The sequence below is a fragment of the Amborella trichopoda genome, chromosome 4, assembly GCF_054954075.1.
Source record: "Amborella trichopoda isolate Santa Cruz 75 chromosome 4, AtrichopodaSantaCruz75HAP2 v2.0, whole genome shotgun sequence".
In the NCBI taxonomy this organism is placed as follows: domain Eukaryota; kingdom Viridiplantae; phylum Streptophyta; class Magnoliopsida; order Amborellales; family Amborellaceae; genus Amborella; species Amborella trichopoda.
The window spans coordinates 56,124,144-56,185,091 of record NC_142339.1 but is presented as its reverse complement, the minus strand read 5'-3'; the positions used below and the strand labels follow the sequence as shown (position 1 = coordinate 56,185,091).

The window sequence follows — 60,948 nt, the reverse complement described above, 5'->3', positions numbered from 1 at the left end:
AAATAGTGATAAAATATATAGTGATTTTTTGTCTTAATAAGGGTATGACCCTTGATAGAGAAAAGTGAAGGAATATGATTTGTGTGGCCGACCCCAAATCATCAGGATAAGGCTTGAATGATGATGATATATATAACTTTTTAGGAATTGGGCTTGGGCTTGAGTGGTTAGTAGTTGATTTTTAGTAGCGCTACGCCTCAAATTCCTGCTATTGAACTACCCAAAAAAATTTAAAATAGACATACAAAACTTTCAAAATAAATTTCTCCCTTATAGTATGGCCATGTCAATCACTAGAATGCATGTTTGAAGCAATTATTCTTGCTTTATATTGGGTTCAATCAACTTTGGCCACCAATTAGGAGATTTACTTTTAATACAAGGAAGTCATAATTACCATTAGTCATTAGATGTAAATTTGACAAATTAGAGTGTGTCACATAGTTTATTAAATTTTATTTTGAATTTTGTGTGTAATTACTCACACATACCAACTACCGGATTTCACATCAAATGATTAATAGTGATTGTATCATCCTTGTGCTAAAAATAAATAATCTTATTGTATAGTTTTCCAAAATAATATGAAAAACCATGATTTAAGACTATAGTCAATTTTTAGAAAAATTGTGATGAACCTTGAAGATCAAAAGAGCGAGTAAAATCTTTTATTTAACCAAATGATATCAAAGTTGACATTATCGGTTGTCGACTGTAACACTATTTATTTTTGGTATCAGAAAGTCACAATCACCCCTAGTTGTCAGATATGAAATCTAAACCTGGAGACTACACATATACCATAAATTTCAAAATTAATATTTTTAAACTTTGATTCCAAACAACAGCATGCCCTTAGGAGCTTAATTTTACATTTAATGGCAAACAGCAATGGTGACTTCATGTATAAAAAATGAACGGTCTTGTTGGCTTACTTTCAGTATGGCCAAGACAATCTTGTTCTTCTCCCACCAACTTAAGCCACAAGAGCCTGAAAGGCCATTCATGGTATCTAAATTATAGGCCCAAAGGAGGGAATCCTCACAAGGAGGGATATTTTCTCTTTTTTCACCATGAGCAACTCTTCAGGATGTACACAGTCTAAAGCTTTCCTAAGTTCACCATAACTTGGGTATCTTGAACCCTAGAAGGCAATGGAGAAAGGGTGTCTTGATGCCCTTCATTCTTTTTCTTTTGCCTGCTCCCTAGATTCCCCCCATCAACATCAAATAACCAAAAGAATATAAAGATTAGACAACACCCATTTATTTATTATGCTTTCTTTATGTGTTAAGGGTGTTATTTTATGTTTGTGTTGTTGGTTAAATGCTTTGAACTAGCCGACTTAAGGCAGTCCCTCTAAAGCATCTGGTCAATGCTAAATTTAGCTTTATTTTTTACAACTTAAACTAGATGCCAATCTCTAGAACCCTAATTTTGTATCTGTTTTAACAAATTAGAACACTGGTAGAAGAACTGCCGAATCTCAACCTACTTAGAAAAAAAAAGGAATTAAAAACCCATTTTTTATTATTAATATTCTATGATTTAAAAGCTACTTTTGCCAAATGGCTTCTTCTCAAATTAGAAAAATTAAATAGTTGGTATTATATGGTTTAGCATAAATGATAGTCTAAAATCTCTACGCTAATCATTGACAAGGGAGCAACTGAACATCAGTGGGGATTTGGATTTGGTTTTGGTAGGGGAAGAAGCTTCTGCAATTCAGTTTCTTTAATACAACTAGGGACATTTTTTGGGGTAATTCAATGGGGGAAGACATGCCCCTACCCGATTTTTAAAATAGTTTAGGAGTTAGTTTTTTTTTTAGGCTTAGTACAGTGGTATTAGTAGAAATAGAAACCACAACATGGTGACTAATGACATATTTGAATATGGTGAAGAATATATATACTATATATTTGACACTTATTCTCTTAGGCAAAAGACTTACATGGAAAAAATATTCCAATATGAAATTTTAGGAATCACTTAAAAATCACTAGATAATTATGTTCAAAAGAAATAATATGAATTTTGATATTTTTAACACTTAGATCTCACCTTTCAAAAATTGATACTTTCTATTCAGTTTTGAGGCGTTTTTTTTAAAGCCTATAGAGAATATGATTTAGAAAAAAAAATGATTTTAGCACATACATTTTTGGAGGTTATATTCCCAAAATTTGAAGTCTGAAAATATTCCAAGATTGAATTTTACCCAAAGGAGTATATGGACAGTATGCTCCATTGGGAGCATGAAATCTTTTGACTTGTACAAGTGATGAGTAACTTCTCTTTACTTTTTTTAAAAAAATGGGGTTTGTCCACTTGGTTTAGGAGGTAGGCTAAGATATACTGATAATATACTACTAATATGGGAGAAGATTATATAAGCCAACCGGCTCAAGCTACAACCCAAAATACATAGCACTAGAGCCTCAAAATATAGAGCTAAATGAATGTGTTTGAGGTGAAATTTGCACAACATTTTTTATTAAAAAAATAAGTTATTATAAATAAATGATTTTTAGGTCTTCAAGGCTAGGATCCACCACCGTTCACCAAATATATAACTTGCATTGGCTGAAAAAAAAAAAAAAAAGAAGACATACTCCTTTTTAACAATTTTTGTATAATTATTATTTTTGAATATTTAGATGAGACCTAAATGCGTACAAAAAACGGCCCGTATTTTTAGAACTGGCTTACACTGCAATATAAGCTAGTTGAACTAATTCTCAATGATCTCATCCTAACCCGTTGGGATGATATATACAGGCTCTCCAGCCAGTTTACAATATCAGTTTAGAGAGAATTCTCCGGGCAAAATTCAGTGCTTCCGAGATATTTAATTTCTTCTTGTTTCTACTTCTAATTTATTTTAAGGTTTAGTGCACCACTCAACTTTTATTGACGCTAGGATTTTTCTTTTTTATTTTAGGGTAGGGGGCTTTAAATAATAATTCATGAAGGAAATGAAAGTTTACAAGAACGAACAAAGGAGACAAGAAAAAGGAAAGATCACATCCAATGAAACGACAACTTTATTTATGTTAGATCATCATCAGAGTTTTTTTCAACTATTTGGGGTCGGACACACGAATCCTGGTCTGTCATTCTGCTCTATTAAATATCATACCCTTAGTAAAGTCATAAATCCTCATATCTTTTTTTACCACTTTCAACTTTATTCTTCTTGGTCTACCCTCGCTCTTTTTATTGATGCTAAATGCACCTCATAATACCTTAGAACTACCCCTTTGTATTTGCCCTCATATTTGACTCATTAACATGTATTTCTCAAGAATGAGCCTAATAAAATCCTGCAAAATTAGCAGCCATCGTGAAAGTATTCAATGAGATCATTGACCTTAGTGCAAAAATGTAGCGAATAGCTTGACCCCCTCAAATGTGAAAGAAATTATATGGCCTTCGTTGTACCATTAACCGGGTTTAATGTCAAATTATACTCTCTTTGGACTCAATACTTATCTCATCCCATTGGACTTTTGCATGTAATAGTTTGAAGTGTATTTTGTCTAGGGGTGGCAATGGACCCAGACCTGATCAACGATCCGAGGGGTAGACTCGATCCGGATTCAGGTATGGACCTGAACACTATTCAAGTCCGAGTTCAGGTCCCATAATAATTTTCGAGTCCGAATATATAAAATATAATTTAATACATAAATATTTAAAATTTTGGGCCTGATCCGGGTGCAGTGGAACCCGGACCGACCAGACCCGGTGCCATCCCTATTTTTGCCTCTGTATAAAAGGTAAAATGTCTCATTGTATACATTTTCATGATGACCCTTTTCTCTCTCTCCGATATGTACGTGTGCTTGCATGTGTGATGTGCAAAAATGGAAATGTAATAGCATCCAAGATTGTGTTATTTAAAATATGTGTCGAGGCACATTTTGGTGCCTCATTTACTCGTTATTTTCTTTTGGGGTTCGATTTTTTTTTTTGGGTAAGTAACAGTTAGCATAATTTTCCACACTCGTGTAAACACCCGTCAGTATCAGGCCTGCACGTGTCGCGGAAAGGATGAGGTGAAACATTTTTTCAGTTTATAACCAACATATGGTCGATATTATCGACATATTTCGGGGTTCGATCCTAAACTTTCGCGTTTGTTAATTATGACAAATGGATGAATTCCCATCGGAGAGTAGATTACCATTCAAGGGGCCAAAACCCTTACAAAGCCATTAAAGGGTTAAAAGATCCCTACTTACATTAGATGGTTCACTTTTTTATTTTTCATGTCATTCAAGTACTTCAAATAATATCTTTAAACATGCTCAAATTACTCTTGTCCTAGGTCGAAAACCCAAAGAAGTAGGTTTATTAGTAATGCGACTAACCCTAACAAACAGGGTCACTTCTGTTATTGTGGTGGGGCTGGTTAAGAAGGTCAAATTACTAAAAGCCCCCTACTTGTTAAGGATTCCTTATTATTGAACAAAAGGAATTTAGGCATTTTGAGGATATTTCTTTAGGAAAGTCGGGATTCATTAAATAGATGTGGCAAAAGTTTTAATGTTGGATGTTAATCTAATATGACTTGCTTCGTTCTCCGAGCTTGAGAATAGCATGACCAGATTGGGACAGACCATCATGGTTTTAAAGTTAGTCTGACTAAGACAAAATATATAGAATGCTACTTTAGTAATAATAGAAGTAGAAATGAGGAACTAGTTAAGAACGATGGCCAATAAGTACCTAAAAGTATTATTTTCAATATCTTGTATTAATAATTCATGGGAATTGAGAGATTGAAGAAAATATCGTGGATATAATTAGAGCTGAGTGGACGAAGTGGAGATGTGCTTCTAGAGTCCTATACGATTGTTGCATACCAATGAAACTATAGGGGAAGTTTTATAGGATGGCTGTAAGACTGGTCATATATTACAGGATGGAATATTAGGCAGTCTATAAGCAACATATTTATAGAATGAGTGTAATTGAAATGAGAATGTTTAAATAGATGAGTGTAAATGATAAAATTCAAATGAATATATGCGAGATAACTTAGAGATAGCTCAAATAGATGATAAGATGAGGAAAAGTAGACTTAAATGGTCTGGTAATATGTAGCACTGACCTAGAAAACAACAATTAGGATGAGCTATTTGGTTTAATTGGAAGTTTCTAAAAAGACAGAGAGATGTCCCAAAAAGGACATGGATAGAAGTAGTGATAAGAGATATGATGACCTATGGTCTGATTGAGGGTGTGGCACTTGACATGTAACCAATGCCAAATAGTTGGTATAAAACTCGGATGATAATTATGATTGTTTTTTTAAAAAATGCGTCAGTAAAATTAAAATAAAAATGTAAACCCCCTGGTATGTTTTAACCCTTATGTAAGAAGTTATGCCCACTTGTGGCTGTATGCGGTTGTATCTATTTAAATGTATATAGATTGTTCACATGTGTGTTTTCAAACATGTAACTCTTCAGGTTCTCTTTTTCTTTTTCCCTCTTTTTTATATCCTTGTGTTGCACATGTCATTACAATTAGTTTACATTAAATTACAAAAAAGAGGGCCAATTAGAATCTTATAAACAGTCAGTTGGTAGCATGAAAATAGTTTCTAAGGTTTTATATAAAAGCAAGGTCACCATGTAGCCTCTTGTTGTGAATGCCTTGCGCAAGATGCAAAATTAATTTAATTTTATCCCACATGCCTATATTAGCCATAATGATGACTTTAATCAAGCTATAACTCTTAAATTATAAGCCGGAATATGCTAAAAAGTAAGTATTTGTTGGGCAGAGATAAGGGGATAAATCCAAGAAGGAAATGTCAATTATTGTAGACAAGTCAACAAATTAGCTCATCATACCAATGAGGAGGGACTTAAAATACAATCTAGGTCAATCATTAGATTTTAGAACATTTTTTTTTTATGCCTTGAGTTAGATTAATTATTAATTATTCCTTGATTAGTTTAGAATCCTATGTGCCCTTTCTCAATCAAAGAGCAAGCCTAGGCTCTCAATTATTTATAAATGGCTACCATTTTCTAGAGCGGCACCCAGGCTCACGAGTTCAGACGATTAGTTCAAAAGGCATTAAAATTTTATTAAAATGTAACCAAAAAAAAGGGAAAAATAAAATAAGGGATGATAAATTAAATAATACAAACTCTCGGTGTTGGTCAACAGATAATAACTAGATCTAGTAGATGTGGATTATTTTTTATTTAGATCTAGCTGAATGAGAAAAAAAGTCAAACATGATTAGCAAACAATTAGGGTTGGCAATGCGTCGGGTCCGGGTCCGGGTCTGACGGACCAAAATTATCAGACTCGGATTGGGACCCAATATATACATGTATTATTTAAGGAAGAAAAAGTTTATATAGAGCCGAGGCTCTAAACAAACACATTTGAGCCTACCTCAAAAATTTCACTAGATGAGATTGTTTTGATGCTAAAAATTCCTCAAATTGGTCGTCTTGACATCTAGATGCATGGACATGGGAAACGTATAGATTTTAAGTTTTGGAAATAATGCATTTTTTGATCGTCAATTTTTAAGATTTTCAAGTTTTCATAGATCTATCAATCTACACCATGTTTTAAGCTTTAAACTTTATAAATAAAGGTAAAAATATATTTTAAGGCTATCACAAAGATTTCCAATGTTGAAACTACATTTCTCGACATTATTAAAAGGGGGGCTCTAATTTGATTGTTTAGATCCTAGGCTCTATAGAAACCACACCCATTTAAGGAATTGTATACAATGAGACCATTTACCTTAGATACATTACTTACAATTTGTAAGTTACAACCATCCATCTCATGTGAAGTTTGATAGATTAGATGTGTCACAAAGTTCGAAAAAATTTATGTTGAAGTTTGAGCTTGGTCAATAGAATAATTGCAATTACTCAATTTCACATCTAAAGGTCAAGATTAATGTGATCACTCTATACCAAAGGTAATCGGTCCCATCCTATACTTTTTCATTATTTAAATATTATAACAAAATATATAGTTATATTTATTTAAATATTATTAAAAATATTAAAGATTTAATATTATTTATATAATAACACTATTCAGGTCAGGTCCATAACCCGACCCGCAAGGTCCAATTCTTGGACCCATACCCGAACCCAAGTTGGGTCCAGATGTTAGGTCCAGACCATTGCCTCCCCTACAAACGATCAAATTTATTTACGAAAAACAAACAATGTAAAAGGCAAATAGCCATTGAAGATCAAGCCAAAGACCCTAAAACATAACACTCGCCAAAATTCTTGTGGTGTTATTTCTCAGCTGAGAAGAAGGCGTAAAACTGAAAAGTTTGAAAATCGTATTCTTTCAATCACAAAATTCAGCTGAATCTTCAAGAACTAAAAGGCACCTAGAGCTAATTTAGGGCTGAAAGACCCCCTAATGAAATCTGGAAATGAAAGAAAAACATATACAAACGAACATGTATATATTGAATGAAAAAGTAAGGAAACTGTTGGACTTAGCTAGACCTAACTAACTCACCAACACTTAGGGCTGGGTTAAGTCCGGCAAGAAAACCAGCTAGTTCATTATGCTGAACTGGCTAGGCTAGGATTGAAGGGTCCTCAAGAACCCCCCTCACGCATAAAATTAGAATGTTGGGATCCCATCCAAGATTGTGTATATAGTAGGTAAGAAAAAGCTGAACACAACGTCAAAAAGATACGCAATTTACTTGGTTCACCTTGAATACACTACGTTGATAGTCTTGGTAAGTATAGTTTTTCCGATGTCTCAAAAAATATTACAATTTTGGGTTACAAGAGGTATACATTCCGAACATCATTAAAACCGTCGCGGATCTTCACCTCTAGAGCCGCTCTTCCATCCTGACAACACCACCGGTCAACATCCTCTTTTTCGTTCCACAATTGCTATAAAAATGATGCAATGATTTCTTTTACTTTATTATTTTAAAATTTTAGATTTGAGGTTATTTTATGTTAGGATAGTCTATAAGAAATCATTTATCTTTTGCACATAGGAGTCACAATCATTCTTGCCCTTTCAATTTCAAAATGGATGGTTATAATAGCGTCATTGAATAGAGACAGAAAACATTCTTCGGACTTCATGGCTCACCCAATCCATCCAATTTGACATCTAGTGAGTAGGAATGATTGTGACTTGTATATACAATAGATAAATAGTCTCTTCGCAGACAATTCCTTTCCGGTTCTATTTTTAAGAATTACTTTTTGTCTTTGTTGGTTGTATTTTAAGGGTAGAATTGAAAATTTAATTTTTTTAAAAAATAAGATTAAGTGGTTATGAAATCAAAGAGAGAAAATAGGTAAGACAAGGATTTGAGAAATTTATGGGATTTATACAAGGTTAGGATAGAGAAGAAGATATGGATTCACCTGAGATGAAGAGAAAGAGGAGAGAGTGAAGATAAAAGAGTTTGTTTTTAGATCTTGTGAAGAGATCTTTTCGGGTCCCTTGCATACTCTGATAAATGGTATATTCTCTCATCTTTTTTTTCTTTTTTTTTTTTTCTTTCTTTATCTCCATGCATCAGTTGAATAGTAGAGCTTCTATCTACATCAGTTGATATCAGAGCCTTGAGATGCATATAATAATGCCTTCACAAATAACTATTGATCCAATTATGGAGCGTGCGGATCAAATAATTAAGAAAGCCAAACAATACTTGATAGAAGGCCTTCACAAAATAATGCAGCAAGTGTTACATTGTCGACTTGATAGATGGCAACAAGATGAAGAAGAGTATAAAGCGATAAAATCTTAGTACAAGAGATGTTGACAACCCAAAAGTGCTATGAATTTCGACAACCACTTATGAAGAAGAAGATACATTGATTCCAGTGTGTGACATACTATCCTTTGACGTCGAACGAGAAATCAAGATTAAGTTGAGTATTTCAAATATCTATTATAATTTAGATATCAAGTGTCAGATCAATTATTTCATTGAAGAATATGAAGTACCTAGCAAATTGTATGACTCCATCACCAATTATTGAAACGGTCTTTGGAGGATATGATAAATTTAGGAAGTGCAAGGTTGACCTTTTCCCAGCGTTGGGAAGATGATCTAATATATTTATTTTATTTTATTATTTTTATATTTTTAGGATTTTTTTTGTTTTATATTTTATTAGGGTTAGTTTTATCTTTATTATTTGTAGAGATTTTATGGATAGAATTTAAAAGGTTACTTTATTTTAAAACATAAAGTGGTTAGGAAAGTAGAAAGATAAAATAGGTAAGACAAGGTAGAGGGAATTATGGGATTTATGTGAGTTTGGAATAGAGAAAATCTATATGAGATAAAGAGAGAGAAATGTGGGAGAGTGAAGAGAAAAGAGTTTGTTTTTGGATCTTATGAAGAGATCTTTTGGGGTGTAATATCCAATCTATTTATATTTTTTTGTATTTTTCTGATTCATTATTTTTTTTAGCCTCTCTATACATAAAAAAAAAAAACATGATATTGAGAGCAACTAAGATCTCTCTAAAAATAGAAATTAGTATTGCCCAAAACATATATGAATACCACCTCTCTTTTTTAGGTCATATTTCTCTCTCTCTCCCCCTATAATTTCTTTAACCCTAAGGTGGTGGCCCTTAAAAAGATAAATATTATGTCTAATTGACCCTTTACATAGCAATCAATGGGGCTTGTTCCTTACATTTGAGAAAGCCCTTTTTTCCTTTTATCCAAATATAGCACTGGCCTTTATCGTTTAAGGAAATACACACGTTGATTTCAGTTATCACCAAATCTAATTATTTCCACCTTTAGAGCAAATCACCATATTCGTGTTGCTAATTTCTATTTGATAATTCTTTTTCTATTTTGTCTCTTGTGCCTCTATTGTGAAATTTTTATAAATATAATTCCTCCATATTTCTCGACTTCAATTGTACATCGATTAATTTTACCATGCATATTTGTCTTCACCAAAAACACAAACCTAGACTTTATGTTCAAGCAAATTTAACATCTGTTTTAAGAGATGTTTGATCACGTTTTGTTCATCTAAAATTCTTGGATGATTTGGCTAGAATGTGTAATTTGTTTATGAAATTGCTTGATATTGATTGGATTCAAAAAATAAAAAAGAAATAATATCTTATGGAATGGCACAGATAAGTAGGGCTGTGAGGCCATGGGCCAAAGTAGTAGATTCCTAGTGTTGATTCGAACCTAAAGGCTCTTTCTTCAAACCAAGGTCCAAAGTGTGAAGTGCTTCAGATATTAAAGTTTTGAAGTGTAAATATTTCATTAACTTAAAACTTGCAAGATCTAAAATGCTAAAATTTAAAAATTTCGTTGTCATTTTGAATTTTCAAAGTTCGAAGTTGGGGTATTTAGAATTCTCAGGCTCGATTCCTACCCAATAGAGGGGCGAATTGGGCCCTCCCCACCAGGAAAAAATAAAATAAAATATTGAAGGATCATTGAAGTTGGGGTATTTAAAAAAAATTAAAAATAAAATAAGAGGATAAAATATAAAAAATTTAATTAATAGGAAATTTATCAAAATATTAATGAAAGATGCACTCCATCATGTATCTTTTGATGGGTATTTCAAAATCAAATCAAGGTTAAATGTTAAATAGCTCATTAATTTATCAAAAAAAAATTATAATAACAATATTTAAAAGACATGGCGTGAATTTCTCTTCTAAAATCACCAAATATATCATCTCTCTCTCTCTCCACAGCCCTTGCCAACCCCTTGCGCCATTTTCATTAAAACTGGTTAATAGAGTGTCAAGGAAAAAGTTTATACACGGGTGATGTCCTAAACAATCAAATTAGGCATACCTCAACAATTCACTAGAAGAGATTGTTTTGATGCTGAAAAACCCTCAACTCAATCATCTCGATCTCAAGATGTACATATATGAGAAAAATAGATTTCAAGTTTTGGAAATAATGCATATTATAATATAGTATCTAAACCATTAATTTTCAAGATTTCAAAGTGTTCATAAATCTGCTCGATCTACGCTATTTTTGATATTTGAATTTTATAATTAGAAATGAAAATAAATTTTAGGCCATTACAAATATTTATGACACTGAAACAACATGTCACAATATGAATTATAGGTGCGCGTTACCTTGATCGATTAGGGACTCAGCCTTACATGAACCACACCCTTTAAAAAAACTTAAGTAAAGCTTAAGACCAATATTATTAGAACAATTGTTTCATGTAGGCTGGACCACGGACCACATTTGTACAATATGCCGTCCAGAGGTATAAAGCATCTATCTCATTTAAAAGATGGATTCAAATAGGCGGTCCATCTAAATACAATTGCAACGGTCCAAATATTTTATTAATATAATTATTAGATTTATTTTTATATTCATGATCTCTATATTAAAAAAAATTAAGATCAAATTATATTTAAAAAATATATTTATTGCCAAGGTCATATTTTTACATATGTGGATTTGGCCGCATGCTAATCGCATTCATATTATTATGGATGCAGTTTTTATAAGGACTTAGCCTCATGAAAAAAGAGAGAGTAAAGTCTCACCTCGAAAGTTCGTTTGAAAAAAACTGGGAATGGAAAATCTATGTGGTCACTCTAAAATCAATTTCTACGGCCAATTATGAATGTTGTAGGTACAAACCTTAAGGATATGTAAATACTTATAAATAGAGGTTTAGATAATATGTTTTATTGTTTTATTATATATTATTTTTATGATTTGAAATCTAGGTGTTTTCACAAGCGCAATGATTAGAGTTGAAATGATCGATTCAAAGGTTTTTCGAACCCAAAACTAAACTATAAATTTTGGTGAGTTTTTATGTGAAACAGTGAACACATTTAATTTATTTTTAGCCTTTTCTCATTAATACTACATTTGTGTACCGCATCAAAATCCTCGCCCGGTAAACTAAAAATCCCTCTAAAATTCTTCGGTCCCTTGGACGCGGGCCCACGCCCCTCTACGAACCAGAAAACCTAATTCTCGATCCGAAATGCCACAAACCCTAATTCTATGAACTGAGAAACCAGAAACCCTATTTCTCGGTCTCAAAACACGGTACGCACTTCCACAGAAGGAGAAGATAAGGAAACCCGAAAGCAAAACTAGAAGAAAGAACTCCATCAAAGCTTTATAAAAAGCTTTTCTGGGAAACTGTTGTAGTCTCTCTTGATGGGTTCGTTGGAGAACACGACGGAAAACGGGGAGCCCATGGATCTCCCTCCATGCAATGGAGTGGGCGGTGGAGATTCATCCTTTGCATTGGTTGAAACCCCACCAGAAAAGGGGCTTTCAAGGAAGATTAAGCCTGGAATTTTGCCATTGGAGGTGGGAACTAGGGTCATGTGCAAGTGGCGAGATAACAAGTACCATTCTGTTAAGGTCATTGAGCGCAGGAAGCTCAACAATGGCGGCCCTAATGACTACGAGTACTATGTTCACTATGTAGAATGTAAGGTTCAATTTTTCCCCTGTTTATGGCATTTTTACATTATTTTTTTCCATCTATTGAATAACTTGATTCTGAATTTCATTCAGGAAATGCTCGTGTATACTTCATTCTGAATTTCATTCAGGAAATGCTCGTGTATTCTTCATTCTGAATTTCATTCAGGAAATGCTCGTGTATTTAGTTTTGTTGTTTGTTGAATTATTGCTTCCCTCTTTGTTATTTCAATTAAAGTACATTCTTAGCGGAATCCTTAAGAATTAGGGTTACTATGGTGAAGAATCTTGGATAAGGGTTCAAGGAGGATAAGAATTAGCTCCATCTTTTCAATTGTTTTAGTTTTTAGTATGATTATGAAGAACAAGGGTTGCAATTGGAAACAATCCGGAATTAGGGATTAGAGTGGATGATAGGACGTGAGAATTTGGAATAATGGGTTCTTTTAGCATTCATGTATATGTGCCATTGGCATTGGGCTTGTAGCCTTTAAAATCTTCGATTCACTCTTGGATTTAGTGAAAGGGGAAATAGATGAATATTAATGAAGGAAAAAGTTTATTTAAGGTTGCAACCTTAAAATGTAGAATTAAAGTTGCACCTCAAAAATCCATCGAAAAGGTTGTTTTAATGTTGAAAAGCCCTCTAATTGATCATCTCGACATCAAGATGTATGAATATGAAAAAGCGAAAATATTTTGAATCTCAAAAATAGTGCATCTTGCAACACATTATCTAGACCGTCCATTTTCAAAATTTTCATATGCTTATAGATCTACTTGATTTTAACCATATTTGGAGTTTAAAATTTTATAATTATATACGAAAATAGATTTGAGATAGTCCTAAGAATTTTTTATACTAAAATCACATGTTATGATAAAGGTGCACCTTAATTGGATTGTTTAAGGTTGCAACCTTATAGAAACCACACCCATTAATGGATGTACATAGTTAGCTAAGATGTATATTTAGCTTGGAGAGATTTTCTTTATTGAAATTTATGTTGAACAAGTTTACCTATTTGAACATTTGAAAATAGGATTTCCACTTGTAACATGGTTTATAAATTGGTTTTAGAAAAATAATAAGTCCGGACCTTGGGGCTGTGTGTTATATATTTCATCATCTTAGCCTTATCCCAACTATTTGGGGTTAGCTACATGAATCATGTTCCGCAATTCCGCTCTATCAATGGCTATATTCCTATCCCAGACCATAAGTGACCACATCTTTTCTCAGTACTTCCATCCATGTCTCTTGGGACCTCCCCCTTGCCCTTTTAGAGCTTTCTACTTGAACCAAATCACCCATCTTGACCGGTGTTGTTCTAGGTTGATGTTGCACGTGACTAGACCACCCGAGTCTACTTTCCCTCATTTTATCTCCTATTGGGGCTACACCTAAGTTCCTTGGAATGTATTCATTCCGAATTCTATTATTTCTTGCCTTGCCACTCATCCATCTCAACATCCTCATCTCAATTGCACTCATTTCATGGATATGTTGTTTCTTGACTGCCCAACATTCTGTTCTATAAAGCATAGCTGGTGTTACAGCCGTCCTACAGAACTTTCCCTTCAGTTTGATTGGTACGCGACAATCACATAAGACTCAAGAAGGACATCTCCACTTCATCCACCTAGCTCTAATTCTATGGGTAACATCTTCTTTATTCTCGCTTTTCTCGTGGATTATCAACCCAAGATATTGAAAATAATATCTTTTGGGTATTTCTTGCTATCAATCTTAACAAATTCCTCATTTCTGCTCCGATGATTACTATACTTGCATTCCATTTGTTATTTCTTAGTCTAGCTAAGTTTATACCTTTAGATTCTAAAGCATCCCACTTTTCTAATTTGCGTTTACACTGTCTCTAGTCTCATCAATCAAAAACAGTGTCACCCACAAGCAACATACACTAGGAGATCTTACCATGTAGATGCCTAGTAAACTCGTCCATAACCAAAGCAAAGAGATATGAGCTCAAAATTAATTCCTGATGTAGGCCTACTTTCTTTGAAAACTTACTTGTCTCTCGAATAGTTGTCCTCACATTAATTACTACTCTATCATACATATCCCTAACCATGTCAATATATCCCATTGAGACTCCATTCGCTTCTGGCACCCACCAACTTCTCTCTATATGTACTCTATCAAATTATCCTCCTTACGCTGAGCACCTAGAGTGGTTGTCGTTTAAAAATTTCTGAAAATAGATTATCCACCTTTCATTGACTTCGTAAGCCTTCACTAACACCCTTTGATCCTCACTCTTAATGTATTATTGAACATGATCTGGGTCCCAACACTTCCTTTTTCTCATTTTTGCTGTTGGAAGACATCTTTTTCATTTTCTCTTGTTCCCAATTTATTATATAATTATTATATGCCTTAATCTCAGCCTTATTTACTATTTTCTTAGCATTCCACTTGGCATATCTATATTCTTCTAAATTCTGATCACTACTATTCCCTTGCCAAGCTTTGTAACATGATTGTGTTTTGCTAATAACCTTTTGAACTTCATCATTCCACCACCAAGTTTCCTTAACTGAAAGTCTTTTCCTATAGATTCTCCTAAAACTTCTTTTGCCACTTTCATACTAAAGTCAACCATCTCATTTCACATAATATTTTCCTTCCATCAATTTATCTCTAATTAAGTTTATTTTCTCCCTTTTAAGTTCCATTACGTAGTTCTTGGATAGCTTTTAATGTCACTCTTTCTCTTCCTTCTCTTTATGCAAACATTCATAACCATGAGCCTATGTTGCGTAGTCAAACTTTCTCTTGGGATAACCATACAGTCTTTATGATGATCGTTCTGTCTTCTTAACTAGAGAAAAGTCTATATATGATCCACTTTTATAAGATATTCAATGTTTATCTCGCTTTAAAAAGTAGGTATCTGCTACTGTTGGATCATAAGCCATAACAAAACCTAGAATAACATCTTCATCAAAAAAATAAAAAATCAAGATTAACATCACCTATCACCCATCTCATTTCTTTCCCCAAATCCATATCCTTCATTTACCCTTTCTTATCATGTACAATCTTTTCCTGCATGACCATTTAAGTCCCTCTTAAAAATGTCCCCTGTCTATTTGGTATTTCTTGGACTGATCCATCCATATCCTCTCATAATTGTCTTTGAATTCTTTCCTCTAATCCTATATGTGGTGCATAAACAACATAAACACTAATTACATTAATTATCTCCTCTCCCCACACAAGCTTAGTTATTAAGAGCCTATCACCTACTCTCTTAACATTTACTGTATTCTTTGAATCTTTGTATACCATTATACCTACATCATTTCTATTATTTTCCTTTCCTATATATCAAAGTTTATATCCATCAATTTCTTTAGCTTTTACTCATTTCTACTTAGTGTCATGTAAACAATTGTGTTAAACTCTCCTTCTTCTTATTGTATCCACTAACTCTATGCATTTACCTGATGGAGTTCCTACATTTGATGTGAGTAGACGAATCCTATTCTCTTGGACTAGCTTCTTTACCTACACTCGTCCAAAATATCACGGGGACCATTGCCTACTTATTATTACAACTGGGTGTCATTGCGGTGCATCACTTGCAGGGAGCGACGCTATCACTTGCGCATTCCTCACTGCATCCGAGTGTCGGTACTGCACGTCGCTTACAGGGAATGCCCTAGTGTGAGCATATGACGTTGGATCAGGATCCATGATAAGGATATATGGGAACTTTTTTCCACTAGTTGCAAACCTAACTCAACCCTCCTCCTTTCTCATGCAGATTTGGGACAAGCAATGTCGGAGTATTTAATGCTAAAAATTAAAGAAGAATTTATTAGAATAAGTTTCTTTGAGAGATGCCATCATTTTCACTACTGTACAACTTGCGAAATACTATGAATCTTCACCAATAGTTTTTTCTTTTGTCAACTATGTGAGATTTTAACATTCCCCACTTTTGAACTTCCCTCTTTCGTTATTCTTGTTATATTTGATATCATTATGTGTTTCTTATTTATTTATTTGTGCAGTTAATAGAAGGCTTGATGAATGGGTTAAACTTGAGCAACTTGATCTGGATTCAGTGGAGGCTGATGTCGATGAGAAAGTGGAAGACAAGGTATAGAATTGGTTCGATGTTAGTTTTCATGTATCAATGTCATGGTGTTGAAATTTGAATTGGTAAGCTTTCAATAGTTACATTTTCACTGTTTAACAGAAAAAATTCCTAGTTACATGAGATACATCACATGGGAGTTTGATGCACATTGTTTTAAGTTCTTAACTTTTGTGTAAGCTTGGGGTGCATGTTGTATGAAATGGGATCTGGATGGATAATCATTGCCTCATTGTTCTGATTATAGCTTGAAATTGGATGGGTTTTTAGCCTTCTTTGTTATTACTGATTAGAATTGGTTCTCTGACTAAAAGGATGCATTAATGGAGCAATCATACCATACACACGTTGTATATAGTATACCAGTACATGCACCAGCATCCACCTTCCGTCATTGAGGACTAACGTTGGATGGGGGTGTGTGAATGGGTTCACTAGAAATGTTGTGCACATGGTATCCTTCTCCTGCTTTTTTCTCAGATATATTTATTTGGAGAGGTTGTACCTCTAACTTAAAAAGAATATTTACTGGGATTTTCTTTCTAGGCCGCAAGCTTGAAAATGACACGTCATCAGAAAAGGAAAATTGACGAGACACATGTGGAGGTATATTCAACTTGTCATATGTTTCTTTTTTCTTGTTTATCATGATGCAATCCTCTGTAGTGACTTTACCCTTGTATCTAGTTTCCATAAACTTCATTTTCATGGAAAGTTTTAGTATAAAAGAATTTGTATTTTTCTCCATGTCCTTTAATTATTGACCTTGTATGATGTAGTAGTGTATATGGAAATATGATGTTGTAGGAATTGTTGCTGAGTTTAACTCCTGGGCTTATGTCTTTTATTTTATGCTTTTTGCTGTGGGTATTATGTATTATACCTCCATAAAAAAGATGCATAAACAATTGTTATAGGTCACTAAGGAAGATTAAGGATTCTCTTGTATTCTGAGCCCTAGTTTTCTGGAATTCTATGAATTAGAGTCGGCAACTTTATTTGAGAATGGAAAATAGTGGTTTTCAATGGTATTAAATGTCGAAACATAGAGTCAGTAGGTCATACCCGTACTAGGGAGCATTTAATCGTAACTTTAATTGCTTAGGGCACCAAGGTCCTTAGGCATGGGCGTCATCTTCTGTTATGGGCATGCGAGAGTACCTAAGGTCTTCTCGAATGAATTGTTTATAGAAGCTGTGGAAAATTCTTTTTTGAAGGTCCTTGTCAATGGGGGGTTGTGGACGTAATGAATGAGAGCTAGGACATTAGTGACTATGAACCATCTCTTTGCCCCCTCTTCTTAGAGAGGTTAACGATGTCATTGACGTTGTTGTCAACAATGTGACTTTGGTCTTATATGCTCCTATATTATTTGCATTTCAACAGAATTTGTTGCATCTCCCTTCACTTTGGAGTTATGCATTAATGAAATAATGTTAATGAGAAAAGTTATAAATGACTAAGATTTGGTCTAACATATGGGGAGTAGTGTGCCAATGCATATTCTATGAGCAATGAGCACTAAAAGAATATTGTGATGCCAAATTAGGCAGATATCCCTGGGCGCCCGCCTAGGCGCCCGCTTGAACCCTCCTAGGCGGCCGCCCATGGCCTGCGCCTTGCCCAGGGGTGGAAATGCAGCTCCTTGAGGGTATTTTTGGGTCATTGTTTTAATATTAAAGGGGCAAAATTGTGGGTTTTGGTTCTTTTGAAACCTAAAACCCATTAGAGGCTATTTTAGATAGAGAAAACCCCCCAAAAAAAAAACATTTCTACTGGATCGCCCAGGTTTTGGGCTCCCGCCTAGGTGCTAGGCGGCCTGGATCCCCCCGACCACCTAGGTGCCGCCTAGCGCTTTTTGAAACACTACATATAGCTAAACTCAAGTGTTGTCTAGACTTGTAAGATGTCTTTAACTTAGTGTCCTTGCCTTAAAATGTTTTACTTGCCTTAAAATGTTTTAAATTAGGTAGCAAATAGTACTTCTTAAAAATGTAACTTAGAATAACAACAGCATATACTTAAACAGAAACTATTTATACCTGTGGATAAATTTCTTTTACTTCATATGTAAAGGATAGGTTCATTCTCTTGCCCAGATCTGAAAAATGAAGGGGGGGGGGGGGGGGGGGGGGGGGAGGCTTTTTTAAGTTTATTGTTATTCTTTTATCTTTTTTTTTTTTAAATTAGATGCTGTTGGGGCTGCGGCCAGGAGTTTGTTTTGTTTTATGAGTTTGGAATATCCACCTCTCTTTCACACATGTATTTGATCTCTTCTGAATTTTAAAGTGGTTCTTTTGGTTGCTCCATAGTTGGCATAATTGATGTTCTGCATTTGGCCTACCACACACATGGTTGAGGGCAAATGTCAAATTGTGAAAGTATGTATCATTTGTTTATTTTGCTTGGACTTTTTCCACTAACCTCAGGGATTTTTTTCTTTTGTTAAGCCAGGGCCACGAGGAGCTTGATGCTGCAAGCTTGCGAGAACATGAAGAATTCACGAAAGTTAAAAACATTGCAACTATAGAACTTGGAAGATATGAGATTGAGACATGGTACTTTTCGCCTTTTCCACCAGAATACAGTGATTCTTTGAAGCTGTACTTTTGTGAGTTTTGCCTGAATTTCATGAAGCGCAAAGAACAGCTTCAGAGGCATATGGTGAGTTACTCTTCATTTTTTAGCAGTTTGACGGCTTATACATGTTTCTGATGTTGGTTCATAGTTTCTACCATGCATGAAATACAAATAAATATAGCATTTCAAAAATACAATCAATTATCCTTATTTGCTGTTTTAATTCAGGGAGTTGAAATTCATTCTCAAAACAAAAAAAAAGTCACAAAGTTGAAACTATCTCATACTTAAGTATCTGTTCTGCCTTTTTATGATTACTCTATAAGATTTGGAGTTCTTGTGGTGAGTGGTGACAATTAGCGTACTCATAGTCAGAAGTCACGTCTTTTCTCTTCGAAGGAGAAGTTATCCCCTTTATCACTCCCTGACCAACTTGCTCGCATCTGGGGTTTGACTTGATTATGTGCCTTATCGAGTCCACTCTATGGTCCAAGTTGGTGAACCAAGGAACTTTTGATCCATCAATTTTGGTTTCTGTTACAATTGTTAGAAAAGAAACATTGGAAGTTGACTCTCTCTCTCTCTCTCTCTCTCTCTCTCTCTCAATTCTTAAGTGAAGCTGATTTATTTGAAATCTTATGCATGCCAGATAAGTACGGAACTTGTGTTTCTATTGATTGATAGATGATCCTCAATTGCTTATTGAGTATGTTCATAATTTGATCTTCCTCATGTGTGTAGTGGCGGTTTAGTTTTTCAGCTGATAAAAAAAAAAAAAATCGATGGTTCTTATGAAAAACTTTCTGCATAGCTTTCCATTTGGACACTGAAAAGAACTCTTGGGTGTTCAATATTTATTTAAAATGCTCATGGTGGCTTTTTCCTTTTGATCTATCTGTGTAGGCCATCCATGCTTGGGAATAATGTGTACGGTGGGATTGTTATCTTTTGGCTTGACATTCACTCTTTTTGTTTTTCAATGTCAAAAGGATATATGTGCTCGGGAATTTTTTTTAAGACACGATGACTCTTTTATGATCATGAGTTATTCACCATTGATTTATATATTTTGAAATTGCATGTTTGAGACATTTTTGAACTTCCAAATTTGCATTAGTTAATAAGTTTTGTAGTTTACTTACTTTTTCTTTTTGTTTAATGTAGAGAAAGTGTGATCTCAAGCATCCCCCTGGTGATGAGATCTACCGCAGTGGCACATTGTCAATGTTCGAGGTAAGTCTCTCTTGTTATCCATTGCTTTGGGTAATATGATTGCAGTAATGACATGTACCTTGTTTATGAAATGAGACAAGTCTCTTCATTTTTCAAACTAATATGATGCATTTTGTTTTTCTTCAAAAAGAAATATGATGGTGGTTTTGTTTTGGTTCCTGATATGTCGTAGTATGATTCAATAATGAACATGTGATGCCCTAGAAGATATATAAAGCCTAATCCACATTACTTATGGCCAGCATGATACTCCTATCACTTGTGATCCAGCATTACGATCCCATTGAAGTGACTTCAGTGACCCTCCTAGGACTCCCCATTGTACTTGTCCTGTGATCAACTTCCAGCATAGAACTATTAAGTCCATTCTATTAGGCCCTAGAGATCAGATTTTTCCCATTTAAAATCTTTCCCACGTAAAAGCAAATAGCTTTCCTACCCTGTCCTCTTCCTTTATGCACTTCGTGTCAAATCTATGGCCAGTTATATCAGTCGTACTGTAATTAGGTCAATCCCTTGCAAGAGGTACAGTCGAACATGAGGTGAAAATCCCTTTCCCAATGCACTTCATGATTTTCTGTACCTCTTGATACTGACCACCAATATGGATGCTCTCCCTTTCCCAAAAATGGAGTCCCCTGAACATGAGGTCCCTGACCTGCCGATAATGCTCAAGAAAGGAAGCCATCCTTTTCACTTCGACACTAATCTTATGTGGGTGGAGTTGTCTCACTTCACACACAGGAATAGCTGTTACTGCATGTTGTCTGTCACAAATCCTCATCTATCATCAACAATGAAGCCCCTGTTTTCGAGCCTGAAAACTTTTCTGGTCAGTCTAGGAACTGAAAATTTCGAGCATTGTTATTCGTACCTGCCTGTTGAATTATTGATTCCTCTCTAACCCTCCTTTAAGATGAGTCTTTCAGAAAGGTTGTTGGATCTGTGAAGCAACATTGAGTATTGAAGTGCTGCAACTTCTGAGGGGCAGTTTATGGTGTTTTTGGTTTTTACTAGTGCACAATTAACTTTTCTAACTGAAAAAGATGGTAATAATATTTTTTCTAGACATAGAACCAGTAGTTTCAGCCTCTAAACATCAGATTAACGAGGGCATGGCAGAATTCAGGCTTCATTTCAGTAACTCACAAAAGCTGTAAGGTGTTATTGTAATTAGGAGTTTCCTGTGCTTCTGTTGATCACTCTAGATTTCATTTTCAAATTAAAAAAATTACCGGGGACATTTATTGTTTCAGTTCCTATTCGTTTAATTTCTGCTAAGACACATGACTCTATTGTGGTTAAGACTGTTCAACTTGGAAAGTGAGTTTGATCCAATCTTTTGTTGTCGATCGTCATTGTTATGATTGTTTTTTGTGGACAAATGTTAAAGTTGCCGTTTAATTGTTGCTGTCCACTACTGCCTTCTGGATTTGGAACTGTGGTTTAGCTGTTGCAGCTCAAATTTCTGATTTTTTTTATATTTATATTTTGGTCTTCAGAAGCTTCCTAACAGTAAATTGTTTCTTTTCTGGACAGGTTGATGGAAAGAAGAACAAGGTATATACACAGAATTTGTGCTATCTGGCAAAGTTGTTTCTTGACCACAAGACACTCTATTATGATGTTGATTTGTTCCTTTTCTACATTCTTTGTGAATGTGATGACCGAGGATGCCATATGGTGGGGTACTTTTCAAAGGTAATTGTCGCATGCATTTATCATTATAAAAATGTTGTGTGCTGTGCTTATGATAATCCTTGCTGATCTCTTGTAAACTATGAATCTGGTTTATTGTTGCCTAGGCTTTGTGTAAGAAGGATATTTCACTTGGAGCGCATGTAACCATACATTTAGTAAACAAGGAAAATACAAACATTGTACTACATATTTTGTTACCAGACATGCACACAGGTGTCCATTTCTGACATCTGTCTAACTGCCATAAACATTGCCCAAACATTAAAGCACAAGTAGACACATCCATGTATAAATAAAATATAGAAATATATAATATTAGTACTTAGTAAAACGTCCTTCAAATCCTCTCATTGAACAACCAAAGTGCAACGCATTACTATGTAAAACACCCATAGTAAAACGTCTGGGTGTACCGCACTTGGACCCCCTTCAAATCCTCACATTGAACAACCAAAGTGCAACGCATTAGTGTTTTCATTTTTTTCATGCGAGGGGAAAGCAAGCCACTGATCCACATCCACATATTGCTTCACTTCACACCTCAACCTAGGCCAAAATACCTCTCCTCTACCAACTCAGTAGTCAACCAGACCCCCACTATGCAATTCAAGATTGATGTTTGTTCTTTGTTCTTTTTATGAGAGAAGGTTAATGTCACACCCCATGAATTTACAATACTGTTATTCCTGAGATGTGACAGACAAAACATGTATACATCTATTGATAGGACAAATTTACAGTGGCGAGGTCTTACAAAGTAAATAAAGAAAGCTAGCACAACAACGGTATCTTCCAAGGTTGATCTTGACTAGCACTCAAAATGAATCCGCAGTTATCCTGAAAAAATGTTTACCATAGTTTGATGAGTTTGGCTGCTCAGTAAGTGATCATCATAATCCTAAAAATAATCATGATTGAAAGATATCAATATTTTCCAAAATGAGATCTATTAACAGAAATGCATCAACAGTTTCACTTTCAATAAATGCATAATTAAGTATGATCCGAGTAATTGAAATGCTTATAACACTCTTAACGGGAGTGCATAATTCAAAGGATTTCACAAAATACCCTACTGGCGTCCCAAGTAGGTCACCTATATACCCCATCAGCGTCCTGATGGGTCCACTTAATCCCTATCGACGTCCCAGATAGATCCACTTAATCCCTGCAGGTCCACTTATACCTCACCGACGTACCGGATGAGTCCACTTGCATACTTAAATTATTTCTAAATCTCTTTAAACATTCGAAAGCAGCAATATCATGTACTCAACATATCACTGAAATCATCAATATGAATTTCACTTAAACCATTAATAACAGTCACTCTCTATAACATTTCCAAAATAACCAATCAAATATTTTGGGCTCAAATTTAGAAAGGTAGTCGTTTGTAAAGGCATTCTAGCATAATTGCCAATTTAATATGCATAGAAAAACTCTTATAGAAATTCAAGAATACAGAATTATCACAATTTATGGGATATCAATCCACAAATAAACATTTCACAACAATACTATAATCAATTGCAAAAATGTCAATAATAAGGCAGTCATTTGCACATGAATTTTACAATGTCTAAATATTCAAAACAGTAGAAAGAAATATCACAATTTTACTAAAAGCAGAAATATCACATTTATTTCTAATAATTTGATAGTATTTAAAATTTCTAACATAAATAAAATATCACAATTTTTATTAAAAAGATTATTTTTCAAGATAATGAGGTCGTGTGTGCATAAAATTTATCGCACCTAAAATTCATGATAATAAGCAGAAATAATTATTTCATTTTATTTTTAAAAAGAATGGATTATTTTTCGAGACAATGAGGTCATTTACACATAAAACTGATAAAATAAAGATCCTAGACGGAAATATCACTATTTATTAAACATAGACTATTTTTCAGGAAGACGATGTCACTTACTTATAATCACTCACGAAATTGATGCTTTTTGTGTTTGTTGGTTGGGGCACTAAAAGGCCGCCCGTTACAGTAGATCTTATGGAATCAGTATGCACAAGAGCTCAGTGATAAAAGTTTCAGTTAAAAAGACGCATCTCATGGTTATACCATAGGAAGGTGGCACATTTAATTTACTTACACGTCATAGTGGATTGTCAAGGGCCAACACGTAAGAGAAACTACAAGCCACATTATAAGATAAGAAAAGCTTAAGTCAAAAGCTTTTGAAAATAGCGATGGTCCCTAAGGACCTTCATGCTCATATGGACCATCACTTATTAAAAGTTTATTGTCCCCTTTTTTTTTTTTTTTTGAAAGTTTAGGATTGTTACAGATAATGTTGCACAAGAGTAAAACTTTCATGGAAGGAATTCCCTGGTATGCATGATCTAGATTCATAGAACAGAAACCCATCATGAGGGATCTTTTTCATTATACTAACAAGACCCCCATATAGGATGAAAGTATGGCTTAGTGGTGTGTTGGTCCTTAAGGCACACTTCTTAATACAATAGTTTATTTTATCTTTTTTTATTTTAATTAACTCTTTTAGGTGCAAATGTGAGACTTATTTATTAATGCAGTTAGAGTTTTATTTTCTTATTTGTAATCTTCTTTTTGGAGAATGGAATTAGGGTTATTTGGTCTTTTAAATTGTTTTTAGTTGTCTAGGGATATTTATGTCCTTTAGAGTTGTAGAGTTTTTAAGAGCAGTTTATTCCTTTATTGATTTTATTTTAATTAGGGTATTTTGGTCATTGTGTTTAAATTAAACTGTATATAAAATGAAAAGAGAGATTTATGTTTTGGAAATTTATCCACGGACTGGTTTAGTTTACTAGAATTACAGTCGAGTCTAATTTTTGGGAAATTTTACAGGAGGTGCCTCTTTTTCATTTTTCTATTCTAGTTTTGCCCCTAGTCTGATGTTGCAAACATTGGACTGGATTTACTTTTTGTTTTTGTGGTTTTTGGAGCACTCAAATGCCCCAATTATTGGAACGACCCATTTTTTGGGTGGTCCGATATTGGAAGCATCAGAACGCCCCATATGTGGCTTTTTTTTTTTTTGTTTTTTCTGAATTATATTGGTCCGATGTTGGAGACTTCAGACCGAATTACAAATTCGTCAAAAAAAAATTGGGGCATTTTGACATCTGTAACATTGGACCGCGTTTATTCCCTTTTTAAACATTTCTTAACACTAGTTGATGATCCATGTGGGTGTGCTATGTATGTAGGCATTCATGCATATATGTGAGAAAGTTGCATGTAATACTCTTTATCCATGATCCACATGAATGCACTATGTATCTGAGCAAAATGCATGCAAATGCATGAATTTTGCACCCATACATAGTGCATCCACATTTATCATCAACCAATTGTTAAGAGATGAAGGGTACAAGAGGTGGTCTAATGTTAGAGATATCTAACCGCCCCATTTTTTTTTTTAATTTTTAAATTTGGTTCGATATCTCCAACATCGGGCATGTATAATTCTGGTGTAATTCAAAAGATAAATGCCAAGTATGGGACAATCCTATCTTTCTAATATTGGACCGCCCTTGAAATGGATATGTCAAATATCTGGGGCTTTAGGCTGAAAGATGTGGTCTAATATTTGCAACGTCAAACTTGGGGTAAAATTGGAATAAAGAAAAAGAAGAAAAGGGACCTCCGACTAAAGTTCCCCAAAATTTGGACCGTACAGTAATTCTGGTAAAATAAACAGGTTCATATTTAATTTAAATTTTTTTTTAGAATTTTGATAATTAAAAAAAAGAAAATTAGAAAGGCCTTTGTAATGTTTTTTATTTTTGTTGAGGGCCATAGAGAAGACTTGCTAGCACATCCCAAAGTCCCTGCCTATGGTATTCTTCAATTTCTTTCTCTTCCTTTCCCTATGCTTTCTTCCTCTCCTTTCTTCCCTTTCATTCCCCAAATTCCTTTGTCCTTGTTTTTTCCTTCTTCCCTTTTTTGTCTTTAATTTCTTTTGCGGCCTTTATCTTTTTTTCCTCTCTATCTCTTATTTTCCCTATTTTCTTCTTCCTTTATATTATTTTTTACCGTACCCTCCTAACAGAAAACACACTCCATTCAAAGAGTCCATCAATAAAAAAAAAAACAAGTGTCAAATTAACCAATACAAAACCTGCTGGAACTAAGCCTACTTTCCTCTCCAAAGTCAAACTTCTAATTTCTGCACATCATTGACCTCCAAACCGTCGAACTAGTTGTGGGAGACCCCCTGCAATTAATCTAACGCTATTTGATGCCCTCTTTTTCTCTCCTGGTAGTGCGCTAGCCTCAATTTTGATTGGGGTCAATTTTATTTTGCTGATTTTGCTTAAGGGTATATTTCAATATATTCCAGATTCAAAATCTCTTCTCTTAAGCATTAAAGCAAATTCCTAAATCACCTAGTGATTTACTCAAATTTTACTTAATTGGTTTTGTAGATGATTTCCTACTGAAATTGTAGATATTTAGTCATATTTGAGTTTAAATTATTCGCTGAACATGTTTTAGTGTCTTGTAATCAAAGATTGTTGGGTGGCTGATACAAAGAAAAAATAAAGGATCTATGATGTTTGTAGATGTGAAATCATAGATAAAAATAAAGGATGCGATACAAATTAGTAACAAAGAACTGAATACAAATGGAGAACAGCCATAAAAACAAAGGCCAGATAAGTTGTGTGTTCCTTTATTTATAACATCTATGATGGATGGAGATGTGAAATTCTATTTTGCAACATGATTCCTAGGCTGAGCCTTGTTGATCCAGTTTCTAGTGTTATTTCCGTTTTGCTTTTTGTGTGATTAAGAAGAAAGGGATTTTTCTGTTTTTTTCGTTCTTTTTATATTATTTGTTTCTCACATCAATATGTTATTTGATGATGCAGGAGAAACACTCTGAGGAGTCTTACAATTTGGCCTGCATTCTCACCCTTCCTCCATACCAAAGAAAAGGATATGGAAAATTTTTAATAGCATTTTGTGAGCTTTCAATCTTTTGCTTACCTTCACAACTTTAATTGACATTCTTTAGATGTTAGTTTATTTGTTGCCTGTTTTCTAATAGAACGTTATACAATAAGAACATTTTCCATTGGTACAAGGAGGTCACAATCACCCTTAGCCATTGGATGTAAAATCGTGTAGTTGGGGTTTTATCATTGACCGGGCTCAACGTCCTATAAGAATATTTTGAACTTTGTGACACACGACAAACTGTTGGCTTTTGCATCTTTTTGCTAGGGGTAATTATGACTTGTATCAAAGGTAAATTATCTTAAGGTACACAATGTTTTTAAGAAATTTGTGCTTATGTCCCCCTAAAGTACCATTACTGTTAAAATCCCCCCAAATTTTTTTTTTTATGTTCATCCCCTTTTCTTCCTGTCTATTTTTTACCGAAAATGCTTTCACTTCGGACCTTCAAGGTCCGAAATGAGAAAACAATTCGGAAGCCAGTTGACTTTATTGAGAGAGAGAGAGAGAGAGAGATGACTTTGGACTTTCAAGGTATGAAGTCAACAATTGTCAAAATGATTTTCGACCTTGAAGATTCGAAGTCATTTCGACAAAACTTAACTTCAGACCATGAAGGTCCGAGTCACAGTAAAAAACTATCTTTGAGTTTGGACCTTCATGGTCTGAAGTTAGTAAATAGGAAGAAAAAAAAAGCTTAACTTTGGACCTTCATGGTACAAATTCATTAAAAAAAAAACAAAAAACAAACTTGTCTTCGGACCTTGAAGTTCCAAAGTCATAATAAAGAAGTTGCTTAGAACTTTGACCTGAAATCGTTCACTTTGGTTCAAGTCTGTAGTGGGGGCATTTTGGAAAAAAACTTAAAAAGGGAAAAAGCGTACTAACATAAAATACAAAAAATGCGGCGATTTTTATAATAACAGATACTTTGGGAGACATGAGCATATATTTCTCTTTTTTTTATATATATATTTCTGGACACAGTTGTTTATATGTTAGAGAAAAGAATGTTTAATTTTGATTTGCAAATATATTATGATTTTTATATTGGGGTGTATCAATGGAATTAATTGTTACATGAGAAATTTTGGGGAGCATTCATTGGATCCTTTGTAAGTGTAACTAGGTGAATTGGACTATCTTTGCAGAAAAGTACACATGCTCCAGCAGGAGCAAACTGTATGCTCGCCCTTTCATACAAATAACTACCAAGTATTATATTTTGGAACTCAAATTTTGAAGTCACAATCTACTCAACCTATATTAGCAACCCAAAAGAAATTAATATGCACTCTAAAACTGCCTAAAAAAATCACCCCTCCCCCTCCTCCACCCTGATTGAACACAGACTGTCCCTTTATGGAGCTAGGTATTTGTGAATCAAAATATTTTTTTTGTTTTTTGGTTTCGTTTTTGGTAGTAATGCTTCTGGTGATTCTGAGGTGATTTCCCTGAATTTCTGATCAAATAAATTCTCTTTATGTGGGTGTTTTGCTCGAGGGAGCAAATGTCCAATTTGCTCCTGCAGGGTTGAGTCCTTAAAGTGGTTTTATCCATTTGTTTCTTTACGAAGTGTGATGAATTGTAAGTTGTAACCTCAAAAGGTTGTAGCAAATAAATGGTAACTGAGTCATCTATGAATGGTGCATGTGATGAGTGAAACTCCAAAGGAGATACTCACTATCATAACCTATTATTCTCATTTGCATCTGGTGGGGGATAACAGTTTATTGGATTATGGCAGGGATACATGAATTCCTATGCTAGCCAATGCCCTAGTTATCATTTGGTGTGTCATATCTAGTATAGCTATGACGTGACTTGCCACTATAGCGCACTTGGATATTATGGTTTAGTTTTGAGATTACTTTTACACAATATTTATTTATTCAGGAAAAAATTCGTACAGCATCATGTCATTTATGAGTTCCATGTACAATTCATATGTTTATATGTCATGTGTAGATCAGCATATCTCTCGTCTTTTAGTATGTACCACATATAACAACTCCTTTTTTTATAATTGAAAGAATGCTTTGTATGGTTGGACTCTTCACAATGTCTCATAAAGTCACTTTTTCAAAAGCCCAATCATTGTCCATAGAGTATAAAATACAAAAGAATTTTACAGAATTCCTGTAAACCTTGTGCAACTGATAACTAATTTTCGATATAATCTATGAGAGGACTTATAACCTCAAGCAGACATACGGTAATTTTTCAGAGGATCTAAGCATTGGCATGACCAACAGAACACCGGGTTTTGAAATGGATTGCATGAGAAATCTCCTTTCCAATGCCTTAGCTGCCACTAGAGTCACATTCTTCTTTCCACCCAGGATATGACAGCTGTACTCTTGTAAGTACAGCCTTTGGAAGGAAGTATATAGTGGCATGTAACTGTTGGACACCCTATTACATTTTAGTTCAACATGAGCAGTAGCAGAAAATCTTCTAGGAGCTTTCGAGTTTCATGTAATGTTTTCTCAGGTGACATTAAAGAGCTTGAAATTGCACTAGTTTTTTAGTTGAAAACAGATTTTTTTTTTTTCCTTTTTTTATTCTTATGAGAGTATTTATTATTTTATAACTTAGGGTCTTTTTGGTTTCTCTTGGGAATTAGCATTTGTGTTATCATTCATTTACGGCATAATGTAGCAGGACCAAATCGAATTTATTATCCTGTAGACTATATTCCTTTTAGTCTACGTGAATTAAGGAACATTGATTGGTCTAGAGCAGGATCCAAAAATATGGCTTGGTTGTGGAACTTTGGCCCCAGTAGTCTGAGTGACTCGGGCGCACCCAAGTTGGTTTGCCCAAGATTTCACTGAGCCGAACAAAGAAAATTGGGAAAAATCCTAAAAAATAAGTAGAAAATAGAAAAAAAAACAGAAAAAATGATAAACAACATAAAAAGTATATAGAAGGTAAGAGGAAATGAAAATATAGAAGATTGGTTTAAAGACTATTTCTCAAAAAAGAGAAAATAAAAAAATCATTAAAAAAAAAATATTGCCTCAAAGATTAAATCAAGTATATCTGTTAAAATTAACTACAAATCAATTATATATAACCCCTTGGGGGTGTTCCAGGCTTGGCATGCTGAGTCAGATTCACTCGGGCAGGTCCGAGGCAACTCGCCTGAGTTGGCTCTTGAGTATTAGTTTTGGACTTAAGAAAACGTATGAGCATTTATTTAACATTTGTTTTTTTGAAGCTTTTAGCATTGTGATTCTAGCTTAGACTGTACCTGTTTCTTGTATAGGTCTTGTGATTTCTTTCCTGTGATTCATATTATGAAAGTATCTAATGTTTGAAATTGATTTTGTGAACCAGCATATGAACTATCGAAGAAGGAAGGAAAGGTTGGAACACCTGAACGGCCACTGTCTGACCTTGGGTTGTTGAGTTACAGGGGTTACTGGACAAGGGTTCTCCTAGACATTCTGAAAAAGCACAAGAGTAACATTTCCATTAAGGTACATATACTACACAAACATGGATATGTAATGCATATCAATTTTTCATATTTTGTGATATTTTATTGTTCCTTGTGGTTGAAAATTGACTTCTATTGGAGAGGAAAGGAGACATATGTGAGGTATGTTGCAATCAAATCTTCAAGTAGGTCAATCTTGAAAATTACAAGTATGACATGATGCCCCACTCCCGAAATCCATCTCTAGTCACTCGAGTTTTAGCTTAGGGGTCAGTTTGCTGAAAGATCATCATAGCACAGTTTGCTGAAAGATCTTCATAGCACAGTTAGCTTAGGGGTCAGTTTGCTGAAAGATCTTCATAGCGTAGGGGTCAGTTTGCTGAAAGATCTTCATAGTCAGTTTTAGCTTAGGGGTCAGTTTGATCTCTACCGGATTGGGCCTTCCCTACTGATTCAACAAATGGAGTCCAAAGAATCCCCATTCACAGGGAGGGAACCAAAGAATAAATCCCAAAAAATGCTTATAATATTGAGAGGGAAACCTAACAATGGAGTCAAGTGCTTCAACCCTTCACCACATCAAATCATCCCTTATAAGCCCTAAGACGACGTGGCCTGGTTCCCCCTACAAACTGCACTCATAATTCAACTTAAAATCCTACCTTAGGACAACACCTCAAGAGTTTCCATACACTCCAATGCCTGCTATTTTATGCAGTCACACTTGAGACCACTGAACACACCTTTGGCCCTATTTGGAATATCTGTTTTCCATTGTTTCTTCCGTCAAAGAAATGGGTATCATATTTGCTAGAGATATATAGCAGCTGGAATGTTTGGCATGTTAGCCTTAGTGGCTTTTGGGAGATCGTTTAAATATGACATAGAAGAGAACACTTAAAGTTACAGAAGAGAAAAAGATAAAAATTTGAACACACTCTATCCATCTAATTCCATAGTTACCTAATCTTAGTCTCCATCTTGTATTCCAAGAAACCCTGTGTTACGTGTGATATTGCTTGCAATTCCTTTTCTTCTCTGTGTTAAATTTAAACACCGAGGGCCAAAATAAGAGATTTGCAGGGCATATCTCTTATGCCCATCAAAATTTGCCCATCAAAATTTGCTTATCAGGGAGAAACATTGTCACTGAAAAGGCTAAAAACTAAGATGAACTTTAACAAAAATAATCTTATAAAAGGAAGCCACCAGACTAATTAATGGTTATGAAGTCCTAGTTGCTTTCAAGACCACGCCTTTGAAATAAGCACATCGACATGGCATATGGGTCTCTATGATAAATTCCCAAGAATTTCCACTGGGTCCTCTTTAAGTACCTTGTATGACTCTTATTTCTGATAAAAAGCAGAAATGAAGTCCTTCGAAATAAGCACATCGACATGGCATATGGGGGTCTCTATGATAAATTCCCGAGAATTTGCACTGGGTCCTCTTTAGGTACCTTGCATCACTCCAAACTTATCTCTGATAAAAAGCAGAAATGAAGTCCCCCCTGATTCCCTATTTATCTCCCTATTCAACTCTCTCAACTTCTCTAAAAAAAGTAACCTCTCAACTTCTCATACAACCCTCCCTCCCCCCCAAGCTTTGCCATGCCCAGCCCTCCACTTGACAAAATGATCATTGCTTACCCGCCATGTCCTTAGTAGTCGTGTGAATGCAACATGACCTATTACCCTATATTAAGGTTTGAAAATACACTGATCCAGATCGAAATTGCCCAATCCGGATCAATAATCAATGGGGATGAATCCCCCCCCGCCCCCCCCCCCCCCCCCTTGACACAGCCGATTGCAGCCGATTCTCTATCAGAACCAGCCCCATTTTTTAAAAACATATTTTTGAGTGTTTTTAATTTTTTAATGACAGGTTCGGTAGACCTGATTGCCTATCCGCCAAACCGGAAATCCAGATGCGTGATCCGGGCCACCGATCTTTTTTTAAAGAGTTTAAATCTTTCTCATATTTTGGGACATGCTTTACAGAAAATGTTCAATATGTTTTAAACAATGAAAGCAAATGTTGAAACTGCACTATGGGGTCACATTTATGTGTGGTGTTTTAGAATCATCTGCTATAAATATTGAACTGAAGGAATTTTCAAAATCAATTTACTCATATACAGCTATACTCTTGATAAATCAGTTGTATGGACTCTTATTAATGTTTGAAATAATTCCCGTGTTCCCTCCATTGTAAGAAAGCATTTGGGTTTGGAAGTCATCCCATTCTCAGAGGCAAAAGAGAGAATATCTATTAGGGTTCTTTAATAATATACTCAGGCATATATTGGGATATTATTTCGTATGCTGAATTGTATTGTTCTTTCTTTCCTTAGGAACTTAGTGATATGACCGCTATTAAGGCAGATGATATATTGAGCACCCTACAAAACTTGGAGCTGATTCAGTACAGGAAAGGGCAGCATGCAATTTGCGCAGATCCTAAGGTCTTGGATCGCCACCTAAAGGCTGCAGGCCGTGGTGGTCTCGAGGTCGATGTGAGCAAGTTGATTTGGACTCCTTACAAGGAACAAAGTTGAGAATCCCTTATCTTTTTCGCCGAAAATTGGTTTGTGTAAACAGTGTAAAGTTTACCCGAGTATTCTCACTTGTGTATATATGTATTAGAATTTGATAGAAGGGATCATCTTTTATGGGTTATGATATGATCAGTTGAAATGGCAAGCTCTTTCGATCCAAATCTCTCTTTCTTTTTCTTCAACTCGGCCATGCCTTAGAAATAATACTAAAGCGTACAAATTCTTTTTTCGAGCCACATACTGCATGGCGCACATATAAAGCACATGTGAATTGTTATTCTCAGCCATCAGATTTAAATGAACAATAGGTTAGCTTTAGGCACAACGTCATGTTTAATGCGGTTTTGTTTTTAATTATTTCCTTATAAATCATGGTCACATGAAATTTGGGATGTACCCACCCTTGTGGCGGTAAATTCAAAAACAAAAATTACCTATAAAATAAAAAGATCAAAATACCCTTACAAGTTATATGGATCATTCTTATCAGAAATATTTTTTCGTTATTAGATATACCACTCTGAGAAGAGAAAACGTTTTGAAATTACTTGATTTCTAAACAAAATAAAAATCAAATGCTTTAAGCCGTTCAATCAAAGTCAAATGCAAAAACTAACTTGTAACGTTGTGATTGAAGCTATAACAATTTTTCATTGCGATCGGATGGTTGAGAAATGATGTCATATATATTCTTAATCATACGTAGGCGGTGCACACAAAGATTATTTCTTGAATATATTTCCTTACATTTTCTTTTAGTATAATTGCTTATTTTTCTTGAAAAGGTTTATTGCGACCTTAAATTTGCAGTATTAAGGTGTACCTAAAAAATTTATCATAAAAGACTATTTTGAAGTTGAAAAACACTTTGATTGATCATCTCGACATCAAGATGTATAAATATGGAGAAAAAAAAATTGAGTCTAAAAAATAATGCATTTTGTAACATATTATGGAGGTCTATTTTCAAGATTTTTATGTGATTATAGATTACTTGATTTAAACCATTTTTTGAGTGTAAGACTTTATAATTAGATATGAAGATAAATTCCCAGGTCATCCTAAAAATTTTCCAAACTACGCTATGATCTGGTTTTTGTATACAAGGGATGGGAAGGAGTAGAATTTGTTCATTTTCTCAAAGTATGTTAAAAAATTTCATCTTAATTCGAGCTGACAAATAGTACACATCAAACCTTCATTGTTGTCACTATGCCATGCAATAGACTACATCGACCCAGACTTGGTCTTTTAGTAGGGCCGGCCTCGGTTTTTCTCTTCTCTTTTCTTTCCTTTTCCTTTTTTTTTTTTACAAGAATCACAATTTCCTCATTCATATTAATCTTCAAATTCAGACCCCGGCCAAAACGCAACCCTGCAAGACAAATACTGCAAGATAAGTACGTTGGCCCAACTCTAGTCTTGGCCTTGTTGGGTGAGCGTAGCATGGCCTTCTGGCCCATTGCGAGGCCTAGTTGTCATCAGATGGTTGAAGAGGTACTAGAGATAAGAAACCAAATAGCACTATAGCATACGAACCTTTTAAAAAATGGGATTGTATACTATGATAGGATTTATTATTATTATTATAAGGAGTTCATAATCACTCTTAAGCATTAGATGTCAAATTGGATAGCTTGGGATGTATCATTAAGTTCAAGAAATTTTTTTTTTAGAACTTTAGATTTAGTCAACGACACATTTGCAATGAGCTAATTTGAAATTTGGCAGACAGGAGCGATTGTGACATCCTTGTACTAAACAGGTCCGTTCCGACTAGATCCAGACCCAAATAGTATTCAGGTCCAAAATTTAGACTCATATCCGGATCTATTGGGTCTGGGGTCTACCCATCAGGACTCGGGACTGGTTGGATCTATTGCTACCTTATGACTATGAGCTTCTTTTTTTTTTTTTTTTTGCTATTTTTTTACCATCATATACCCTATGACTTTAAGCTTCTCTTTTCGCCAATAATACTATAAATGTTGCCCATATTGTAACAATATGAACACCTAGTGGATGCCTAAAGATACATCATTTCCATCATATACCCTATAACTTGTGAAACTTTTGCTTATTCTTTGGTACAATATTGGGTACACTATTTTTCTTCTTCTTATGTGTACCCATATTAGGAATATGGTTCATTGCATATGGTACTTTTTTTATTAGCACATATCTTTGTAACCCTATAAATTAAGGATTTTGTTAACATCTATGATAAGATCAATAATACATCTTTTATTGGAGCTTAAAACCCAAATATACAGAAATGCAATTTCTAACATGGTATCAGAGCAAGGTTATCGAAACGTCTTGCATTTACTGCTACTAACCTGAATCAGTTATCGCTTGAGATCGATCATCAACTCCGATCACCTTTTTCTATAAGATTGCAATTCCTTCTTTCTAATTGCCGCACTATTTTTTGAGGATCGCCTCACTACTTCTACCCTTGATTTGGTAAAACTCTCTCTCTCTCTCTCTCTCTCTTTTTATTCCCTTTTGTTTACCATTCATGAACTCGTTCCATATAGAACTCATCGTACATATAACTGCCCTGTTCAAATATTTTGCAAAGATAATTGCAAACCCCTTGTGTTTTGCCTCTACACTTTGCATTAGCACCTTTTCTTTCAAACCGTTTTGCCTCCTAAACTTTGCATTAACACCTTCTCTCTCTAGAAATATCTCTCGTGCTCACAGTGCTCCCTTCTCTTTTTTCGTCCTCTAGTCAATTTACACAAGCTTTCTCATTCAGCTTCCTACCGATTAGATCAAGTCTGAGTTTTGATCTGGGATCAAGTTTCTTAATCACATCTCGGGGTGATCATACAATTTGTACATGGCCTTTGAAAACGGTCGATCTGCACCATCTACAAAATAGCTACCGAGTCTTGTTTCAACTTTGTGATATGTCTCTCTGTCGAGACGTGTTTCGATTCTCTGATCTGTTTTGGATCTTATTGTTCTCAACTCCGAATCTAAGGTCCAATTATACTTGTTGATCTTTCGCTGATTTCTGTTGGCTCTTTCAAGTGCCTCATGTTTGATGATCGAATTTCTCGATCCTAGTTGATGATCAAGTTTCCGTTACTTGTTTATGTTTAATTATTGAGTTTTCTGTTACTCAATCCTATGTGAAGATCGAGTTTTTTTCGTTACTCGATTATGTATGTTCTGGAGGCATGTTGATTTGTTGTTATGGGAGACCGCTCTGTTTGAGGCATCGGTTTTTGTGGATCACTAATTTGCATATGGCTCTTGCTTTGTTACTAAGGCCTGCCTTTAGTTGTCCAAAGGCAGGTTGATTTATCTTAATTCATCTTGAGTTTGAGAGGGAAGTGTGAAAATTATAGGAACTTTCACTTATTTTTTGGTACGCTAGGTGTAATATTTTTCTTCTTCTTATGCGTACCCATATTAAAAAGGTGATTCATTGTATATATTACTTTTTTTGTAACCCTATAAATTGGGACTCGAGTTCACATCCATGATAAGATCAATAGTACATCTTTTATGGGGGCTTAAAGTCCAAATATACAGAAATGCAGTTTCTAACCCGGATCCAAGGTCAGATCGACCCATTGGATCCCAAGTCTGGTCAGGTCCATTGCCACCACTAACTAAAAGTAAATAGTTTATTTATATACTTTTCCTTAAAAAATACTTCAGCTAACGTGCCTTTTTTTTATGTTGATAATCAACAGCTTAGTAATCAAATTTGATTTTTCTCTTTCCTTACATGAGAATTGCTCTCGTGCAAATGCTCTTTTAAAAGTTTGAAACAATCTCAAGAAACTCGTAGGGGTGAGATAAGGCCCTTTCTTTGAGGCTCCAGCCTGCCATTGTTGACTTGTCATCTTTGCAAGGTTCTCGCTCTCTCTTCTTTGCAAGGTTCTCTTTCTCTCTCTCTAGAAAACCGGTTCTTACTTCTATTTCCCAGTAATAGAATTCATTCAATATGAAGTGGAAAAGTCAGGGAAGCTTCACCTTATTAATATCACTTCCAATAGGTGAAATTTAAATATTCTTTTGATATTCATGAAAGCTACTTATCATAGACTCAGGCAAGAACCTTTATTATAGTCAAATTGAAATCTATAAATGAATGTTCATAGTTTCCCACACGTGGTCCTTCAAAAGTGAAGACACTTATTTCTTAACTTTAAAACATATCTACATGCATTTATTGCCTTCTCTTTATCAAGCCCAATACACCCCAAAATTCTTTTTAAATAGTTTTAAATTACCTCATTTCCTGGAGGGTGTCACCTCAAGGGCACTTTTAGTATAATTATCAATTACTATTAATAAAAATAAAAAAGATAACCATTTAGTTCTATAATGTGGTCAACCTAATATTTCATTTTATATTCCATTTTAATGCAAACCCTACCAATGACCCTGTGGCTCTAAGTTACAATAAAAAAACACCATGAAGCCCAAAGTGAAATCTCATGATGTCATCCTCATAGGCTTCACCAAAAAAGGAGGACAATAGTGAGTTCAGTGACATGAAACCGATTTTAATGATATATGGTTTTTTTTAGAACTTTTCTTTGAAAATGCCTAAATCAATACTATTTGGCTATTGGTAAGAGATAAGTAAATTGATAGGTATTTTTGGAGTTTTGCTAGAACACTCTAATCAATAAAAGGTCAACCACATAGGAAGAGTAGTGAAAATACTTCACCCAATTTTTTATGACCATGAAGCATAGTCCATGCATACTATTCATAAACTTGGACTTTTCAATCTTTGTTGTTTAAACATAGGAAGTCTGATTCCAACCATTGATGATGATCATGTACTTCATGTCAAAAGATTTCCTACTTCTATTAGACTATACTATCCATTTACTCCCTTGAGCAAAACTTACTACAGGGATGTCTTTTTTATCTCAAAATTCAGGGATGTGATATCTAGAATTCGGCATACGATCGCCAAGAAAAAAGATTTTAACTCCTACTCTCCATGTGCCTAAAAAAAAAAAAAATCTCATCCGAACGTTGCACCCCATCTAATTTTTGGAAAGAATGATATAGATGTTTATGAAGTTAAAAAAATTCTCTTCGAAAATAATCATCTAGTTATAATTAGATGGATGCCGAAACGTTATAGAAATAATAATAAAACTCCCAAATTAGTGTTTTTCCTGAGGGAGTAATTATATTGTATGCTCCCAAGGGAGCATATTATATCCTCTTCAAATTATATGGGACCAGTTTATAAGGTGTTTTTCCACACTTTAAAGAGGTCCAAGAAGGGCAGTTGGGCTTGATGCAACATCTTAGTTCATACTAAAAGCCCGCCCACCAGGCCTTATGATTGGGGCCCTAGCTCAGCCCCGCTAATCCTGCAAGCCTTAAGCAGTAAGGCGCAGTGTAGGTAAATACGACTCGGGAATGGAACCTCGCAATGGGCCGGGTCTAGGTAACCTAGAAGTAGTTCAGGCAGGTACCAGCTAAGAAAATAGTATTTACAAAATAAAAGAAATAAAAAACTCTCAAAAAAAAAAATGAAAGATATGTTTAGAGTAAAATTAAACAAAAACATCTAAATGAGGTTAAAAATGTACTAAAAAATAAATTTTGAAAAATCAATTTGAGACCTAGTGTATTTTAAAAATAATCCAAAAAATACGAGAAATTATTTTATTTTTTAATTTTTTTTCTGAAAATTTTTCAAACTTGGTAACTTGACCACCAAACCGAGCTTAATTGCCCCCCCCCCCCCCCCCCCCCCCCCCCTTCCCATGGGCTGGTTCCGGGTAACCTAGCCGCGTCCAGTTCAACCTAGTCGTTTTTTCCAACACTGGTAAGGAGCAACCCTGAAGGGCATCGTGAGGGAACCTAGACCTAGCCTATCGTGGATTGGGCTAAGCTATCCTGGTTCCCTTCCCATTGTATTTTTGGAACATAGCCCCACTACTTACTCTACAATTACTAATTTATTATGGTAAATGGAAAAGTATATAAGGAGATTATTTACTTTTGGTACAAATAGGTCATAATCACTTTTGTCCATCGGATTTTAAATTGAGCGGTTATAAGAGTGTTATTGACTAGAATTAGAGTTCCAAAAAAAATTTCTCGAACTTTATGACGTACCCCAAAGCCATCCAATTTGACATCTAACGAACTAGAAGTAATTGTGACCTCCTGGTAAGAAAGATAAATGGCCTTATAATACAATATGGTAGTAAATTTATCCCTAGCCCTAGTAGTTAACCAAGGATGTCTAGTAATGTTTTAAGAAGTGGATCGGATCAACCGGTTTGAATCGAAACAAGTGGGGTACCAATCCATGTAAAAAGAAACAAAAAAAATCCCAAACTCTAAAGTTTTGATTTTTTCAATTTCCATACACTTTTTTCTGCATCAATTAAACTGATAACCGATTCAAACCACTAATCCCAGGTTTTTAAAACACTCTTCAAACTGGAACTCTTTGCCCGATTCAAACCACTAATCCCAGGTTTTTAAAACACTCTTCAAACTGGAACTCTTTGCCGCTTGCTTTTTTCCCTTTCTAAAATGCATGTCCTCCAACCTTTTAATCACATTTTAGGAACGCCATAGTACCTATCGCATTACATATAAGAGATTACTTATTTCATATTTTACTTTTATTTTTTGATTTTTTTTTTTGACAAATATTACTACCTTTATTAAAACTAAAGAAAGAAAATTACATCATTAGAAACAACAAGAGAAGGTAAAGAAGCACCACCCCTTGCCAAAGCATCCGCCACAAAATTAGCTTTATGATATACATACGAGAAAGAAGCAATCATGGAGGAAGACATATCCATAATCCATAACCATAAAGGAAGTTCTCATGGGATACAATGTTCCTTATTACAACAGTGAATCACCTTCTATAAAATAATTATTACCACATTTTTTAACAATGAGAATCTTAAACCATAGAAAAGAGCACTAAGCTTAGCAAAATTTGTGGTTCCACAACCTAAAGGCCCCACATACGAAAAAAGGATGTCACCGAAATAGTCACACACAACTCCACCAAAACCTGCTAACCTAGGATTACCCAAAGAGCTGCCATCAAAATTAAGTTTCAGACCCCCAACAGGGGGCGCAATCCAAATACATTTCGGTCTACTCTTTACACTACCAAGAAGAAATAGGCTGTGTAAATTAGCCATAACATCAACTTTCGAAATATGCCAACCCTCTTTTAGCACAGATAGCCATAACCAAATTGTACCTTTAATAGAGTGAATCAATTTGTACAAAGACAAAGAGACCCCTTCAAAGATCCTCCTATTTCTTTCTTTCCAAACTTCGTATAGTGTAAATCCTTTAGCTATCTTCCAAAAAAACTTACCTATGTTCGGTAGATGAGGTAAAGACAATTGGGTAACAATCCCCTCCACATCTTGAGGAAGAGCCAAATTTATATTTAACGCACCAAACAGCCAATACCAAATACGCGCTTTGAAAGGGCAGTGAATGAAGAGATGCACACTAGACTCGCCATCAGATTTACACAATAGGCATACATTCGGTAAAATCTTACCCCTTTTAATCAAATTAACAATAGTCAAGACCTTGTTCATAGCAGGCAGCCAAATAAAGACTTGAACCTTGTAAGGTATCGGCCATTTCAAAACCTGGGCAAACTGAGGGCAGGACCATCTCCACCAGTCATGAAAGAGGAGATTATAGCATGACTTAACAAAGAAAATATCATCACTTTCAATCTCCCATACCATTTCATCTTCTGCATTCAGCGAAATATAGACTTTATCCAAAAGTTCTATCAATGCACACCACTGAGAAAGTAAGACGTTGTTCAACCGACTATATCCCAAAAAAAATATTCCAGGATATATTGTCACCCCTTCTATCAACCGCCTCACTAACTTTCATATTAGGTCTCGTAACAATCCCAAACAGCTCTGAAAAAACTGACTTAAGATTGTAATCCCCCATCCACTTATGATGCCAAAATAAAACTTTGTTACCATGGCCTACATTCCATCTAAAATAACCTGAAATCATAAGCTTACAATTAACGATAGTCCTCCACATCTTCGAGGTATCCTTCCCTCTGCCTCCACCTAACCAAATCTCATATCTACCCAAACCATAATTAGAAACTAGGACTTGGTACCACAAATGATCCTTTAAATGAAGACTGCGCTACCACCACTTATATAAGAGAGGTTGATTCACAAGTTTAATACTTCTAATCCCTATTCCACCTTCTTTCCCTGGGGTACACACTCTATTCCATCTAAGAAGATGAAACTTTCTCAAGTCATAATTTGAGCCCCAAAGGAAATCCAGCATCATCTTTTCTATCTTTTTCGCAATCGAGGCTGACATATTTATCAAAGACATCTGATATACTGGAAGATTGGCCAAGCATGACCTAAGAAGAGTCACCCTTTCCCCCAATGACAGGTGCTTGTGCTTCTAAATATCTAATTTGAATTGAATTCTCTTAAGCACTCTATCCTAAACAACAATGGAAAGTCTTAAATTAAAAATAGGTAGGCCCAAATAAGTGAGAGGAAAAGAACCCACTTTACATCCCATCACACTAGCCAAAGATGTAATCACTAACTCAGTATAGTTTGTGCCAACCATGGAAGATTTGTTTAAATTAACTTTAAAGCCAATAGTGACCTCACAAATATCCAAGAACCTGGCAATATTCTTAACTTGAAGAGGATTAACATCACAAAAAATAAGAGTATCATCAGCATATTGCAAATGAGAAATTACAATATCAGAGTTTGCGATGCTGAAACCCCAAAAAGTGACACAATCTTTCCACTATGCTTAACATCAAGTTAAAGCACTCAACATAAATAGTAAATAAAAGAGGAGAGAGATAATCTCCTTGTCGAAAGCCTCTAGAAGCTTTGAAAAAACCAATCAGATTGCCTTTAAATAACACCGAGAAATGTGTAGAGGATAGGCATCCAAAAATTCAACTTCTCCATCGATCATCGAAACCCATAGCCTTCATGATTTCCAACAAGATTCCCCATTCAACTCGATCATAAGCTTTTTTATATCCAATTTAAGCAGAACACCAAACTTTTTACTCATGACTTTAGAATGAATACATTCTTGAGCTATAAGTACATTCTTGAGCTATAAGTACATTGTCAGTCTCTCATTCAGAACCTTCGCAACTATTTTATAAAGAATGATAAGTAAACTGATTGGTCTAATGTCAGACAAATCAGAGATCATAGACCTCTTGGGGATGAGAGCCAAAGTAGAATTCACTTATTTGCAGATCTCTCCTCTAATCAGGAAGCTTCGAACAAAATCCAGCAATTCACCTTTCACCAAATCTCAAAATCTAAGGAAAAAAGCTAAGGGAAAACCATTAGGACTTGGAGCTTTGTCCTCAGGCATAGTAAACACAGCGTTACACAACTCTTCCATAGAGACCTCCCTTTCCAATGCGATTTTCATCTCAACCGATAGCACTTTAAAAGGAACTATGCTAAATGAGGGTGAGAGTTTAACTTCTTCAGTAAAGGCCTTCTTAAAATGGTTAATGATTGCCTCTTCTAGAGCACTCTTATCTTCAGAACCAATCTCAAGAATAGACAAGCTAGATAGATCATTTTGTCATCTTTTAGCACTCATAATAGCATGAAAAAATTGTGTATTAAGGTCCCCTTCTTTTAACCACTTTGATCTAGACCTTTGTCTTTAATAGACTTCATCTGACCTACGAAGTTTCTCTAGTTCCTTAATTTTCAAACATCGATCCAGCATAGATTGTTCCGAAAGCACACCAGTCGATTGGATGTTGAGATCTAACAATTCTATATCAGCAAGAACACCATCAATTCTAGCATTGATATCAAATTTATTCTCTTTCTTCCAAGCAATCAGCTTATGTTTGACATTCAAAAACATTCTATGTACTTGGAAATCCAAAGTGCCCTCCACAACAGTGTTATCCCAAGTTCCTTTAATCAATTTAACAACATCTTTCTCTTCTAGCCAGCCCACATCCGAACGAAAAGTTTTCGGCCCTTCCTTTAATAGACCCATTTTCAGTAAGATGGGGCAATGGTCTGAAGAGATTATGGGTAATGCTTTCACAGACGCAAGAGGGACTCCTCCATCCACTCCACTGATATCAAAATATATCTAATTTCGACATGAATAGATTAGTGATACTGTTATTGGACCAAGTGAACTTAGAACCAATAATGGGGAGATCTAGCAAAGAATTATTTTCAATAAACCCATTAAACATTATTATCGATGTATTAATAGGAGTACACGCCAGATATTCATCCGACCATCGAATAAAGTTAAAATCCCCACCAACCACCGCAAGATAAGAACAAGACTGAATAACATAAGTAAGGTCATTAAGAAAATTTTCTTCAAGAGCAGGCATAGTGGGCCCGTACATATTCAAAAAACCCCAGGATAAACCCACTTTCGGACCATGGAAACCCACTAGTAAGAAGCAATCCTTAGTAACATTTTCAAAATTCACCAAAACCAAAGGATCCCAAATAACCCATAAACCACCCGATGCACTAGAAGCATCAATCCCATAAAAAGCAACAGCCCTAGTACCCCATACGTCCCGAGCCCCAGAAGCACTGGGATTAGGGAGCATAGTTTCTTGCAGGCACAAAACAATTGGCCTATATTTAGAGACAAGTAACTATAGATCCTTCATCCTACTCAGATGACCAAGACCCCTAACATTCCAAGATAAGAAATTCATTAAAAACCAGAAAGGGAGTTCGAGGATGAACCTGGTTGATCGGGACCAAAGCCAAAGTATGTTTTCTCTAGTGCCATCGCCTCCTTCAGCTTGTCATCCCCACCCGAGAGCGACGAAGAGGAATCAAACTCACCACTTTCGGCTTAGAGAAAAAGAGGTGGAGTGATATTACTAGCTAGATGTAGCTACTCACTCGCTGTTAGTTAGCTCTAGCTGCGCACTTGCTACTAGCTAGCCAGCTCTTAACTCTAGCTACTCGTGCGCGGGTAGAGTACATGTGCATGCGTGTTGAGTACACGTGCATGCTCATTGACACGCTTAACAAAGAAAGCTTACTGACATAGAACTCATACATCTGATGTCTATAGCCATTGTAATAATTCTAAAATTTCAAAAAAAAAAAAAAAAAGGGGAAACTTTTAATAAGTGATGGTTCGTATGAGCATGATGGTCCTTAAGGACCATCACTATTTTCAAAAGCTTTTGGTTTAAAGCTTTTGCTGCCTTGCTCTTGCCACGTCCACTAAGGACGTGGGCGTTAAGCGTTTAAAGTGTAATTTAACGGTTACACCTCATGTGTGAGGTGTAACTTAATAAAAGAATATAATACAGTATCCTAAGAATTTAAATACGTGAGGCGAGGACTCCCACCCTAGAAAATTTCAAGATCTCTCTCTAGCCGAATTTTTATCGGAAGCTCCGTCTCAAATATTTTAGGTAAGTGACTTCATTATCTTGAAAAATAATCCGTTCTTTTTAAAAATGAAATGAAATAATTATTTCTGCTTATTATCATGAATTTTAAGCGCGATAAATTTTATGCGCAAGTGACCTCATTATTTTGAAAAATGATCTTTTTAATAAAATTATAATATTATAAATTTTAAATGCTGTAAATTCTTAGAAATAAATTTATTTATTTATTTTTCTTGTCTATTGTTAGAAAATTTTAGAAATAAAAGTATTAGAAATAAATGTGATATTTCTGTTGTTAGTAAAATTGTGAGATTTCTTTCTACTGTTTTTGAATATTTAGACATTGTAAATTTCATGTGCAATGACTGCCTTATTATTTAAAAACTGATATTTTTGCAATTGATTATAACATTGTTGTGAAATGTTTAATTGCGAATTGACATCTCATAAATTGTGATAATTCCGTATTCTTGAAATTCTATAAGAGTTTTTCTATACATACTAAACTGGCAATTATGCTAGAATGCCTTTACAAACTGCTACCTTTCTAAATTTGAGCCCAAAATATTTGATTGGTTATTTTTGAAATGTTATTGAAAGTGACTGCTATTAATGGTTTCAGTGAAATTCATATTAATGATTTCAGTGATATGTTGAGTACATGATATTGCTGCTTTCAAATGTTTAAAGAGATTTAGAAATACTTTAAGTATGCAAGTGGACTCATCCGGTTCGTCGATGAGGTTTAAGTAGACCTATCTGGGACGCCGGTAGGGATTAAGTGGACTCATCCGGTACGTCGATGAGGTATAAGTGGACCTGCAGGGATTAAGTGGACCTATCTGGGATGCCGATAGGGATTAAGTGGACCCATCAGGATGTTGATGGGGTATATAGGTGACCTACTTGGGACTCCAGTAGGGTATTTTGTGAAATCCTTTGAATTATGCACTGCCGTTAAAATGTTATATGCATTTCAATCATTTGAATTATGTTTAATTGTGTATTTCTGAAAGTGAAATTGTTATCTATAAAGGCTTGTGGTCGCATTGTTTTTAATTGACCTCCAATTTGAAAGTTTGTTTATATCTTTCATCAATGATTATTTTTAGGATTATGATGATCACTTACTGAGTAGCCAAACTCATCAAACTATGGTAAACATTTTTCAGGATAACTGCGGTTTCATTTTGAGTGCTCGTCAGGATCAACTTTAGAAGATATTGTAGTTGTGCCTAAGCTTTCTTTTGTTACTTTGTAAGAATTCGCCACTGTAAATTTGTCCTATCAAGAGATGTATATATGTTTTGACTGTCACATCTCAAGAATAACAGTATTGTAAATTTTTGGGGTGTGACAGCCATACACTACTAATAGGGTAGATAAGTGTAGATAGGTAGGAGGCGTGGCCCTAAACTTGCATGGGATAGCGAGGCCGCTCCAATCCACTAGCAAAATCCACACTCTTAGACTCAACTACAATGTTTTAGCATTGATTGAGCCTTGCCCCTCCTGTGGATCCTACCTTTTCTTGGTGGGAATGGGTAAATTGCTGAATCGATGATTGCTCTTTTGGCTCGCCTGACTGTGAGTCAGAGTCCTTCCCATTTAAATTCAAAATACCTATCGAATACACATGAGTTAGAATAGTTGAAAAAAATAATACATTGAACAATTAAAAATTCAGCATGAATTTCCCTAATGTTTGAAATCAAAACAGCATCATAGAATCGCATACATTCTCTTAATAAGGTGGTTTGCTTCCGCCCTACAAGGGCCACACCGATTGTTATAATAAGTGGATCGCTCATCGAACCAATGTGAGGGGTCTAGTCTAGTTGACATTGTTTGATTGGAATTTTTTATATTATATTTTTAAAAATATAATATATCCTAGAAAAAAATGACTTAATTTTGTTTAACTAGCCTAATTGGTCAAAATTGGCTAGTCCAACATGCTAAAATTGATCAAGTATAAGTTTTTATCGATTTTTTACTAAGATTTTTAATTTGGAGTGGACCAGCTAAGGCATTAGTTGGTAGTCTGGCCACACTACACAGTCTATCAAAACTTTGTGATTTTTTATTCGGAACACCAATTTAAATGGGAATCCAAAATGATTTTTGCCTGGTATGGTCCTGGCCCAGTTTCCCCATTAAAGCCCTTTATATATATATATATATATATTCTTCCTTTTTTTTTTTTTAGGCTTATCTATTGTTTTCTTATGTCATGTTCAAATCCCCACCCATAAACCCCAAATTTATTTTTTTAAATTTATTTATTTTAATATTTTTTTGAAATGCCAGTTCAAACCAATCCAAATCGCTGATCCAACAATCTGACACACACACACACACATATATATATATATATACACAACAATCTGACACACACACACATACACACACACACACACACACACACACACACACATATATATATATATATATATATATATATATATATATATATATATATATATATATATATATATGTATGTATGAAAGATTCACCTAGTTGTTCAGGTTTTGAAACACTAGGTCCACTTTTGGTTACAGTGGTATGGGTGGCAATGGACTCGGACTTGACTTGGGACCCGCCTGGTATACCCGACATGGGTCAGGTATGAGTCTAGCATTTGGACCTGGAGAGCCGGGTCTAGGTCCAAAATTTGGACCCAAACACTATACAAGTCCCGGTCTGGGTCCAGGTAGATCCGTACCATACCCAACTCGTACTCGTAAACCGTTAGAGATAAAATACTTTACTTTAATCTATATTCATTTAGGTGTATTAAGGATCATATATAATTAGAACTAGTAGTCATCTTTAGCTATGAAACGATGAATCAGATAATGGGGTTGGGGTCGTAGTGAACACTACTTATGCCCAAGCTAAGGTCTAAGCATCCATTATCACCTAATGGCTTCAAAAAACCACTAACGATTTAGAAACGAGTACGGGCACGTCATCCCCGCTGAATTACCAAAAAAAAAAAAAAAAAGACAAATCACACGGCTTGAAATCTAATAGCAGGTGATTGTGACATTGTTACCAATAATACAGGTATATGATGGCAAAAAAGAGGGGAAAAAAAAAAAAACTAGGGTGATTGTGACATTGTTACCAATAATATAGGTATATGATGGTAAAAAAAAAAAGCAAAAAAAAAAAACTCATAGTGAGGGTGACAGTGGACCTAAGACCCGACGGACACAAGTACATGTCCAATTTTTTGACCCGACGCGTAGGGTCCAAGTCCGAGTCCAAAACCTGGACGCAAATTTGTTTTAGTCTAGATCCGAATCTAGACGGACTTGGGTCTGGGTCCGGGTCTAGATGGACCCAACGCATACCCGAACGTTGCCACCCCTATAAAGTGGGCCAAGCCGCCTAGGGCATTTACGTCCTTCAATTCATCCTATCACGCCACGAGCTACCAAATACCAACATCCATCCCATCACCGTCGAATCAGCACGAGGGGGTGGCACGTGCGGATCACGTGAGACAGCATATTCGCCCTCGTGCGGAAAAGTGTGAGACCTTTCCATGTGGTCCCCACGCACCATGGAATGTCTCGAGATTGCGACCCGGTCGCCGCAAAATTAGCAAAACATTTTCTTTCTTGCGCTTGCCACAAAATTTGGCGTCCGCCGCGAAAGTGAGCGCGTGGGGCCCACGACAGGGCGTCACGTCTGAGGATAAACAGTGTTAGGTATTAATGGCTTCGGCAACGCCGTTAACTGGCCGTCATCTTGGGATCGGTTAACGCTGCTTCCAAGTTCGAAATGAGCAAGTGGTGTTCGTAGTTAGGTATCCAAAAGATCGCCGCTTAGAGGTATCGAGAGAGAAGGGGAAAAAAGCCACTGGTTTATGCTTAAATTACACGAATACCCCTACATGTAAGTGGGCCTCGCTGTCTCTAGAAACCAGGCCCCATGTAGAAGTGGGTCTCTCTGTATATATGAAGCAACCAAAAACCAAACTAAAGCTAATGAGGAAGTGCTTTTTCTATGCGTGTCTCGTCAGGTCTCTCTCCCACCCTCTAGGGACAACTTCTATCTAATAAAAAGTATCGTCTTGGTGTCAAAGAGTGTGTCATATTGGACGCATCTCAAACCCAACTTCTATCGGATGTGACATGTTTCCTTAACTGTTATTTTTTAAAAAAAAAAAAAAATCTCAACCCTATTTTTTTTGGATAATTATAAAAAATATACTTTACTTTTTAGATTATTAGAAATAACCACAAGTTTTCTAAAAATCTCATGCATACCCTTTCTTGGGTGAATAGACGAAAATAGCCTTCATGTTAAGGTCGCATCATGGTCTATTGTGGCCGGTTACAAGTCAAATGTAGTTTTGAAGCATCGCGGTACTTAAAGAACCGTAATGGTTTACTGAACTATCATGGTTCTAATTTAACTGTTGTACCTTCATCATGGGGTATAAGAATTCTTAACTATCATCACGGTTTTCTAAGTGCCATGATGCCTCTTAACGACTATCACAGTTGTGTAAGTGTCATGATGCCTCAAAACATTAAACAACCCATGACCATCACCGAAGTAAGTCTATCATGATGTCTTCACAGTATTAAGACTACCATAAAAACTATTTTGATAATAATAATAAAAACAAAAAAAAACAAAAATTGAAAAAGAGATATGATGAGGTTTCAAAAAGTTTTGATTTATTTTTAATAACCCAAAAAACTAAGGTATATTTTTTTTTGTAATTTTTATTTTTTTGAAAAATTATAAAAATAGACTATTTATCTTCTACGCAAGGTCACAATTACTCTTGTCTCTTAAATTTCATAATGGGTGGTTGTGAGAGCATCATTAAATAGACACAAAAATCCAAAAAAAAAAATTCTGAATTCTTGACTCACCCAAAGCCATCCAATTTGACATGTAATGAGTGAGAATAGTTGTGACCTCCTTGTAATAAAGATAAATGTTGTCTTTGTAGATAACCCCCATTTTTTTTGGCAATTCAGTTAATTGTCATAGATGAGGGAAATAAAATTTGTACAAATAAAACTCAAAACATCATATTGTGCCATCCCATAAATCTATGGCAATTCATCATTGCAAGTGTATATTTTTCTTAGTTTGATTGAATAATACAAGGCTATTTATTTTTGTACAAGAAGGTCATAGTTAATCCTAGCTATTAGATGTGAAATCAGGTGGGTAAGTTGTATCGCATATTTCAAGAAATTTTCATGGATTTTGAGTATTTTAAGTGTTTGATTTCACATTGAACAATTAATAATCATGGTGACCTTCTTGTACCAAAACTACATAGTCTTATTATATATTTCCCTTTATATTTTATCTATGTAAGTGTTGCTATTTTAGATCTCATTAAGTATAAATTTGGGTCTTCTTAATCTTCAAAACTAATGCAATTTTCTTCTAGGTAAAAGAGTTGCCCGAAGAAACAGGTGAAATTTGTCTCGAGCTCAAATGACATTAAGCTCTGGCATTGAAAACTCAATTCAACTCTTGTAGTGAGTGCAAAACCCTTGCCTAAGTGCAAAACCCTTTCAACAATGTGAGTGGTGCAAAATCTCACAGGCTGCATGTTGAGATTTAAAAACTCTTTTAAGCACAGAAATAGAAATCCCAAAAGTTGGATCCAACTATAATTATAGATTTAACCAACTAAAAGTAAAATCAACGAGAGTACGAACCATAATATGAGCATAATACTATAAAAAATATAAAGATTTATTTAGTTCACCCTAAATGAGCTACATCCACGAGCATGACAAGCTGAGTTCCACTACACAAATAAAAATTAAATTACATGTTTTAGGATAAATAATTATCTTTCTAACCCGTCAATCAATCAAGTAATCTTTTTAGACCACCTCTCCCAACTGACATTGCATGTCGATCTTCTATATCTCTTCCATAGTTAGATAATTGTTCAAAAAGAGTAGCTTGAGAGCAACTAAGCCCTTCTCTTACTAAAAGGCAATACCACCAAAAATCTCTTTGGAAACGACTTCTTTATAAGAAACTTGTCTCTCTCTATGCATGAGCCACCATCACAATGTTTTTCTCTCTACGAAACTCACTTCTCTCTTGTAGAGGTGTTCCCTCTCTATGTAAGAGACTTTTCCTCTCTATAGAGGAAGCCACATATCTCGTATGATGACCTCAAATATGGCACAAATATTATTTTCTCTCTCATTCCATATATATATATAAGGTTAGGAAATCCCATATCAGATAAAAATCTTCTCATATATGTCACTTACATCTAAAAATCTAAGAGATATAATCAAGAGTCCTAATCTAAGAGAAGCCCGTGTTCTATTAGCTCTCATGTAGGTGTGCAATTGTAATCCCATCAATGTTGACCTCAAGGCCCTCTATAGCCTAGAGTATAATGCTGAGCTACCCAAAACAATCTTTAGTGAGGCCGAAAATTATGCAGATTAGATAGCACAGGCCGGAATCACCAACCAGCTATCAGCCATGGCCAATGTTCATGTTGTAAAAATAAAGTATATATTGTTTATCAAGTTAATATGGAAGGTATATATTGTAGTCAATATATATAGGAAGCGTAGAGGGGTCGTCACTTGGTGTGACGGTCAAAGGCTTGGGTAGCCAGCACAAGAAGCTGAAAACGGAAGACGAGTATAGGAAGCTTAGAGGGTTCATCACTTGGCTGCGTTTTCCAGTGAAGTTGACCAGAAGCTGATTGGATTTGGGATCCAAGTTGTGCTTCGTTCCTAATATTGAGAAATACACGATTTGTTTTCCACTTCGGCCTATCTATTCCTCTTCGGATTTAAAGCGTTGTCGCCGATCTTCTCAGGCAAGACGAGTATGTTCCTCACTCAAGCATCTTCTTTCTAAGTCCCCTCTACTGTTTTCATTCTTTTTGGGTCTCTCTCTCTCGTTATATCTTTTTTGGGTCTTTCACTTCTGTTTGTATTGGAGTTTGAACAACAAAGCAAATCACACAATAGGGGTAAAAAAAAAAATCAATCTCGCCTCATGCTCTCTTCACCTCCTCCTTTTCGGGATGATGCACTCATCGAATTAACTATGCCCCACCTGTCACCCCCACCCCTTCCACATCCATTTCTTGCAAAAATACTTTTTTTGCATCCGCTTTTGTAGACCCACGCTTCCGCCTTTGAAGGGTGCTTGCAAGTAATTAGGCACCAATCTTGAATCGTGGTCATGACTCCACAATTCCTCCGTAGTTCCTCAACTATATCACCCTTCTGAGGCACATCGTCATCTCTGTTGTTCATTGCTCTACATCAACAGATAATATACTCGCACTCATTCAATCGGGGCTCAGTGCGAATGAGTTCAGGAGCCATCCATTCTGGGGTGCCTTCAACAGTTGATCTTATATACCTATATATATTGATGTTGCAGAGAGAGTTGTTGCCCTTGACATCACAATTGCAATTGTTGTCTTCTGTTAATGCGACCTGTTGTTGTTTCCCTCCTCTAAGATATGTTGTCTATCGAGCCTAAAATCCACTTTGCTATTTGCCCCTCTGAAAAATGGCATTTGAAAAACAACCATTTTGCACTAAAAAACATCCCTTCTGCTGCCCTGAACTCGGCCAACATTACTTTTGTCGTCCTGATCTCCCTATGCCCTCACCCATATCTTCCAATTGACCCTCTAAAACTCAATCTCATGTTCAAAATGGCTTATGAAAATGGCCAATCTGTCCCATCTGTAAAATTGTCCCTTTGTCTTTTTTTTTTACCTAATCTTTATCTCAAGGTCTAGATCCATCTGAAATCTCACCCAACCACTCTGATTTGATATTGTTATTGATCATTTGAAACTCGACCTGAAACACTAAAAAAAAAACCCACCAAGATCTACACCACCTGAAATTGACCCTCTCAAATATTCCAAAAAACACTCTGGAATCTATGAAATCTTCAAATCTAAGAGCACCACTTTGGCTTTTAAAAAAAATATATGTTTGGTCTGAAATGCTAAAAAAAAAAAAAAAAGAAAAAAAAATACCCAGATCTGAGATCATCCACCTCGATCGCCGTTATGAACTGGTCTGAAATCCTTGAAATCTGATATGAAACCTTGTATATGTAAAATTACCTTTGAAAATCTGCCCCCTGCCTCTAAAACAAGTTGTCTCTGATCTTTATCCTAGGAACACCACTTGAATTGGATTGCAAAACCTCTAAAGAAAAATAAAATTGTTTCTCTGTTTGCTTGTTGCTCTCTCATATATGTGTTTGTTCACCTTTATTTTGATAATTTCATGCTGGTTTGTGCTCATGTTTTAGACCTCAAATCTGTTTGTGGTGCCCCATTTTTCTCTATCTATCTATGCTCCTTCCTCTCTCTCTCTCTCTCTCTCTCTCTATATATATATATATATATATATATATATATATATATATATATATATATATATATATATATATATATATATATATATATATATATATATATATCATATCATACAAATCAAACAAAACCTCTCTTTTCTCATACAAATCTGTGTCGAGTCTGTCTCGACTCTATTTGTTGTTGAATCGGTTTTGGATATGCATTGAGTTCTGTTGGCTCTTCCAAGTGCCATTATGCTTGACTCGATTTTTTTTTGTCTCTAGAGAAGATCTGAAGTTTTTCTCTGTTGCTGCCTATTGATCTGTTGTTGCTTGAGCTTGCCTTGTTATGTGGTTCCTCTGTACTTGTTGATCAAGCAATATGAGCCTGGCACCATAAAGATCCAAATGCTTGTTTCTGCAACTTGATGTTCAAACTTCAGCTCTCTTTTATAGCATCTTGAGTTTGAGAGGGAGTGTGAAAGGAAAGTATATATTCTCTACCATGTTAATATGGAAGGTATATATTGTAATCAACATATATGGGAAGGGTAGGTACAATATCTTGTATTTTTGTGGTAAGTATGAGTATAGTTTAGGTGCCCATGATTTATTTATATTTTTTTCTCATATGCAATTTGTCTATAAAAGACGAGTTTGTATATTCATACGATTAATGGACATGAGGTCTCTGACTCCATTTTCACTGAAGGGCAAGTGGCCCAATTCCCCACTGACTTACCACTTTTTAGGAAAGGGGCTGGGCCGTGGTGGTAGCAACCCCATGCCTAGTTACCACGTTGTGGTTTCTAATCTTGCTGACACCACCAACTGACACCTTAAAAAATGCTACCTCCCTAATCTATCTGAGAAAGCCGGTAGGGGCATGTTTTCTCCACTGAATTACCCAAAAAAAAAAGGGCCTTTTCAAAGAAACTTGAGACTCTTCACACATGTGGCCCTGAAATTGCGATAAATTTTCAAGAACTTGTCTTCAAATTGTGCTAAAAGTAGTGCATCAATTGCCTTAATTATAGCAAAAGATAAGGTCAGTTAGCAAGTCAGGGAATAATAAAAAGTCGGTAAGCCAAAACATCGGTAATGAATCGATTTTGTTTCAAAAAGTCGGTGGAAAAAATTGGGTAAAAAAGTCATGAATATTCGGCTCTGTCTAAAAAAAACGGAGTAAAAAAATCGGATATGTAAATATGACATAATATGGGATTATGATTTACAATTATTGTGTAGATACATTAAAGCCATTGAACAATAATTTTATGACATTACCTAGTGTCATTAGAGTGATAATTAACAATTTATTGTCCAAACTTTCAATAAGACCAACAACAAGGCTTATTCTGTTGTCAACACGAAACATATTACAAATTTATTTGGAGTATTAAAGGAAATATAAATAATATCTAACACAAAAACTATATTAGTAGATAACAAGAACTGTAAACTAAGATATATGATTATTGTTTGAATAAGAAGAAAAAAACATAAAAGACCCCCAGTATAGGATTGTAATTAACTGAAATAAAATATAGACCCAAATGCGTAAAATAGTAATCCATCCAAAATGCTATGTTATATACACAATGAAAAAAAAAATTAAAAATATATAATTAATCAAACTTCTCTATATATAAATAAAGCAGCAAAATATTTAAGCACATTTGTCATTGGGTTAGGATATACGATTGTTCTAATATCTTTTTTTAAGGGAATATATTGTTTGTAATTTTTGTAAACTTTTCTTTAAGGGAAATTATTGGTGAAACGTTTTATGGAGTTTTACTTTAATTCAAGATTATTAATTTACTCCTACTATTGATTTGCTTAAATGTAAATAAAAATTTAACAATATTAAGTTAATGAAGAAATAAATTTATAGGGAAGAAGTTTTTTTGAAAAAAATAAAATACTGGTTTACATCGGTTACATGAAAAAAACGTGTTTTTTTTAAAAATCTTTTGTAAAAGTCGGAGTTCTAAACGAATTTAAAAAAATTAGATGTTTGAAAAATCATGTTTTAAACGGAGACTAGCCGACTATGGTTTCAGGTAACTGGAGCCAAAGAGAATGTATTAGAATAGCCTTATATTTTCTTCTCTCGTTTGGATTCTAATCCTTGTTAGATGTGTCGTTTGATCTTCTAGAGCTCTAAGTAGGTTCTGCCATGCACGTTCACTAAGTTTTGTCTTAATTACGATCAGATCTTGCCGTTTGGATATGCAACCAAATCCAAATAGGGAGGAAGTGTCAACTGAGCGAAAAATCACTCAATGCCAACATTGGTCATGAAGTGCTTTTTGGAGCAGTGATCAATGGATATTCAAATTGAGCTTCTCTCTTCAAGAAGATGACAAACATAGGTTTTGAGCACAAGATGTTCAAAATTGTTTAACTGGGCCTCCTAATTTTAATTTATTAGAAGTCCCTGACAGAGATTATCTGAAGTGCAATTGAGCCCATAAGAGTATACCTCTAGGATATAACTAAGCCTACTGAAACACGCTCACGCTCGTATAACGTTTGTGAAGTTGCACTCGCACTCAATGAGAGTCTCTTTTGGAGAACAGTGAGGTCAGTCTCATTTGCCTTTGGTTGGTTTAGGTCAAACTCGATAACAAATAGAGGGAAACGCATTTTAGGAGAAAACATTAAGAGATAGTAAGCAAATGCAGTTTTTTAGGTGATGGTTGTCGAAATACACATCGAAAGAGTTTCCTCATTTTTGATATAAAAATTGGTATTTATAAACTTAAAAACTCTTTGTTAATCAATAATGAAGTAATTGGCAGTGGTTGAAAAAGTGGGCATGTGTCCAAATCTAGTGAAACATGAGTGCAATATTGTTAGAGTGGTTGAGCATTACCATTACCAAAACTCGAATTTCCTTATTTACATGCAGTAAAAACTTGCTAGGGGCAATTCTAATTTCTAACCTCTGATCACTCCCGGTGGGTATTGGGGACAATTTAAGTACGGGAAATTGCAAAAAAAATAGACTTTTTAAGCAATTATCCACAATTTAACTTTTTTTTTAGCAATTTCTCCCCAAAAATCATGTTTCTTAACCAATACTCCCAATACAAAAAGTTCATTTTTTTTTACAAAAGTATCCTTCCTTTAAGTAACAAATCATTTTCGCTGGAGAGGGCGGTCGAGCGATTATTTTGCTGCGGTCCGGGGGATTATGCTATTGGAGAAATGGGTAGTCCGGTGTTTTGAAATAGCGGTCCGGCATTTTGAATGGGCAATCCCGCAATTTAAAGTGGCGATATATTTTGAAGGGTCAGTCCCGCGTTTTAAAGTGGCAGTCCGACGTATTGAAGTGAACAATTTGGTGTTGTACAAGTACGGTTCGGCGTTTCTTTTATTGGGATCCGAAAATGATTTGTTATGTGTGAGAATGGTATTTTCATCAAAAAATAAACTTTTTGTATTGGGGATATTTGGTAGGAAACATGGTTTTGGGGAAAGTTGCTAGGAAAAGTTAGATTGGAGGTAAATTGATTAGAAAGTTTATTTTTTATTTTTTAGAGGTTTTATGCAATTTTCCATTAAATTTAAGTGCTTCGAAAAACTCACTCCACATCAGGGAACCCTTAGTCAAGCTCGTGTATTGTTCTATATCCGACAAGGAGCGTACAGTATTTTGGCTATGAACACTTAGCTTTACATTTTTCCTTATTTTTAGATTAAAAGAAATTTTATATAGAACAGAGGCTTTAAACTTTCAAATAAGAGCCTACCTCAAAAATTCCACTAAAAGAGGTTGTTTTGACGCCCAAATATCCTCAAATTGGTCATATTGACATCAAGATGCATGGACATGAGAAAAAAATGAATTTCAAGTTTTGTAGATAGTGTATTTTGTAACGCATTTTGGACCATCAATTTTCATTATTTTTAAGTTTTCATAGATCGGTCGATCTATACAATTTTTGAAGCGTTCAACTTTATAATTAAAAATGAAAAAATATTTTAAGGCTATCACAAAGATTTCCAACATTGCAACCACATTTCTGGACACTATTTGATGGTAAGCTTTAATTTGATTGTTTAGAGCCTAGGCTCCATACAAACCGCACCATCTCTAAAACACCTATGTCACAAATTGATTTTTTAAAAATCCATTTTTCGTTATTTTTTTAGCCTCATTTAGATGTGTTTTGTTTAATTTGGCTTTAAACATATTTTTTCCTTTTTTTTTTCTTGACAACTTTTTATTTTTTCATATTTTTAACACTTTTTCCCCATAGAAAGACCCAGCCCAACTCACACCGAAAAACTCGGACTCAGCTGGGGCATGGACCGCGTCCTGTCCCCAAGGTGGTTTGGTCAATCTTTTGCCTTTGTATTGATTGAAACAAGGTGAAAAACCTCTCTCTCTCTCTCTTTCCTCTTTCCTTGATTTCTCTCTCCTTCAAACAGTTAAAGGGAACTTAGACCCGTCAATTATAGTGATGGTTTTGTCCATTTTTCAACCCCGTGTTGCACTTTTGAGAGTCTCTAGAAAAGCATGCATTTGATTTGGCCCATACATAATAAAGATTTAAACTGTAACGGCCGTTATAGTAAATATCCTTGGAGCTGTAACGGGGCCATCAAAATCTCATTTTCTTGCTTGGATGCTCTTTGTCGGAGTCATAATAATCAATCACTTATCCTTTCGAAAAGCTTTCAACGAAATCTCATTTTCTCGCCGAAAGCTTGCCTAAAAACTCCAATAAGCAACACATCAAACTTTTTCTTCAGAATTGTGCTCCATAATAAATTGATTATACTCTATAAATCTGTCTTCAAATTAAGGAAATTCATGCTAATTTGTAATATTAAAAAAAGGGCGAGGTTTGCATAAGGTTACCTTCTTGTATTGTAGAAGTAAGGCAACGAACGTCTAAAATATGATTAGAGATATCATTCCAATGTTGGAAACCTCTTTGATAGTTTGGAAATCTATTTTCATCCCTAGTTATAAATTTTGAAATTTCAAAAATGGTACGGCTCGATCAAATAAATAAATATTTGAAAATCTTGAAAATGGATGGTCTAGATAACTTGTTACATAATGCTCTATTTTTTGGATTTGGAATTCTTTTTTTATTCATGCCCATATATTTTGAGATCCAGACTACGATTCTCTTTTGTGGGATTTTTGTAGTGCACCTTACTTCAATACCATGAGGTTGCGACTTTGTATAAACTTTTTACTTAAAAAATTCTCTGTTAATGGGTTTATTTTATTTTATTCTTTGTGTGTGTTTTGTTTTACTCAAAATACCTTGAGTTCTGAACAATTAGTCCAGTATCACTTTGATCTATCCTTCCATCTTTGCAATGAATAAGAGAGGTTCATAACTAATGATATCTGACAACTTTGATTCCTTACAATGGGTTGTTTGGAACAGTTATTTCAAAACTGCTTCGATTCCTTATAATGAGCGGTTCGGAACTAATAGTTCCAAATAACCTTGATTCCCTACCATAAACCGTTTGAAACTAATAGTTGTGAAAAGATGGGTATTTGGAAAAGGGTGTGTTTTGCATAAGGTTGTAACTTTAAACAATCAAAGTAAGGCGCACTTCCAAATTTTATCATAACATGTAATTTTGGTGTAAACAATTTTTAGGATGGCCTAAGAATATATTTTCATATCTAATTATAAAATTTTAAACTCCACAAATGATTAAAATAAAATATATCTATAAACACATGAAAAACTTGAAAATGGACAGCTCAACTAATGTGTTGCAATATGTATTATTTTTAGAATTAAAATCTTTTTGTTTTTCATATACATACATCACGATATCGAGATGATCAATTATAAAACTCTTCAAGCATCAAAATAGCTTCTCAATGAATTTTTGAAGTGCACCATAATTCTACAATTTAAAGTTGCAATCATATATAAACTAAATTCTTTTGAAAAAGATAAAAAAATACACAAAACAAAGACATTAGCATAAAGTATAAAATATGAGAGCCATTTTTTTAAGTATTGCTAATTATAAGGGATATTAGTGTAACCATTTTTTTAGTACTGCTAATTACAAGGGATATTAGTGTAAATTTTCCTTAAACTAAATTAACACAAATTGTTGGAATATAAATACGAACTCTAATCCATTTGATACTGATTGTTAATAATATTGGGACCCATTTGGCTATTGGAGATAGATTCTTGAAATTTTTTTAGGATATGGAGATGATTGAGGGTTCGGGGTAGTGAGCACATGGGAGTTGTAGGAGAGGGATGATTGGTTTTGAAGAAAAAAATTATGTTTATAGAATAAAATTTCTAGCTATTTAATTTGATATTTTACCCATAAATATAGTGAAAATGAGTATGACATGAAGATTTCACCCCAATTTGTGTATATCATTCGAGATGCCTTATTTATCTTTTGGAAATTTATTTCATGGAAAAGGCCATCTTTTATCATTGAACCTAGCATGCTCACATGAGAGCATACTATACATTTACTCCCTATGGTAGAAGTGGATGGTGTTCTCGATGTTAACTTTTGGATTATAGAAGGAAAATTGAATTTTGATTTCCTAGAGACTTAGATGGCCATTCGAAAATTGAACCGTTAATCTTAGGATGGTTACATTAATATGATTTATTTTCCTTTGATTTCCTAGAGACTTAGATGGCCATTCGAAAATTGAACCGTTAATCTTAGGATGGTTACATTAATATGATTTATTTTCCTTTTTAGCTTTTCCCTATTATGAGGGGGTTATATCCCCGGGAACTTCTTGCAATGTTTTATTTTCATGCAGTAGGTGTGGATTCAAGGCATAAGTCGTCTTGGTACATACTGCCATAACTTGACATCTTTAGTTCTATTTCTACCGCAAGTTGAGGCCCTTCTCCTTGATCTACAAAAAATGGCATCTAGCATGCTTCTATGCGAGTAACAACACACATAAAAGAGCTTCTCAGTGTTCGGGTAGCCCATAACTAGTCCGGATAATTGGCCTTAATTGGGCAGATCCTGACTAGGTTAAAAAGGTTAAAAAAATATCAAAAAAATATGAAAAGTATGTTTAAAGTATAATTGAATAAAACACATCTAAATGAGATTAAAGAAATAATGAAAATGGATGTTAAAAAATCAAATCGTGCCCAAAAATATTTAAAAAAAAAAAAAAAAAAATTTAAAATAATTCCTTACAACCAAAATGCTTCCCAGTCTTTTTCAAAACAATAAAAAGCAATTAAAGATCTATTACAAACAAATTTCCTTTTTTATTTTGAGAATTTATATATTTTTTGAATTTTTTTAATTTCTTGTCCACTCTAACGGGCCAAACCCGCCACAGTTACTGGCCACGTTACCGAAAGAGAGATTCAGACATGAGTGAGGGAGGCGAAGATTTCATGCATATTCGGATGATATACAACAACTCGGATCCTACAAATCGCCGAGTATTTGATGGGGACTCGGCGAGTGGTACCGTAGAGGAATCCCATCAAAGAACTTTGACTAAATCCCACGTGGCATCGTTGAGGAGACCTAACCCCTCTCTTTGACCGAAACGGGGTTTCCTCGGTTCCGTCCCTTTCCGCAACGGCCTTAGTTCAATCTACTGCTATTCACACACACATTTTCTCAATATTGCACCCAAAATATTAGTAAATTATATCAAAATGAAAGGAAATTAATGGAAATATCTTTTTTTTTTTGGGAGCTTTACTAAATACCATTTTTTTTTTTTTAAATGTATTTAAGTTGAGTACTTCCAGTACTGAAACAAAATCTTTTATCTTAATAAAAACTTGCTCAATAATAGTAGTACTGAACTGGTTTCTTATTTTTTTCCTTATGCATTGAACTTAATTTTGTAAGAGAAAATAAGTATTTAGTTAATTTCTACCAATATTGAACTAACTTTTTGTTTAAAAAAGAGCTTTTGTTAAGTGTTGGGAGTACTGATCAAAGCATTAAGTCAATGTTCGGTGCTAAACATGATTTTTTAATTGCATGCCTACCATCTTAGTTCGACATTTA

The 60,948-nt window shown here is 34.9% G+C and overlaps 1 protein-coding gene across 1 annotated transcript; it reads left to right on the top strand.

The window, feature by feature from the left end:
- Nucleotides 1-12,104: 12,104 nt before the first annotated feature.
- On the top strand, nucleotides 12,105-33,267 carry LOC18422350 (histone acetyltransferase of the MYST family 1). Its single transcript, XM_006827021.4, has 9 exons — nucleotides 12,105-12,488; nucleotides 16,526-16,614; nucleotides 17,158-17,217; nucleotides 19,066-19,275; nucleotides 20,356-20,424; nucleotides 21,964-22,125; nucleotides 27,011-27,104; nucleotides 30,441-30,583; nucleotides 32,903-33,267. The coding sequence occupies exons 1-9, from the start codon at nucleotides 12,209-12,211 to the stop codon at nucleotides 33,104-33,106; spliced, it is 1,311 nt and encodes a 436-aa protein (XP_006827084.1). The 5' UTR covers nucleotides 12,105-12,208; the 3' UTR covers nucleotides 33,107-33,267.
- The last annotated feature ends 27,681 nt before the right edge of the window (nucleotides 33,268-60,948 follow it).

Bases quoted from the DNA above. Each gene is read 5' to 3' on its own strand.
- LOC18422350 (XM_006827021.4), top strand. From the start codon at position 12,209: ATGGGTTCGTTGGAGAACACGACGGAAAACGGGGAGCCCATGGATCTC. The intron at 12,489-16,525 runs GTAAGGTTCAAT...TTATTTGTGCAG, and splicing joins CTATGTTCACTATGTAGAAT to TTAATAGAAGGCTTGATGAA. The intron at 19,276-20,355 runs GTGAGTTACTCT...TGTTTAATGTAG, and splicing joins AACAGCTTCAGAGGCATATG to AGAAAGTGTGATCTCAAGCA.